At 38.9% G+C, this 72089-nt stretch overlaps 1 protein-coding gene across 2 annotated transcripts; it reads right to left on the bottom strand.

The window, feature by feature from the left end:
- Positions 1 to 48576: 48576 nt before the first annotated feature.
- Positions 48577 to 65564, bottom strand: GDAP1 (ganglioside induced differentiation associated protein 1). 2 transcript variants are annotated; one of them, XR_008434544.1, is made up of 8 exons: positions 65456 to 65564; positions 64947 to 65139; positions 63546 to 63719; positions 61054 to 61148; positions 60481 to 60595; positions 55406 to 56375; positions 50350 to 50516; positions 48577 to 49424 (listed from the first exon to the last, which is right to left on the bottom strand). XR_008434544.1 is itself a non-coding variant. In XM_053962611.1 (6 exons), exons 1-6 carry the CDS (start codon positions 65504 to 65506, stop codon positions 55993 to 55995), a joined length of 1011 nt encoding a protein of 336 aa, XP_053818586.1. In that variant the 5' UTR covers positions 65507 to 65564; the 3' UTR covers positions 53923 to 55992. The 2 variants fall into 2 exon arrangements, 1 of the variants encoding a protein (XP_053818586.1); XM_053962611.1 differs by lacking the exons at positions 48577 to 49424; positions 50350 to 50516 and having other exon boundaries at positions 53923 to 56375.
- Positions 65565 to 72089: the final 6525 nt, after the last annotated feature.

Genomic DNA, 72089 nt, shown 5'->3' with positions numbered 1-72089 from the left:
TGCTTGATTCATTTTATCTCATTTTCAAATGCAAGTCCTGAGAAGTTACAACCAGTCCTTACACTATCTTTTGCAGCTGACACATGGAGTCTACTCAAGAAAAAGAATTTTCAATCTCAAATGACTGATAAAACAGCCTCTGCTCCAGAAAGCTTCATCTAGACTTACAAGTGTACTCCTTTTATTGCTGGCATCATAAAAAAACAAGACAGTCACTTTAAAACTAATTTTCCCCTAAGCAGCTGGCCCAGGCAACTAAAAAGACATTCAATAGCAGGGTAAGTTTTGGTATTTCTTCTGCTCGTTGGACCACTCACAGGACAGAGTCATGAGATGACAGGATTTCTGGGGGCAGTCTTGATAAGGTAGAAAAAATACGTCTTCCTTTGCTCCTCTGAACTTACCAAGATGACTGCTGCTGACTTTTGGCTTTTCTGTCCTAAAGAGAGGTGTGTACAATATTACACTCAGGTTCTAATCTGATACAAACCTCTTTCTCTGGCCTTTTACTCATCCATGATCAAACTACTTGTCCTCCTCCCTTATCCTTCTTTTTCCAGAGGCTTTCCTGTCTGACTCTAACAGCTGTTTGTCCTTTACAGGCTCTGTCTTCCCACAGCTCACAGCTGCACTAACAGACTTTTCCAGCTATCTGCCCAGTGTCTGAGTCTTTCTTTTGGCTCTCCAGCAAATCCAGATGCTCCACCTGCATCTCCGGGTTATCCCAAACACTCAGAGTGGGATCTTGCTTTAATTTTACTGGCACCAATTTTTAATAGCACTGCTCACTCTTTGATTTTTATTTTTTTTCTTCATTGGAACAAAGGGAAAGCTAAGACTAATATAAGAGGAAACAAGGATGTTTTACTACCAAGCACATGATGAATATAAGTCATAGAATCCCAGAAACTGAAGCTGGAAAATTCTGGCTATTTGGTCATCTTGTCTGCTCCTGCCAGTGTAGGACTGCTCCCTACGGTACTTTTATGGGCAATAAAGCATGTAGAATTAACGATTATTTGACCTTTTACTATGGTTCACAATGACATTACTGTATTTCTTTCCAGTCTGTTTTTTTCCTGTGTACACCAAAGTAGCTTCAGCACTTCCCTTTTCACTACCACCCAGAAATGTTGCTTCCCTCTGTAAAAAACCTGATCTGTAACACCTAAGCCCAGATCTTCTAGAGTGGGAAATTATTTTCTCTGATTTTGGCTAAATCTGCCTACTAAAAGAGAAACACGTACTTCTAATTCTAGAATCTGAAACATTTTTAAAGAACAGGCTAAATCAAAGGAGAACTCCTTGTTCTACTCTTGCCAATCTCTTTGTCCTCTTAGAACCAAGGAGTCAGAGAACAACCATGGCTGGAAAGGACCTCTGTACATCAACTGATCCAAACTCCCATCCAGGATAAGCCCAGGTCTAAACAGCACCAAGTTGTTCCAAGCTTTGTCCACTTGAGTTCCAAGGATGGAAAGTCAACGAGCTGCTTTGGCAATCTGTTCCATCAAAGCACTTCCCTCACTGGGGAGAATTCCTTCTCCCTGCCTAGCAGCTGCAAGAGCAAGGCTGCTCCCCAAGAGGCAGAACAGTTTCAGACAAGATAGTGGGCCTCTTCCAGGGTCAACAGAAGAATCAACAGAAGGGAAAACAGGAGGCAAATTTACCCACAGGGTAGGTCTGGAGCCCATCCTGAAGAAGCAACCTATAAACTGGGACATCAGGAGACAGTGCAGTACCTGCAACATAGCTCAGGCATAGTCTGATGGTCTAGACCTGTCATTTCCCTTGCTGTTACTAATGTTCACTGGTTCTCTTCCTGTCACTGTGAATCTCTCAGAGAGTCTACCTTCATCTTCTCTACAAACAATCACTCAACAGGTAGGCAAGGGCACTCTTTGGTCTTCTTTTCTTAGGAAAAATACATTTCCCTCAGGATTTTATACAGCATGTTCTTCAGACCTCAACCATTCTGGTGGCCCTGCACTGGGCTTTCTCCTGTATCTTGCTTATCTTGTCTTTGTCCAGTTCAAAACTAGGTAGAGTACTTCAGGTGTGATCTTCCAAGCACGATAAAGAAGAGTCCCAATTCCTGATGGCTATCCTCTTGCTAATACAGTCCAGTACGCACCTGTCCTTCACTCCTGCAAAAACATGTTTTGACTTGTCTTCTGCCCAAACCTCCCTTTAACATTTTCTGCAAAACCATTTTCTATCCAGTCAGAACCCAACCCTTTTTGCAAGAGTTTATCATATTTCAGGACCTTGTTCTTTGTTTTGTTGAACTTCATAAGGTTTTAACACATTTAAACCTTAACACATTTATTGAGCCTCTCAAGATCCATCTAAATGGCAGCCATGCATTGTATTGGTTGTATATACAGCCTGCAGTATATTGGCTACAACATGGTGTTGTCAGCAAAGCTGATGAGAATGCATTTCATCCCACCCCCCAGACATTAACATTGATCAGTACTGACCTCAGTATTGCACCTTGAAGAATGGCACTTATAACCAGTTCTCAGCTTAATTTCCACTCTACTTTGGGGCCAGTGATCCTCTAGCCCCATAGTTCAACTTTCGTGTCCACATCTTTCCATTCTGGCTACAAAGATGCTATGAAACTGAAGGATTCAGTAAAGTCAAGGAGAAAAATAACCTCTACTCTTCTTTCATTCTCCAAGTGAATCATCTCCTTATGAAAGGTGACCTTATTGGTCAGGTATGATTTGCTCCTGGTTAATCCCTCTTGGCAGTTCCCAATCACCTCTTGTCCTCCATGGGGCTGGAATTGGCAGACTACAGCCCATAACCTTTCCAGGGACTGACTCTGAGCTGACAAGACCTTTCTTACCGTTCTAAAATGTGTGTATGACAATGCTGTTTTATAGTTGTCAGGAAACTTCCACAATTCCATGACTTTTCAATGATAGGTGAACTTCATTATTTCAGCAAGAAATCAAAATTTAGAAGAAAGAGAGATATGAGAAATTGACTTAAACCAAAATTTAAAAGTCATAGAAATACAATGTTAAGGGCATCTGTTGGGAGGGAAAACATACACAAGATAATATACATAAAATTCAGGGAAGTTTCTATCTGGAGACTACTAGTATAGTGAAAGTATAAAGTCTCCAAAAAGTAGTTTTTATAAGCATAGAGGCTTTCCTCCAAAAAATGGTGAGAATCTACACTGAGAGCTATCACCCTAGTAAGCTATATGAACATCACAAAAATTAACTTTGAGATTTTTTGCTAGATTGCGTAAATACTGCTTTTATGATGTTAATTTTGAAAACCATTTCTGCCATCAAAAATAGATGCATTTTATAACAAATCAAAATAATGAAGCAAACAAACAAAAAACATAAACAAGAAAATACAAAAAAAAAAAAAAAAACCCACCCAATCTAAACTTTTCCAAATCTAAAGGATTTGATAGGCAGGTATATCCCTCAAACACTTTCAGGCAGCATTTTTACTCAGAAATTGCTGAGGCATCATTTTTTTGACATTTTGTCTCTGTACAAACTAAATAGAAATTCAACCAGGACCTTAAAATTTGGCTCTGCTGTTTTCGTTTTTCATTATCCTTTGGAAACATGACACTTTTCCACTGTTATTGCCAGCAGTGGGAATTCTGTTTCAAGGTCAAACAGTGAAAAACTCTTCCTATCTCTATCCTAGGCACAGTGAGGCTCAAAATTTCAACAAGTAAATCAAAATTTCTCATTCTAATAGGCAATGACCTCAAAGCTTTTCATTGATTTATCCTGGAGCATTTTATTATAATACCTGTAACCTTTGAAAGATGCTTAATGCATATTTTTGCCTTGCTAATGCTTTTTCTTTTATATAGTTCATTATAAAGAGACATATAGCAGATTTTTATGATCTACATTTATGTGGATAAAAAAGGCTGAGAAAATTAGTAATGCTGAATCAAAACATCCACTTTCAAAAACAAAACAAAACAAAACAAAACAAGTAATAAAAAAAATTCTGCTAATGCCAGACGTAAATTCATTAGTACTTCCAAACCATAGTCCTAAAGTCTTTCAATATGTCATTTGTTTGGTAATTTTTTCCACATGTTTTTTACTTTTCATGTAAAAAAATCTTGCCCCATACACATTTTTTCTCTCTTGTTTCTGTTGCTAAAATACAGCCTGTAGTACAGCTTCTTTTCATAGCTACTGAGACTTGAGTAGATTCCTTTTTTACAGTTTGTAAAAAAAGCAAGAAATCCCAGACAAGGTCTTCAGATGGTTCTAATAGGCATCCCTCCAAAGAGTTCAAGAAACTGTATTAATACAGACCAGCTGAGAATCTGGTCCCCTTTATGTTAGAAGAGAAGGAAACCAATTTTTCTTGGTCTTTCCTTGAATCTTTAACATGTAAAAAAAGTATGATATTCACTCTGTGTGAAAATCAGCCCCCCTCGAAAGCAGCTCCTTGCCAACCTGTGCACCAATGAAGCATGTCCTAAAGAATTTATATTCTTGTAAGCAAAGGTTGTTTTATTCTACATCCTAGTGAATCCCTCTACAAGTGTAGAAAGCTGATCTCAAAAGGAAAGCCAAAATTCGTATGAGTTTTGATGGCGAGTTACAAAAACAATGACAGACCACTAACATTTCTAAATCCATTCTCTAGCATCATAATACCAAATAATGTAGTCTGGAGGAAAGTACCTGAATTTAAGCTTTACAACTGAATGTAAAGCCACCACGGGAGATGTCAGTCAGCAGATTGTGTTTTGGGCAGGCAGCTGGAAGCTTTGTCCTTGCTTGGAGCAGGTCAATGATGACCAGGTCAATCTGTAGCATGTCCATGTACCTAAACCCAATGTGAGGTACAGTGTATTCAGCATTTCATTCATGGGATTCACCTTTCCTGGATCAGAGCAAGCTCCTGTCACAACTCTTTGGAGTTCAGGTAAAATAAAATTGCATTTGCCCAAAACATACAAAGACACCTACCCAGTTATCCATGATCTTACCATCTTTTCATGGAACAAGGATGTATGGCCCCAGCCCAATAAAACATTCAAACCCCAACTTCCAGAATATGAGAAGTCAGTAAGACTGTGCCTGCTTTCAGTGAAGTGCATAATTAAGTACTTTGCTGGCCCACAGTCTCAAATCATCCTGCACTAGCCATATTCTTGACTGAATCACAGCTACCACATTCTGCCTTTGTAAAATTCAATTGCCATTCCATATTTCCATTCCTCTGAATCAATTATGGGTTAAGTGATTGGGGCAGAGCAGATCTGCACAGCTGACTTCACTCTGGTAATTGTAAAAGAATGTCTATGCATCTCAGCTGGAAATCTTTGCATGCATATGTTGCTATATTCAACTGGTAACGTAATGTAGTGAGCATATGTGTGAAGAAAGGGAAAGGACAAATGGGTCTCACAGATGGTAGAACAGTTTTGTTTCTTTTTAAGGAACTCGAAGAAGGGTTGCCAAGTTCCAGCCACAAAGCTGAAGTATCTTTGTTCATTGCAAGACCAAATAAAAATATTGCACAGCTGAATGTACAGTGGCCGCTTTCTCTGTCCTATTCTGCCCATCCCTCCATGTCCACAGCTGCTTTGTGATTTGTGCTGAATGAGGAGCACTAACTAGGGAGTAACACTTTTACAGCCTACTACAAGTATGATGTACATGGGCAAGGCTGTTGTAGATTGAACGTGGGCCCCAGATCCATGTTTTTTTTACTCATCTCTACCCTGTCCTTGGGGTGTCTCTTTCCCATTACTGTTTCTTTGACATCTCCGCTGAGAGCAAGAGAAAAATGACCACCTCCTTCTTCTGGTATTTAAATCTAGTTATGGTCTACAAGTGGAAAAGATTAGGAAGGCTGGTGTAACTATTATTGCTGCAACAGCAACAAATTTGCCCAATACAGAACAGAGCTGGCTGTGAGTCTCACAAATCAGCCTTCCTGGTGGTAACTGAGTACTAGTCCCAGCTAAAAAAAGACTAAAGGGGCATATGAACAGGAAAAGAAACAAACCAAGAGTTTAACTAAACAACTTAGTACATCAGGGAAAAAAAAAAAAAAAAAAAAAAAAAAAAGGAAGGAGAGAGAAAGATCTTGGTTTCAGTTCAGGGTAAAAGTTCATGTAACTCTTGCTGTAACTGAGCCATTTCACACAAAACATCTGCAACTGTTCTAATGATCCCCTTACACTTTGTCATTAAAATACCTCCAAGTGAATAAAAATGTGTGTTTTTTTCTTCAGGTAAATTGCACTGTTTTGTACAAAAATCTCTTAGATCTTTTCCCACCCAACCATTGCCATTTTTCTATCCGAGACCAAAGCTCTTGGATGGATGTTCAATAGTTGGATTGACAAAGTAACCTAAGCACTACTAAAGCACTAATACAAATCCCCACTGGTGGGGAGGGTCATCAACCACAAGCTAAAAGTCTAAGCTTCTTACATAATGACTTGGGTCCTTCCAGATAGTAACGAACAGGCAGCACATGAAGGAAAATATCTCATGCAGCCAGCAATAAATGCCAGCATGGTATTGTAAATCAGGAAGAGAAAAGAAGTACATCTATGTCTTCCAGAGCCTAGAAAAGCATGCTAGCCGCAGAGTATTGTATTAAAAAACAAAACAAAAATTGGAAGCAATACTCATCAGCAATACTGATTTACTACCACCACCACTGCCTATTTGATGAAGAACCCAATGGCATTTGGTTTGTTCACACTGCACCCAACATTCTGGTCTTCTTAGGCTATACAGGCAGAAGAACATCTGATCTGTGCATGCTTGATTATGAGACAGGCACCCCATTACAGAGGACACTTAAAGTTACAGCCTTGCTGAGTATGGTTCATAAAAGAAACATAAGAAATGTTAAAGTTGAATGCAGAGCTGTCTTCAGACTTCAGCTGCCTACAAGCTGGAAACTGCTCAAGAAGAAGTTAAGGATCAGGATTTTTTACTCGGGCATCTACTGTTGAGGTTAGATGAGTTCAACTCCAGATCTTTGAGGCATTTAGATCTGAGAGCTCTTTCCATAAGCTTTCAGTCAAGTAGAATACTCTTTCATATCCACACTATCCATTTCTTTTTCATCTTCTTTGTTAGCTGTCTGCTTTCACCATTGTCCTTCTCAGGAGACGGAACTATGCACAGTCATACCCTGAGGTACAAATGATGTAAGATTCCTCACAGAACTTATGCCTGCTGGCACTGGCTGCACCAGAGCTGTGCATGGAAATGGTATGTTTTCCAAAGCTGGAAACAGCTTTTGCATGCAGACTGTTACCCCACAGTAACATTTCTGTGCAAGTATCATTGGAAGAGAATTTGTTTCATTTGTTTTAGTGCCTGGAATCATCTGGAAAGTCCCATGTCTAATCCTATTTAATCTGATAATTAGTAAATTAGGCAGATTGCTATAAGGGAAATAATTTGATTCTGGATAGTCCAGCACTGGAAACAATCCAGTCCCCTTGGACTGAAGGCTTTCAGCTCCTACCGAAGTAGTGTGAAGAATCAAGTCTTCTCTTTCTTGGAGACATTCTTTGTTTTGCCACTTTTCTTCTAGTTGTGCATAGGTTCAATCAGAAACTTCAAATGGCATTTTTATAATGGCATATTGAAGATAGTACAGTGACTCAAATGGAAAAAGATTTTGATAGAATATCAAAGGAAGTAAAGATTAGCCAGTTATGGAAAAGAGATAGAAAAGAAACCCAGACAATGGAAGCAAATGCAGACTCAATGTCTTGGTGTTGCCATGAGTACAAGATGATAGACAGGATGGACTAAATCTATGGGTAGCTCTAAAACCGAGGGGGTGTTTCTTCTCTTTTTAAATCACAGTCAACACTAATGAAGGCAAAGAGCTACATAGGCCTAAAACTAATGTGATGAAAAAAAGGATCAGCCCTCAGGGATGTAATTTACATTTTAATTTGATAATAGAAGAGAAGCCAGTGAAAGTTACACAGGACAAAGTGATAAAATTCCTGAAGAAAAGAGCAGTCTATTGACACCATTCTAGATGACCTGTACTTTAGATAACAGACATGTAAATAGAGAGATGAAAAAGAAACTGTAATAGTCAAGAACATAGTGATTAAAGCTTCAACAAAAAATTTCTACCTGAGGAACCTGGTACCTAGTCACAAGTTAGAAGCTTATAATGAGTACAATGTGACAATTGTCATTTCCTACACTAAATGATGCTTTTAGTTCAATGATACTTTTCTTTGCACAGCTTTGCACAGCAGATGAGCAGTTGTCTTCTGCTGGTGGCCATGGCTACAGTTCTAATACAGTTCCTGCCTCTAGCAGGAGATTTGCTTCTTTGCCTCCTCCTTCTTCTCATGCCTCCTCCTTCCCCTTCATGCTCCAAAAACCTTCTCACACCTCAAGCCAATCTGTACAGCATCTATGGGAATTCCTGTGCCAGAGGGAACTTGCATGCTCACCCTGTGATCTGCTGTTCTGTGCCAGGACCAGTGGAGAAAGGAAAAGCCATAGCTCTCATGTGCATTTGCACTATACTACAGACCTGAAGTCCTGTCAGAAGACATGCTCAATTCAGCTCCAAACTTATGCTGTGGCTCATTCTATTTAGTCAGGGAAAGCATACCAAATATTCAATCCTCTCTCTTATACTGAGAGTTTCCTATAGTTCCACCTCCAAGATAATCTCCAATGATCTTCCAACTGAGTGTACATAAATAGCTTTCTCTGAGCCTGGAATAATTTTGATCTTTATGAGACATAGCCTTAACTGCTGTTACACTGGTAGCTTCCTTTTTACACTCTTCTGTATTCTACTTCAACCTATTTTTCTTTAAAGGCTGCACAGCATACATGACACCTGCAGCATGACATTGCAGAAGTTCCAGGATGAGACATCATGTGATATCACAACCAGCTTTTTACCATGAGTACTCAGCTGAGTGAATTAGACCTTTCCTCTTATGCTGCTATCACTGGTTCCAGTTTTCCAGACCAATTAACCCATTCCTCTAATTGCCTCTCACTATAAATATTTTTTACTTTTCAAGGGTGGTGACCAAAGAAGCTCCAGAGCTCTGCTAAGATTGATCTGTGAGAACTTCACAGCCACCATCATCTGCCACCAGCAACAACATGCTGATGCAATGTATTTTGGAGGAAACCGTGGATGCTAGTAGTCATCATTCAGTGAAGAAAGATGTGAAGTTCTTATTGAAGTTCAGAACACCAAACTGTGGGAGCCACCACATAAACACAGCCCACTTGCAAGAACCATGACGCAATAATCTAATGAATCATAGGATGTTTCAGTGGGTGTTTTTTAATGAAGTACATGAAATACAGAAACAGATGGAAACCATTGTGAGAGAGCCCAACAAAAAGGTCAAGCAAACAGCAAGAGAATTACTTTAAAAATTGGCCCTGGGAAAAAAGAGAGTGCTTCTTGGTCAGGATACTCTCAGGAAAGGGTGTTTGAAATTGCACTGCAAGAATTTGCCTTCTATTGTTTAACTTAAAAACTATGTTCCAGCATCAAGGTGGTCATGTACTTATGCCCCTGAAGAACTAGAATAGCAACAAAGCATGATGAAGCCTAACTCTTCTGAGCCCTGAGACTATTTGCTTTTCTATGGATAAATATACCATAGAAATCACCTTCACTTTTGCAATCATGAATTAAATATCCATTTTGTCAGAATCCCTTTGAAATATCCCCCTGTTTAAAGAGGGGCAATTTGAGTGATTTTCCAAGTGACTTGTTTTCTTTCAGTGAAAATCTTTCAGCAGGAAAGATCTACCACAAATCTTACTTGTCCCAAGATATTTTGGATTGTGTCACTCTTTTAAAGCAAAAAATATTATCCATGCTTTTCAGCTACCAGAAATTAAGTATTGTAAGACAAAACTCTTTTCCTTAAGAAATTGAAAACAGTGAGACAAACCACATATATTTCTGACTGTAAACATTCCATTTGAAAGACAAAAAAAAATGGAGATTGGCTCACCTATTGATATAATCTAAAATGCTACCAGGAACAGGATGGCTGTTTCCCACTAGCATGATTTTCCATTCCCTTTACCTGTCTCTGTATTTAATAGAAAATTTATTTGAATGATAAACTCTATAAACAAGCCAAGTTCTTTTCTCTCCTAAGACACAGTAAATCAGGAATTAGTTAATTCAATTTATCACATATTCCAGATTTGAACCAGTAAAAAACTGAGCAGAATTTGGCTGCATGTCTCAGGTGTGGTGATTATGATCGGTAACAAGTTAATAAAAAAAAGAAAACCCAGTGAAGAATTTCTAGATATGAATTGTGATGCCCTGACAGAAAGGGACAAAATGACCTATTTTTTTCTCATACTTGGCAGTGATAGAATTTGTGGGAATGACAAAATATGTTCTTGACTGGAGCAGGGTAGGCTGGGAAAGATTAGCAAAATTCCAGTTGGAGCAAGGCAGAGGATACCAGTTACATAGAGAGGCTGGGAGATATCTGCAAAGAACTAGAGGTCAAGGCTCCCCCTCTGCACCATTTGCTTCTCCAGCACCCACTGCTTTCACTCCATTTCTGCAGTTTGTTGAGGTGCCTATAAATGGCAGCTCTGGCATATCAGGTACTCCTCACAGGCCATCTACAAACTTGCTGAAGTGCACTCTAGTCCATCATCTAGATGAAGTCATTAAACAGTCTTGGACCCAGAACTGGCATATTGGATAAACTGCTGTTTTGTGTCCATTGGTGGGGCACACTACTATCTACCCATTTTTTAGAGAGCCTCCCAATCACAGCAACATGAAAAAAAAAAAAAAGTAATATGGAGAGAGTATGTCCATGCACCTCCTTTCCCACCTACACCCTGTTCTCAGCACCAACAGGAGGGAAGGGAAGTGAAAACCATGCAAACAGAAGAGCCAAAGCTGCTAGAGCTGGCTAATGCCTTGTGAAGGCTGACCTAGAACAGAGGCTATATGGAGTTAAATAATAAAGTAGGTGTTTATTAGAAGGCCTCAATGGATACACCTTGGGCAGTACAAGAGCTCAGCCAGTAGCCAGGGCTGCAACCAAGATGAACCCAAAATGGTCACAAAATAGACAACCGGTCACAAGATCTCACACTTTTATAAGTTCTGGTCCATTAGCATATTGGAGTTAATTGTTTAATTATAGCTTTAGGTTATGAAGTCCCACCCTTCTTGTTTGTCTCTCTTCAGTCCATGTTTATGCTCTTGGGCCTAAAATTTGGATCATTTGTCCTTGGTCCCCAGATAGGAAAGGAATTGTTTTGTCTGCTTACTCTGTGAAGAGAGCTTACTAACCCCTAATATGAAGCTCAGAAGTACACACTAAAGCAGTACAGAATCTGAAAAATATAAAAGCTAAAACCTGAGGCATCATGGTTTCAGCTCTAAATGAAGTACAAAGCATTAGGCAATTATTCCTATTGGTTTTGCTAATGTTTTGCCCCGGTGTCACATTATGCAGTGACGTGAGTAAGGAGTATCTAGCACACTAAACCATGATTGCACTCTGCAACATGCAACTTCATTACATAATCTCTGAGAAATCACTATGTTCTCTGCAGCTGTTCTCACACTGCTCAAAAATATAACCCCTTGACTGCTGCTGAATGTACTCATATTCCCATGTCAAGCCAAGATGACACATACTAAACACCACAGTGACGCATGGAAAGGTCTGGCACAGTGCTTCCTGTCTTTATGGCCATAACAGAGGATTACCAAATGGATTGTGTCCATTCCACTCCAAAACACTGACCTCCAGTGGCCAAACCAGATGTGGAACACAGCCTCTGCTTTAGGACAGATGTGTAATCCATACAGGGGTTTCTTTTTCTAGTACTCCAAGTTGTGTGATGCAAGTTTTTTTGTAAATGGGTTGAGGACGGCAAATTTCTTCACAGAAATCTTACCTTACACCCTAGGGCTGCCTCAAAGCACAGTCCTGGCTGGAGCACATCCTATAAAATGGCATGGAGGATTTGTTCTGTTTACACAGTGAATGCTCATAACCAACAGCTGCACATAACTGTTCACAGATCTTGCAGAACAGGCTGAAGCTAAAAGGGGTAGTGTGGAAACCCAAGGCAATGAGAATATTTCTCTGTCTGCCCTGAGTGGTTCTGACTCCCAGAGAAGCACTGACTTTGACCCTCATTCATGGAGAAAGCTTCCAAAGCCTCAAGATAAACTAGAGACCACAAAAGTGTGAAATAGATTATAGAGAGTAGTATAGTATGTCACTTGGGTGAGAAATTTAGGTTTTAGGATTTTTAGTATCTCGTAGATGGAAACAAGACGGAGGGTATAGGGTGCTGTCTTGCATTCCTTTTTCTTCCTTCTTCTTCCTTCTTCTTCATGGGCTTGAGTGGTATCTTGTAATTGGGTAGAAAAATCTGCATTGCAGGTCTTTAGGGGTCATTTACTGGGTTAGAAGGGAAAATAATCTAGGTGTCACTTTTTAATTGGGCAACTTAGGTTTTTTTTTTAGGATTAAAAGGCCTTGTAACATGAGATTGTTAGCCATTTTTGTGCTGTTTTCCTGCATGCAAGGTCTGGTGCAGACAGCGTGCTGAAGTTTTGATAAGTTCACAATAAAACAAGCAGCTGAAGACCGAAAAAGTCCTGTGCGTCTCCTTTTCCTGATACAGAACTGCTCCAGGAGGGTTTCCCCCGTCAGGGGAGCCCCTAGGGAGTGGCCCAGCTTGGGCCCAACAAAGCCATAGGGTAGATTTTCAAAGGCACTAATGGTCTAAATTAAGAGTAGCATTTCTTTTTCTGTCCGGAAGGCATTTGTAGATGGGTTTGAATTCCTTTGCCTCTACAGCCTTTGATGTTTACCAGGAAAATACCACTGGGACAGTCCTGATTTTCAGTGATTTGTCCTACTGGCCCAGTAAAAAACTAGACATCTCTTAGAGCAGCAAGATTCCAGAAGTAACTGTGATGTTTTTCTCTGGGTACATGACAATATTTTACAAATAATTCTTAAGGGGTAGAAATCTAACAAAATCCCGGAAGCATGCCTGTGTCTTTAAACAAACCCAGCTTCAGTTCACTGTACTCTTCCATGATAATTCCACATCAATATTATGATGTGCCAGCTCTGCTCAGTCAGCACAGGGAAAATCTAGTGGGTTTCTCCCATCATTTCATGAGCCAACAAAAGAACTCAGCCTTTCAAAAAGACATGTAATGAATAAAGTCCCCTCTGCATTCCTGCATTCCTAGTGCTCCCAGGACTCAAGCTGGGACAACTTGCAGTGTCTTGTGTTTCCTACAGACATGTGGCAAACCCAGGGCTAGAGTTCTAGTCTAGAAAGTAATTGTGCAATTTAAATGTCTAACCCCAACCTCTTTTAGGCATCTGTATTTAACTGAAAAACAATGAACTTTAAGCTTTTCTGTGATTCTGAACTTTCAAAAATGCAGTCTAGACACATTAAAATTATAGAAGTGTTAGTTTTTTCTGGATTTTAATCACAAATAGTCAGCTGGAGGAGAAATGGCAAAAAACCCTGGAGGCTGTGTTACTGTTTAACTCTTTTTAGATACTTTTAATTTAAACTTCATAGGCTAGATGGGAAGTTATGGTTCTCAAAAAAAAATAAAGAATATGGTTTTACTTCACCCTAAACTTCAAGATTCTGTTCTTCATGCTGAAGAATAGTTCCAAGACACAAAAGTCTCCATTTATTCTGAGGTACATGTACACAGAGCAGTTGCACCCAGTGCACAGACACCTGAGCTAACCAGCCCTGTGTAAAGAGAGGCATTGTGTCAGAGATGGGACAGTAGTACTGGTACTCAGCATCCCCAAAGGCACCAACCTTGTTTCCAGTTCATGGAATGCTCAGCAACCATGCTGGAAGGCCCATTGCCCTGCAGGGCTATGTTTGTAAACACCAGGAGAAGCCAGAATATGCAGCTAGATGGGTAAAAGTTGAAACAGTTGAACAGTTGAAACACTCTCATCCACACATGCAAACCCCTGGCATGAGAGACTAAGTGTATCCTCAGTGATAGTGTGTGTCTGTGTGTATATGTGTGCACTTACGGGCAAGAATCCCACCTTGGACATTATTACTTCTTCACCTAAAGCCTCTGCATGATGATGGCAGGGATGTTGCAAAGGGCAGGTATGGCTGCAGTATTGCAGGAGGCTGCCTTGAAAATCTTATTCTGGAATGAGGGACAACTGCTCACTTCAGAATAGAAATGCCAGCTTTTGAAAGGGAACATGTGCAGAGGCACATGTATCTTAATCATCCTGTTCTCTCTCTTTCTGTAGAGATATATAGATGAGGTAGTCACTAAATTTAGTAGTTGCTATAGTAGAAAGGACATTATTATTTTAAAATCAGGAAGTAACACATTCTCTCTATTTTTTTTAGTATTTACTTTATGTATTGTAATGTACATTCAAAAACCAGGTTTCAGACATGAGCATTGTCAATGATTACAGGGTTTTTTCCCTTTTTTCCTAGAATTGTCTTTCATGTAATGCCTTCCAGACCAGCTCAGCTTTTCATAAACAGTGTAGTGAAACTATAATAGCATTGCTGCAGTTTTGTTGAGAGTAAAGCCATATTAACTCTGATTGGCTGTTGGCTTGACAAAATTTGCCAGCAGTATGATGCAAGGCTACTCTTTTACTTTCTTTTTTTTTTTCCTTTTTCCCCCAGCACCTTCCAAATTTCTTTCTCTTTTCCAGAGTATTATATCATTTGCCAATGTTTTTTTCCAGTGCACTTAGCATAATGTATCCCTTAAGCAGAGAAACAGCTGTATTTTGACATTTGGCAAAGATGAAGCACAGAGAAAAATGACTCAAAATCAATGTAAGACAATCAGACTTGTCTTCTGAAAGGTGCACAAAGAATGTATACTTATGATTGAAAGCCAAGTTTTCAGATCTGGAGGCCTAAAATTAAGCACTGAATGAAGAATGGGCCTGGTCTGCATCACCATATAGAACATTCTAAAAGTAAGACCACAATCATGAGGAAGAAATAGGAAAGAGGCATTCAGCTTTACTGTGGGTTTTGTGTTTTTTAATAATTTTTAATAATTTTAATACAGTCTAAAGTAAATGGTCTCCTTAGAGGAGGGAATGGATTGCTAGATGAAGGGTTATTCTTCAAATGTTATATATAATCTCACAAGAAAACAAACCCCTTGGCATTCTTACATTTTTTAACGCATTCTAAGTGCCAACATAGCCAACAGTAAGGAAAGGTAGAAAGAATCTCAAATAGGTTCTAGAAACAAAACCAGAAGGACAACGCTAAAACACAGACCTCCAATATAATTAAGGCTAGGAAGGAAGTCTCTTGTTGGTAGATGAGCACTTGAATTAATGAATTAATAAATAGAGCTGGCCAGGGATGTGATGTGTGTTCCATTCTGTGATAATTTCCAAATTACCAGAATACTTTTCATCCTGCTTTGGGGGGAAAAGCCAAACACTGGAAATTTTTCACGGAACTGAAGTCCAGCCATATTTTGTTTCAGAAACTCTTAAACACAAGGTGTTTCCAAAATGAAATTTGTTTCCTAAGATTCCTGGCAGTCACCAACTGGATTGAACACAATTATCGTTAAAAGTAACAGTAACAGCTGTGCATTACTGAACGCTAGCCTGAAATGTGTTAGTATAGGGCTTCTGCATAACCACCATGATATTCCTGTGCTAATTGCAGTCTGCACTGGCCAGAGCTTCTCCAATACCAGCTCCAGAGCAGCTCAAACTGAGCTGTGGAACTTAAAGGGCCTGTGACCTTCAACCTGAGGTCATTAGTGCACTAGAAATGGTTCAGAGACATGACACTTGGAAACTCACCATAGACTTCCCATCTTGAAGCGTGGAGATCCCTGCATCCAGGATGGACAGTTTTTCCAGCTAACTGGAAACCTTCGAGCTCCCCAGTCCTCAATTCATCCTTTAGATGCCTCCCAAGGAGGCAGGAAAGGTACTGACTAGGAAAGCTGGCAAGTTTCTAACTGAAGCCTGCCCAACATTTAAAGTTCAGCTCCTACCTGTCATCCACCAGCATGTAAAAAAGGTCTGTCCAGCTGCTTCCCCACACTCTTTACCATGCTCCCTGCAAAGGAAGCACTGTGTAAGGCTGTGTACAGTTCATTTGCTCTGGCAGCCTCCTCTGGCTGCGGTGGACAAGATACCTCCTTGGAGCACCCGCCTGTGCAGCCCTGCTCTACAGAAATAAAACCTTATGTGACCCAAACACTCTGAAGTCTAAGATGTGAAACCAGACACGTCATACATCTTACTTTACAAAATAAGCAGCAGCAAACTCTATTCTTACCAAAAAGCCTATTCTCTTTCCTTTATTTTAAACTTACCCTACCAATGGGTCAGCTGAAGTCTACACCATTAGACTCTTCATTCTCTGCCAAGATAACAGTTTCACTGCTGCCTGTAAAATCTCATAAAGAAATAAAAACCAAAACCACCCAATTGCTCATGTATCCTTTATCACCCATTTGATACCTATGGCTCAATCTATTCCTCCAGCCTGCTTGCTTCTTCTCGCTCTGTGTAAAGGACAGGCTCACTGCTGAATCTAAACTCTGAGCAACTGCTCATTTTAAACAAGATCAGTTTTTGTGAAAGACAGAGGAGATGATGTGTCAGCTCCATCACAATCTGTGAGGATAAGAGGGATGTTTCTCAGGCAGACTCACACAGCATAATTAGAAGGGCTTTCCATATTAGAAGCCTTGAGTTAGCCCAAAACACCTCTGTCTGTTGCTTTGTGATGGATTGACCCTGTCTGGCTGCCAGGTGCCCACCAACGCTGTTTTATCACTCCCCTCAGTGGAGGGGACAGGGGAGAGAAAATAAAACAAAAACCTCACAGGTCAATATAAGGACAGGGAGAGACCATTCACCAATTACAGTCTTGAGCAGAGCAGACACCACTTGGGGAAATTCTTTAATCAGTTACCAAACAATTTGGAGTAGGATAATGAAAAAAAAAAAATCTTAAAAACACCTCCCTTCCTGCTTTCTGGGCCTAATTTTTGTCATGGTTTAATCCCAGATGCTAAATAACCACCACAGCCACTCTCTCAGTCCCTCTTGGGGAATGGGGAAGGTAACTGGAAGAGTAAAAGTGAGAAAACTTGAGGGCTGAAATAAAGACAGTTTAATGGGAAATCAAAAACTGTGCACACAGACAAAACAAAACAAGGAATTCATTCACCATTTCCCATGGACAGGCAGGTGTTCAAGCCTCTCTAGGAAAGAAGTGCTTCATCACATGGAATGGTTGTTTGGAAAGACAAATGGCACCACCCCAATGTGCTCCACCATGCACCTTCATGGGTTGCAGAGGGACAGCTGCCTCCCCATGGTCCTCACCACAGGCTGCAGAGAAATCTCAGCTTTAGTGCCTGGAGCATGTCCTCCTTCACCTTCCTCACTGACTGGGGAGTATGCAGACTTGTTTCTGACAGAAGCCACCCCTGTAGCCCCCCACTACCTAAACCTTGTCATGTAAAATCAATCCATGCCTCTCTATTTTTCCAATAGAGGCACACGGTCTCTCCACCAAAGTGCTGCTTTCTCGGCTCCCTCAAAATGTCTGCATCCTCTTTCAGGCAGAAATTCCATTTCCTTAGTGATTCTTGTATAGTTCTCAGTAGGTTATGCTTAACTTTTGGCAAAGTTGTTTCTTACTGTCTCTTCTATCCAGACCACAAACAGTTTAAATACTCCTCCTAGAGACTTCTCCAACATCACAAAGTTGCAGAAAGATGGCAGAAAGCTCCCTCTCCATCTATCTTTAAGAATTAATTAAGTGTACAACTTTGACTATAGACCACCCTGAGAAGGCTTTGTTGCCAGAAGAACCACATCGTAAGTTAGGCATGACTTAGAAGCTTAGGACAAAGACTGGGAGGAGCATCAAATTCAGTTTCCTTTTACTTAAGGAAACAATTTACTATAATTCTAGTCCTGCAATTATCATATAATTCAATTTCTCCTCAGACTTTATTTTGGTAGGCTAAACAAACAAAACTATCTTGGAGTTTGTCTACATCTGAGTCACAGTGCCAGCCTGGGCAGCCACAAGACAGGTCTGACCCAGGAACCTTGTCAAAGCCTTCACACGCACTGTGCTGGAGTTAATATGGCCTGCTGAGAGGCTGGGCAGGTTGTCTTGGGCAAAACTCTGGGCTAATGCTGTTCTATGGCTCTGATGAATGTTCCTTGGGAGATTTTTAATGAGACTACCCCGTGAGATGATGCCCTGCCAGGGGCTTCAGATCTGCTAAACACATACCCAGTGCTGGGCAGGACAGGAGCCAGCACATCCCAGTGAGATGGGAGATGGCTTCTGCCTCCACTGAAAAACCATGCAATGCCTGTCTTGCATGTGCCAGACTCTTCTTGGGAAAGGCAGTCCCACAAGACCTGGATGCAAGCCAGATTGTTCTCCTGAAAGACAGTGTGTGGCCCTTAAGCATGGAGAACCACAATTCTGGGTCATCAACAGGTGCTCTTAAAACAATGCTATCTTTCTCAGTTAATGATTTCTACTGAAAATATTAAGTAAGATTGGCCCAACATAGATCCTTTATGACTGCCTCCAGTAACTTCCTCTTAGCCTCAGCGTTCCCTGTTAAGCAAAACACATGAGGTTTTCCTTTTAGCCAGCTACTTACTCACCTTGCAATTTTTCTTCTAATTCCCATTTATTTCAGTTTAACCAGTAATTTCCTATGTGGCAGCATATCAAACACATTACTGAAATCCAGATAGATCTACTGTATTTCTCTAGTCTAAAAATCCATTTTTATTAAAGAAAAATATTGGGCTGAACTTCAAGATCAGTCTCCAGTAACCTAATATTGCATTTTATCCTATTTTCCTTTTACCTCCATGTGCTTAATTATTTTTTCTTTAAAATTATTCCTCAGTCTTTTAATATACTTCAGGCTAATATGTTTGACATTACCCAGAACTTTTTCCCCCCATTTTCTCTTCTCCATTTGCACAATAATACCAATTAGCTCAGCTTATTAAATATCATTGTTAATTGGTTTTGAAAGCCAGTGCCTTCACAGTTTAGGCTAAAATTTAAGCTCAATGAGTTTTGCTTCCAACTCAAGGGCCTTGAGTTTTGCTTGAGCCCTTACAGACATTAGCTGTGCTGTGTTTCAACCCTTGTCCTGCACCACTGTCTTTATTTAAAGCTGAGGCTCCTTGTTTCACAAATTGTGCTGGGGTCTGGTCCAGTCCCAGCTAGCCCCAGGTCTTTGCAACCACAAAGTCATCTAATAATGTCTCTAGTTCAGAGTGATTTTGTTCTGTGAGGTGACACAGCTTGCTACATGAACTTGCTGCTAATACATGTGGTACCGGGATGGTTTATTCAGAGCACTGCACACCTCTGATGTGTAACATATACTGGGTTGGTTGAGAGCATTATACTTCTCACTGTTTTAAAATCACAAATAATTTAGAGTTGTCTGCACTCATAGAAGTACATAGTACGTAGGAAAAGTTGACATCTTCTGAAGTTGTGTGTAGATCTTGGAATAATCTGCAACGCCATGGCATTCATTTTGATATTTTAGATATCAAACTGATAACAGAGCTCTTAAGAAAGCACAATACCACAACTTTATGGCAGCTATATGACTAAATCACATGTGAACTTGTTGTTCTTGAAAAGGCCAAAGACCTCTTAAATTCTGGATTTATTTCAGATTAAAAAACAAAAAACAAAACAAATGTTCTTGTTCTTGTTCTTTGTTCCTTATTGACTAGATAATAGGAGGTTACTTTGAAATTACTTTGTACAGTTATTATTATTGGAAGGCTGCTTTCTACAGCACAGACTTCAGAGTCTGCAAAACAGCCTAGCAGCTCTCAATCTTTTATACTGAAAATATGTTTCCTTGAAAAAGAAACCAAAATGAATGCCAAGATCAAAGAAGCCTTCAGTAACCTTTTGGCCCATATCTTTCTAAAGCACCTGCAGTGATACAGGAAGAAAAAACATAAAAATCAACTCCTTCACAGGCTTCTCAATATGGGCTGTTAGTGAGCCTTTGTCAAAAAGTGCAGAGAAAGACACACAAACCCATACACAGACACACACAGCAAGCGAGAGGGGCCAAAGGAGCAGGTTACCCTGACAATAAAGTGATGTTAGCCAAATGTGACCTAATTTCTCCACAGAACTATCCAGGCAGAATTGCTTCCAAGGGATTTGCTTACACAGAGAAAAATCCTCTTTTTTTGTATTTTCATGCCGTTTTTCTCAGGAGGAGAGGAGGTGTTTGTTTATTTTAGCTTTTTTTGAAATTAGCACCCCAAATGTTAACTCCTTCTTCAATAAGTTGCAATGTAGTTGTCTACCCACTTTTCCAAAGTATATTGGTTTGACCATAAAAGTTCATATTTAGTCAGCAAAAATACCCTAAGGTTGTACTCACATTTAAAGTTCTGTTGTTCTAGGAATCATGCAAACATATGTGAAGGCATGGACTTTCCCCTAAATCACTTGAAATAAGTAAAGAATTCAGTCAAGATAAATCCAGATTAGAGCATGCAAAGAAATAGTAGAGAACAGGACGTAATCTTAGACACATCTGTGTTCATTAGAATGATTTATTGGCCTGTTTTTCATTCTAAAATGTAGAATTAAATTAAAATATGCAGGACATAACTAGGAATATGTATGGCAAGTTGACAGTCTCCTCAAGCTGTCATTCTATTAGCTTGGTAAATAATGGAAAGTAAAATTCTGAGGAAAATTCTTAACTTGTAAGAGGTTGTTTAGATTATTCTAGACATGGCAATTGCCCAGTAATATCTATACTTTAGATAACTGCTTCACTACACCAATGTAAGTGGTGCCCTTTGGATATAATATTAAAAATATGTTGGTTTATTTTTTTTTCATAAGATGATTTTATAAATAAGGGGAAGCTATCAAGCTGGGAAACTGCTGTCCATTCCTCAGAGTGACCTTCCCTTACCACTTGACATATTTAAAGAGTTCTTGGTAAGCTTCCTCTCCCATCTTAAATTCACTTTGAAATATTAAATAATTGCATGACAAATATAGCTATTACAATATCCTGTGTGAATTTTGTCCAGAACAGAGCAAATACATTAAAGGCCTCATTCTGTGCTATCCAGAAATGACAGCAAACTCTCGAAAAAACGCAAGCTGTAATCATAAACCAAAGAAAAGATTCAGACATTGCAGGGATGATTTACATGCATGACTTCTTTCTGTAGGATCTTCTTAGAAACTCAGAGTATGACCATACAAAAGAGGTGCAATTATTACATGTTGCTTTTGGAGTTAAAATTTGAGAGTCTGTACTAATGACTGGCAAGGTCATTAGGACACTGTTTCAATAAAAATGTATCTAAGTCCTTCTACTATAGATATGCATATATGTATGCATGTGTGCATGTATATATGCATGTGTATAAAGAAGGTAGTACAATTCTCTTCAGGGAAAACTCAAATATATAGTCTTTAAAACTCTGAAAATAAACCTGATCTCTAGGGTTTTTTCAATGTATGCCGATGCATGATTTGACATCATCCTTGACTGCTGATAAGAAGCATTCCATAATCTGAAAGTTGCTTTACTTCTTGAGAGCCCATTTAACAGCACGGCTTGTTGAGCAGTATCCAAACCCATACAATTACAGGGTTTGTTTCAGGAGGGAGTACAAACAGGGTGCCACAAACCACCTCAGCATCATGCTGGGTTAGGGACTGGCTCCTTAGGGGCACCTTAACCTGTGGACTGTATGGAAGAAGCACATTTGTGCTTGGACACTGATGATGAACATGCTGATCTCTATAAAGTGAGAGGATTTCCAAGTGCAGCAGGATTAAAAAAACAACATTAAAAGAAGAAAAAAAATTACAAATTTTGAAGAAAGACAACATTTAGGAATGTGCTACAAGATTGAGGGGTGGGAGAAATGATATCTGAAATTCAGGCATGGTTGCTAAACCGTGGCAACACGAAGGAGAATGTCACAGAGAGACCAAAAGGGGTGTAAAAGAGGAACGGTTCAATTACTTTGCCTAAATAGTTATTTACAACCATTTGGGAATCCCTAAACTGCCTGGGACATCTTCACAAAATGGGCAAATTATAACACTTAGAAGAAAAAGAAAATCTAAACCAACATCTGAGTGCCAGAAAACATACTCCAATAGTACTAGATGATTCTGATTGGACAACAAACTTAGCCCAATTTTTTTCCTAGACTAGGATTAGAATATGGTTATGAAGAGCTACAAGGATCTTGAAAATTTAACTTTGCCTTATTGAGCCTTCTTACTAAATGAAGCTAGAGTTGATAAAACTAAGGATATATAAAGCTGCTCTAAAATGCTTATGTTCCCTAATCCTGGGGATTAACAGTTTCTCTTCCCAAGGCTATTCACAAATGAGCAAAAATGCTTGTTAGTGGAACTGCTCTGTGATGTAGTCACTCAACATTACTCTTCATATTTTCCATGCCTTTCTCCCACTCCCTTAGCTCTAGTTCGTCACTGGTTGTGATCCAATCTAGCCTTACCTCACTTTACATTTCAGCATTTCGTCCCTTCCTTTCCTTTCAGAATAAAATCATTGCTTCTACATATTTTAACTCATCTTGTTAACTAAACTATTTATTTTTCATTCCTTGGTAAATTTTCTTCGCAGTTGCTGTCTATTTCACATTTTTTTCACACATTCTATCGTGTATTGCAAAGGTGGGGTTTCAAGAGCTTAAACCTGCTTTAGACACTGCTTGTTTCAGGCTTTCCTTCTCTAGGTTAAGGATTGTCTGTTTGCTGTTTGGCTTTTAGGACCATGGAGAAAGTTCAAGATGCTAATCCTTCCTCAGACAGTCCTCCATCATTCAGCACTTGCTTGGGTCTCCAGCAAGTGTGGAGCAAGTCTCCAGCAAATCTTCTTTCCCAAGTCCAGCCAAGCTTTTCAGTTAGACATCCAAGACATGCAGATGCACATCACCTCTACAGCACTTGACCTCTGTTGCATGTCAGGAGCTAACTGTGATCCCAGTCATGTGAGAAGAGGTTTAGGACTGATCCAAACTCTATCTCTGCTACTTCAAAATCCAAACAAAAAATTAGCAACAGAACAAGTGCAACCATGGAGATATTTCCTTCCTTTTTCCAAGCTTTCTGACACCAGGAAATCTGTAAATTAAAGCTCAGTAGCACTGAGAGATTTTGTCTGCACTGATAAAACTAACAGAGAGTACAATGGATCACAGTGAAGGCCCATTAATATCAGTACCTGCTGATAATTGGGCCAGATCTCCTACTGTGTTAAGGGCAAAAGACCACGCTTTAAATGGCAGAGAGACAGATCATTGATCCATTTCTTTTCCTGTGATTTTCTCAGGCTTTATGCCTTCTCCACCCATTTTCTGTTCCAGCAAATGACCTACCACACAGGATGAATTTTATGCGATATAAGCCTTTAGTGTATCAGACACTTTCCCATAAACATTCAGTATTCCAATCTAGAATTTCTTAAGGGAAATGATTGCTACAAAGCAGAAAGACATTGAAATTATTATGGGCTCCACATTTCATAATGGCTGAGCATTTATTAAATATTTTAGTTTTACAGAATGAAAATGAGCCTCTTTTTTTGCCTATCCTCATTTGTTTGAAATGAGATCTCCCTTTCACACTGTGTCTCAAAAAATGATAATTAAATATTTCATGCATCTTGCTTCATCTTGGAATACTGGCACCCACCTCTGGTTTATGTTGAGAATTTTTTGTTTATTTTGGTCATCCATAAAGCAGCATAATGCATCCAACTGCAGATGGCCTAGCTCCTATACATTTCAAGAGCTGTTGCCTTATTTCCAAGTATTTCTGTTAAAGTCTCTATAGCACCCTTCTAACGCAGAAAGTATTTTAATATGGAGACAGGTATTTTTACTTCATAAGAATTTTAATCACTGGAAGACAAGGGAGGAAGAAACTGGCAAACAACTGGCTTCCTAAAAATGAATGTGAGATTCAACTGAACTTTGCATATATTTCAGAGTGATGGTTTCAAATGTTATATTTTGTCCCTCTTTCCAAATCTACATTCTGCCGTCTTCCTTATGTGGCTGTTTCTAATGTTTTGGCCAGACACAACTGAAATTTAAAAGAATTCAGTAATTACTAACTTTTCATTAGGAATTATTAGAAAGCTAGCAGCTTTAGCCAAGACCAAGGGCAGCATTTAGGAGTCTCAGGAGGCTTTGTTTTTCCCAGACAAAGCAGGTCTACAGATATCTGGCCAGATCAGATCAGAAATGGATAGATGAAAAGAAAAGCTCAAAGCTACTGCTACTTAAATATTTATTTATAGCATTCTCACGGCATTTGTCAAAAAGCAGAGAGTGCTTAGCCCTCTGTTTAGCAAATGCCATTAAACCATCTGCTATAAGCATTCCCTCAAGCAGGGCTATCACACAGACACCTTGGCTGAGCTGCCTCGCCTTGAATGCTGTAACAGACACAGCAGGCTGCAGGGAAGTGCTCTGAGGGGATATCCTATCACACCCATTAGCAATTTTTCCTAAATTGAAAACCTCGTTCAATCCTTGTTGGTCATGGTCAATCTAGGTTGACAGGGCTGGTTTGTTTGAAGTTATTTAATACGCTAAGCAAGAAGGATCAGCTTTATGGATAAGATCAGGCAGTTGCATGGGCTTGGGAAGAATTCTCACCACCTCGCTGACCTTTTGCTCAGAAGCTATGGTTACATTTCAAATATCTCACTCCAAATTATTTCCAGTTTTCTGAATTTATTTATTGAAGTATTGCATTCCAGAAATTCTAGTTCCTTGGCATTTAAGCCATGGGATAACTAGTTTAAAGTGCCTTAATTTGCTTTAGAGAAAATGTTCCTATAGATTGTATACACCTTTGTCTACAGAATCTCACATTAAAATCAGGGTGAGTGGAAGGAAGCAAAAATATTTTTTCAGATTTAAAGCCCACAGAGTTGACAAAGCTCTTTCATTTCCCAGTTCTCCAGAAATTCCTCTGTCTTACTTGTGCTCGTGGGAGGATTTATGTGATAGTGTTTTCTGTAGTAACAAGTGACAATTACAGGCTCAGGGGAACCCTTGGTGTAATCTTCATATACTTCTTAGCCCAGAAAGAGTGGGACAGTTCCAGATATGGAAAGGCTTTTTTGCTCAGCTTTGCTAAGGTTCCTTCTTACTTCCAGCTTTTGACTTGTTCCCTCCTGCACAATTGTGCATGAATAATATGTGCATCGTGAGGGTGCATTTCAAGGGAAACACACTACTTGGCAATCAAAAAGGAAGCACACACTGTGCTTAACAATTAGTTGGCATTTCACCACACATAAATCTATTATGGGATTAAAAATCTATCGCCACATAAATCCGTTATGGGAATAAAAATCAATCACAATGCCAGCTGAAGGAAATGAAATGTGGGGGGACTACTTGGTGAGCGCTCACACAGCCCCATCCACTCGTGCTGTGATGGTAGGTATATGATCAATTTCCTGAGGTGTTCTCTGGAAAAATGAGGTGCAAATGTTTAATTTTGGATTATATTTAAAAACAGAGATAAAGAAAATCCCAAAAGTAAAACTTTAGGATAAGTAACAATAAACAGCTTTGTCAATAAGCAGACTGAAAGCATTAAAACTATCATTCCTTGCATCTCACACACACAGAGAATTGGCTGATTGTTTGTTAGTCTGAGACACCAAACCACCCCCACTGACTATCTCTTTTACCCTCACTTAAATGTCTTACTTAGCTTTTATTTCATTTATAAATTTTCTTTTTTGGATAACTTCTTTTTAAATCTGACATCCAGGTCACTGTAGAAAGAGTCAGTATTATACTTTCTTTCTGGAGTTGTTGGTTGAAAGGGGAGGATGTTTTATGAAATAATAGCTTTTCTCCTGTTCAAAAATAATTTCCTGAAGTAAATCTGACCAGCTTGTATACATCTGTTTGATTAATTCTTTGTTCACATACATATAGATGTATAGGTTTGCCACTGTTTGCATCTGTGCTTAAAGGTGCATGAAGTATATAAAGTTATCTGTTACAGTTGGTCTGGATGAATCACAGAATCACTGAGGTTGGCAGGGTTGTTGGCTTTCTTTGCTGCAGAGACACTTGCAATACGAGGTGCAAATGTCCCTTGTGCTACTACTTTCCTTCCCTGCTAAAGAAAATAATAACTTCCAGCATCTTTCCTCCAGTCCTTCTTGCTGACTGAGCACATCAGCTGTAGTGCCTGGAATATCATTCCAAGGTGTTCTGTGTGCATCATTATCATGGGAATTCCCATTATCACCATCAATATGTTGGGAAAAAAAGGCATCAAAACAAAACAAAACAAAACAAACAAAAAAAACCCCATCAGTTATTAATCGATTGTCATATATATATAATATCATCTTGAAAAACAGACTACATACATATGTTATACAAGAAGCTTTTCCCCATTCTTCCACTGCATTTTAGACTATGCAACAGGTAAGCATCAAGACTGCCAAGGTCAGAAAGAGAAGAAGCAACAGAAAGTCCAGTTTTACCTGCTTAATTTTAAGAAATCAATGGATTCTCATGTTATAGGTCCTGCTCAATATAGCCTTTGTAAGCAAGGTTAGGAACACCAATGGGAAACAAAACTATTCTAAAGAAGCACAATTTAAGTATCTTCTTTAAATTCTGAGTAATAGGACAGAAAATGTACGGTGCACAGCAATGAAAATTTTCCTTAAGCAGATGTCACTATACAAACTGCATTCTGCTATTTAAAAATGCAAACTGCCTTAGAGAAATAGGGATGAGATGAAGGTATACAACCGAAATAGTGATGTAGAGTCTGAAATAAAATATTTTTTTTCAGATAAAAGTCACAGCCAAACTTGAATTTAGTAAGTCCTAAAAAGTGTTTCAGCATGTATTTGTATTGCTAATTTGTCCATTATACAAAAATTTATATTATTTAATGTAATTTTCAGCAAAGTACAAGGGCTCTAAGCATTTGGAAGCACCAGCATGCTCATCTTACCCTAAAAGAAAGATCTGAAATAGGTCAGTGGAGTCATACACCAAAAACAATGACTTCTCCCCATGGTGTGAAAAGAAAATGGGAAATTTTAGAGGTAACAGGGAGGAGAACAAGCTTTAGCAGAACAAGTTTGAAAAGTTGCAAGATAAGATAGCATATTCTGTGACAGATGCTATTAATTTCTTGAAACACAACCACTTTCTTGCCATCATGTCCAATAAAGCCAGTCCAATAACAATTATAATTCTAACTTTTCACACATCTGCTAAAGTCAGATGACTTTCTTTCTGAAAGAGCTTGAAACAGAAACATTTAACAGCCAAGAAAGAATACTGTAGGCCTCAAATGAAAGCACTATTCAATTATTTTCTTAAAATTTCCCACAGTGAACTTTATCATGTCTCAGCTTTTGCTTTACAGATACAGAAAATCTAAAACACAGTTCAGGACAAAAAACATGGCAATTTTTTGGTTGTCTGTGGTCAGCATAAAACCTAAGATATGAGAAAAGTATTTAATGAATATAACTTTACCAAATGTAATTCAAATGTCAGCTTGAAAAGTTACTATAGAGTCAGAATTGTTACTGTAAAGTCAGGCTTGCCTGAATTAGCAATTTGTATTGCAGCAACTTTGCAACCTAATTGAAACAGAAATCTGCTAAGGAGGTCACAAGCAAAAAAATCCTGCATATAAAGAAAATGACTGGCCAGTTCATGGATGGATTGCAATCTGATCATTCTCAAATACTGCATCTGTGTTCTGCACTTTACAGGATAAAACTGCTATTCTGCCAGGAGCAAAACCTTTATTTTTCAAGTACAAGCTCAGACTCCTCAGAAACATCCAACTTCAGCCTCAACCCCAACTTCCATGCCTCCCTCCCAGAGCAGGCTTACACCCCCTCCAGCTCTAGCAGCAGGGCTCAAGATTTCTGCCAGTCTTCATTTCAAGGCATGCTATTTTTTTTTCCTCTCTGGTAGGAACAGTTTTTCTTCTGTAGTAGGAATTGTTTCAGGTGGGGGTTTAGGGGTTTGGGGGATTTTATTTTGTTTGGGTTCTTTTTAACACCTGGGTTATTCTGTGACTTCCGTGTTCAGGTGGCAAGACAGGAAAACAGAAGTCCACTTCCAGCCAGCAGCTGAAGCCTACAAGTAAAGGTCCTGTTGTGGCTCAGATAAAAGATTGCAAATTGTCCTAGTGAGTAACAAGCCTCTCTAAGGGGATAAGCAGATTTATGTCTCAGCAGTGAAGACCAGGCAAAATGATTGCAAAGACAAGGGGTTTTGTCCTTCTCACAGCTGTTCTGGTAGAGTAGAACCAGCATGGGAGGCAGAATACAGAAGTTACCCTGTCTCTTGTGATAAATTCAGTACAGTGGCTTGGCTCATGCCAATATATAGTAGGAAAGATTTTATATAGGTACTTTGTTAAAATTCAGTGTTATTAAAAGTGTATTATTTCCCCAATAATAATGTGACTTACAGCAGGACTTTCTCCTGTATACTTAATATTATAGTGATGCCTTGTGAAGGCTGACCTCGAACAGAGGCTAGATGGAGTTAAAGAATAAAGTAGGTATTTATTAAAAGGCCTCAATGGATACACCTTGGGCAGTACAAGAGCCCAGCCAGGGCTACACCCAAGATGAACCCAAAATGGTCACAAAATGCCCAAGCAGTCATGAGGACTCTCACTTTTATAAGTTCTGGTCCATTTGCATGTTGGAGTTAATTGTCTAATTATAGCTTTAGGCTATGAAGTCCCATCCTTCTTGTTTTTCTCTCTTCATTCCACTGCTGTTTATGCTCTTGGGCCTGGAATTCTGGTGACTTTCCTTGGTCCCAAGATAGGAAAGGAATTGTTTTGTCTACCTACTCTGTGAAGAGAGCTTACCATCCCTTAATATGAAGCTCAGAACAATACACTAAAGCAATATAGAATCTGAAAAATTTAAAAGCTAAAACCTAAGGCATCGATAGGACAAGATTGCATTGGAAATACAATAGATTTACACTGCATTTGGCTTAGTATTCATAATAAATCTTGCTGCAGACAGTTATCTCTCAAGAGACCATTGCTTATTTAACTGAAGTTTTGCAGGTGGGATCCAAACATATGGTTGGCACTCTGAAAGCTGTTGTTGAAGTCCAGAGGACCTGACAGGCTGAATGGGGTGCCCATATGGGCACAATGACAGAAATATCTACAGGTTCAAGCTGACAAGAGAATAATAAAATGCAAGTTGAATTGCCAAAAGCATCATTCTCACTCCTTTCTTTTTTTTTTTTTTCTTTTCCCTTCTCCTTGCAGGTTTCACTGTTCTTCCCCAAGAATTCTGGAATGTTAGCAGAAAGAATTTGCTGGTTCAGATTCTTGGATAGCAATTCACTTCGATGAAATTATTTACCTTGGCAAGAGGTTTTCAATTTTCCAACTATCACTAACACGTGTAGCCAACATCTAAACCAACAGATACTTCATGTTTTAATGGTGCCAAAAAAAAAAAAAAAAAAAAAAAAAAAAAAAAAAAAAAAAAAAACCCAAAACCAAAAATGAAGAAATTAATTTTGCTACAAATATCAGTTCATGATCTCATTGATTCTTATCAACAGATACCAGCATAATGTTTCCCATAAGAACAAGCAAAATTCTCTTTTCAACCATCAAATGGAATCCTATTTGGCTGTAATTATTGTAAATTATTTCTCTTAATTTAACATCCCACAGGAGAAACTGGACAGTTTCAAAAAGTCAAAAAGCAAAGAGTAAGCAAGCTGCTGCAGTCTTTATAGAAGCCTGTCTTGTCTGTTAATGAAGCCACACTGATTGAATGAATGAAAATTATGCTTCAAGAGAAATCAAAGACATCTTAATTGCTAACTGAAGATCGATAGACCCCAGATTAGTGCTGTAAAAAAAATCTTTGTTAGTCTACTTGGACTTTCTACAATGTGTTCTACTTACAGAAGACAGTTTTCCACTCACTCCATAGCCATTAACATAAAAAAAAGAGCCTTTTAGTGTTCAGCAGGTTCGTGAAATCAGTGAAATCCAAAAAGTGTACAAAGAGAAGAAGCTATGAAACTAGAGCAAAGCAGCTCCAGTAATTTATTTTAAATATTTCTTTTATTAATCATAGAATTGTTTAGGTTGGAAAAGACCTCAGGTCCAGCTGTTAATCCGGTACTGCTGAATCCCCACTAAAGCATGTCCCTAAGTGCCACATCTACAGTTCTTTTAAATGCCTTCCAGGACAGTGACTCAATCACCTCACTGGACAGCCTGTCCCAATACTTGACCACCATTTCCACAGAGAAATATATCCTAATATCCAGTCTAAACTCCCCTGGCAGAACCTGAGACCATTTCCTCTTGTCCTATCTCTTGTTACTTGGGAAAAGAGACCAATCCCACCTGACTACGGCCTCTACAGGCAGTTGTAGAGAGCAATAAGGTCCTCCCTGAGCTTCCTTTTCTCCAGGCTAAACAACTCAGGATGTCCCAGCAGCTCCTCATAAGAGTTGTGGTCCAGACTCTTCACCAGCTTCATTGACCTTCTCCGGATATACTCCAGCACTTCCAAGTCTTTCTTGTCATGAGGGGCACAAAATTAAACATAGATGAAAAGATGAATGTGCATCTTCCGTACCATAATTGTGAGATAACAGTTTATTACAACTTCAGTAACTAATACTACATTTTGAGATGAAAATGTTTCAATTTTTTTAACTGAAAACAACAGATGGTTGTTAAGCAAAAGAAAAATGACTTTTTAAAAATTTTAATGCTTTTTAACCTAAAAAGTCATAGAATCATAAAATCACAGAATCTTAGAATAGTTTGTGTTGGAAGGAACCTTAAAATGTCATTTAGTTCTGCAATGAGCAGGGCCGTCTTCAACTAGATCATGTTGTCGAGAGCATCATCCAACCTAATATGAAGATTTCCAGGGTCTGGCATCCACTATCTCCCTAGGCAACCTCTCTGGGGTCCAGTGTTACACCAGACTCATTGTAAAAACTACTTCTGTGTATCTAATCTAAACCCACACTCCTTCAGGTATAATAATTTAAATCAGAGGATGCAAAGACTTCTTGTTGTAGTTACTCTGTTTAATGAGAAACACTTCAAAACAGCCCTTTCTTGTGGACATCTGTCATGACCTTAATTCTTCGTTGCACTGGAGCAGTGAAGCACCAGAGGGAGCTCCAAGACAGGCTCAAAGCCAGTGCTCCCCAAAAAGAAGAGGCTCAGGTGGGACATAACTGTGAGCACGAACTGCTATGATTGTGAGGGTTGTAGATGCCTTCAGTGCTGTCTTTCATTATTATCACTGGTGTGATTTTCTGATGTTGATAATACTGCAATTTGCAATAGCCACTAGATTTCCTAGTGGTAATACAACCGGGTTGTGCTGCCTCTCCAGGACTGCCAGAAGAGAGCTAAAAGCTGCTGTAGAATCAGGATGGGGCTTCCTGGTTGGGAGTTCAGAAAATTGAATGACTAAAGATTATTTTGTGCATATGCACAAGAGCAAATAAAGGCTGAACAAAGTGGTTTAATTCATGGCGGGTTGCTGGGGGTTTTTAGTTTGTTTGTGTGTTTGTTTTTTTGCTTCAAAAGGCTTGACTTGTAACATTAATGCTATCATACTCAAAAGAGTCTAAGAGAGGTATTTCATTTTAGGAAATGAGCAGACATTTTGTAGGCCAAAACTGATATTGAATGCCTAGTTGAAACTGAACTGATGTTGAATGCCTAATGCAAAACATTAGCAACAACTGGACTGTTTCAGTAACATATCACCTGAAGAAAGTAGGCAGATCAACATAAAGGCTTGGTTTGGTTGTTCTGAAAATTATGAGGTGCAATGCATGAGTGGAAAGTCCCATCTTTGAAATTCAGTCTCTTTAGAGGTGGTCCCAGGACCTTTCAGGATAAAGAACCAGGATTCTTTCCTTTTCTTGCTAGGTTTCTTTTTTTTTTGTGGGGTTCTCTGTACAAAGACTTTGTCTCATTTGTACTGCAAATAAAAATGTAACAACAGTTAGAGCCCATGGGGAGGTGCTCTACAGCAAAGTGAAGAAAATAATTCATCTGCAGATGTAATATCTGCAGAAATGTATCCTTAGAGACTACTGCATCAAGTGATATGATTTTGCAGGAAAGCAGCAACTAGCAAACTTTTTAGGCAAAGACAATTACCACAAGTAGTCTTGACAACCTTGGGGTGAGATTGATATAGCTCACAGAAGGAACTGCTTTACTCCAGCTTATTTCTGCCAGTGGTCAGTGCTACACAGTGCAATGTAAAGGCTACTAAAAGGTGTTCAGGACATAGAACCTCCTCTAGAGATTTTTTTCCACAGGTTAACAATTGCTTCCCTACACCATGAGAATTTATAGCACGTAGCCTATGGAATTTTAGCTCAGCACTAAACATGGAAGCTGGCATAAGCAAATCCTGAATTCTTTTCAGAACTTTTATAAGTTCTGAAAGTACTTTAAGTAAATACAATTTTATCTACTTATTTATTTTAAGTAAATAGAATTTTATCAATAACATCGAGGGGGAGCAGAGAGACACATTTATCATTATTTTAAATTTTCAACCAATCATCTTTCAATTCTCTTAGACCATATTAGGGGAAAAGATCTTAACGAAAAGATTACAGAAGAAACTCACCATTCTGCCTTCTAATGGTTCCCCCACTAAATTTAACAGTTCCAACTTTACTCTCTTATTCAGAGACAAATATCTGAACAAGATTTTAATAATGCATGCCTCTCTTATCCTTGTCCAGGTTTTTAGACCCATCCTCAGAAAAGAAACTTCCCTTTCAAATCTCCTTCTGGTCTTTTCACTATATGTTTTACCTGAGAAGTTCCTCTTCACCTAAGCTTCTGTGTAAAAGTTTGTTGCTCTGTAACAGCCATTCATTGGATAATGAGACCCTCCCAGTTTTATGAATAACACTTTCAACCAAGCCCTCCGCACAAAATCAACACTCCACATTCAAAGTTTCCATTGAAATCAAATATTTAAAATAAAATGAGGTTCACATCTAGACAGACCTACAAGCTAAACAAGCAGTTTTCCCCTTCTTATAATCTCTCCCAGGTGGTTTTGCTGTTTTTCCTACTCTCCAGTCCTCTCCAGGCACACAACAACATTCTCCTATACTGCTTCATCTTATTTGGCATTCTGTGTAGGCAGTGCAGTACGATCCTCTCAGCTCTGCCTCCATCCAGGCCTCTCTGGAGATGACTGCTCATCTAGAGGGCTGTATAGGCCTTCCTAACACAGTGAATACATAATGTGAATTCCAACAGCCTCTTCCTCATGGAATCCACATTAAACTCATAAAAGCACTGATTTCCACAGACATTAGAATACTAGCATAATAATAAAAAATCTAATTTCTCTGTTCTCTGATTGGCTATCTCAGAGCTTCAATTACATTTGAAAGCATCACCTTGTTCCTTCAGACACAATCAATGATCAAAAAAAAAGCTATCAATCTGTATTTAATTTGGGGGTCTTTTCCAAGTGCCATTTTAAGGTTTCTGCTCCCAAATGACTGCTGCTGCTACTGCATGCTGTTTGAATATTACTAGTCCTTGCAAGGACTAAGAATAAAAATTAAATATTTTGCATAACAAAAGTGTTCTCACTAGTAAGACCCAAGATTTCATTACCTACAAAATTAAAAATAATATAAAGAAATAGATCAGGATGAATTAAAACTTTGATTTCCCAGGCATACAGCAAAAATACAGCAATCAAGGAATAAAACACTCCAGACAGTGCATACTGGTATGATTACTGCATGCCTCTTGTGGTACTCTAAAACTTACAATTTTTAGCTTGAACCACCCAAGAAGAAGAATTAGTTCATCAGCATTGCCTGTGAAGTCAGCATGACTTTTTTTCTTTTTCTTTTTCTTTTTCTTTTTCTTTTTCTTTTTCTTTTTCTTTTTCTTTTTCTTTTTTCTTTTTCTTTTTATTGTGAAGGGATGTCATAAAACCATAAAACATATTTTTGTAAAACTAGACATTGATAAGGGCATAGTGGTTTGAAATTACCTGTTTAAAGAAATAAAGAACTAATCAGGAAGACATTGAATGTCCAAGATGGGACTTCTAATGTGAGAGATCACCCTAATGTACTCCAAATGTGAGCTAATTGCAATCTCCGACAGAACAAGTCTGAGTTGGACTCAGTTCAGGAAAGGAGAGCTCTCTCAGGAGTGTACCTGAACTCCTGCTTAGTCTTGAGTAGAAAAACAGGTCCCCAATCTTTCCAAGAATAAAATTTAAAGCTCTGTTACCCAACAGGATTTCAAATGGCAATACACATTTGTGTTTGTGGTATTAGGCCGTACTTGCCTTCAGAGTCTTTACTCTCAGTGCTTAGACTTTTAGATTAGAGGAGAAAGGAATGATGATAGGATAGAAAGAAGGAGAGACACAATAAAGCTTAGAAAACCCCTTTTGACCTCCAGGATCATCTCCTGCTTCTTCCAGATTGCTCTGGGCACTTCCAGCTGCTCTCAATATGACCTTAGTTCTCAACAGCTGTAGGGAGCAGAACACAAAATACTTCATATGCAAGTACAGGAGCGAATGTGAAAGTAAAGAAATCATTTGTCTCAGAGTCAAATAGTTCTTGATAGCATTTGGTACAGCTGCATTACACCAGAAGTAGTGCAACAAATGCAACAGCAAAAATATCAGGCACTTCTCATTCACCAAAACCTATCAATTTAATAAAAGAAAAGGAAAATGGCAATTGCCCCTGCAAATCTCTTTTCATAGTGGGTTGATAAAAGTTAAATAAAGGCTTTGCTGAATTAAACTCAACCATCAAGTGACAAAGGCTGTCCTGGCCTGTCCATGATTATCAGCATTACTTGGTTTTCTATTCTCGCTGGCAGAAATTACAGTCTACTTCAATCTGCAATTATTTTCCACATGATGAGCTTCAAAGAAAAACCCAAAGTGATATAAATCAATTAGATATCAGCATAAAAAGAAATTTTCAGTATCTTAATATTTATTAAATTTGCACTCTAAGCAGGAAATTGGAGTTATATGATAAAGAAACTGAGAGTCAGGTAAGCTAAGAACCTTGTTCAGCCTTCACGTCCCTGGACAACTTGTTCCAGTGTTTGACAACCATTTTGGTTAATAACCTAATTCCCTATCTAAACCTCCCCTGGCACAACTTTACACCATTTCTTCCCATCCTCTCACTTATTACCTGAGATCCCTACCTGGCTACAACCTCCTTTCATGCAGTTGTAGAGAGTGATAGGTCTCTCCTGAGCCTCCTTTTCTCCAGACTAAATAATCACAGCTCCCTCAACCATTCCTTGTACGACTTGTCTTCCAGACCCTCCACCAGCTCTGTTTCTTTTCTCTGGACATGCTCCAGCACCTCAAAGTCTTTTTTTTTGTAGTAAGGGGCCCAGAACTGAACACAGTTCTTGAGGTGTGGCCTCACCAGTGCTGAGCACAGAGGAATGACCATTGCCTGCTCCTGCTGGCCACACCATTGCTGATACAAGCCAGGATGCCATTGGCCTTCTTGGCCACCTGGGCAAGCTGGATCATGTTCAGCTGCTGTTGACCAGCACCCTCAGGTCCTTTTCCACTGGACAGCTTTTCAGCCACTCTGTCCCCAGCCTGCAGCACTGCATTGGCTTGTTGTGACCTCAGTGCAGGACACAGCACTTAACCTTGTGGAATCTCTTACAACTAGCCTTGGTCCATTGATCCAGCCCATCTAGACCCTTCTGGCCCTCCAGATGCAGGGATAAGGATTAAGGAATGTATACAGGGGCAACAAAAAGGTTTTATTTTTTATAGTTGTATTGTTCACAACATTACAAGGGTGGGTCCATGGGATTCTCATGCTTTCATGTAACACTGAATAGAAAGAGAGGGGTATATTTGGGTTTCCCCTCCTTCTTCATCAAATTAAAGATTCCAGCCTCTACAGCTCCATGCAGTCACTCTTTAAATTTTTCAGGCAACGAAACTGCATTACATTAATTATATCCATATTCATGCTTCCTTTGATCTTAGGATACAAAATTAACAGGTATATCAGAGAATGGGCAGCAACTTGAATTAACCAGCAATATACAAATAATGAAATTCAAGGCTGGTTCAAACAAGCCAATTACTATAAGCTATCACACAAGTTAACATTATGTACAAATAAATAAGGAACCACCTTCAACTGTCCACAGTCATGATCATCAGAAAATGGACAACAGCTATGTTATGGGTGGGTTCAAATGAATGTTGGTATGTGTCCTGTTAAACAATTTTCTTTGGTAGCATTCACATGCATGAACCACAAAAAGACTGATGTAAGTGCAGTGATGGTACATCCAAATTGTGTTTTCTCCTAGGAGACTGCAATCTGTTACTGATGATCTGTTGAGAAAATCTGCCATCACCAGCAGGGTACTTTCATCAGAGGACAGGACACAAAGGGACATGCAGCTCTGCAGAACATTTCATTATAAGAGAAGAAAATAATAGAAGTTTCAAGGTGTTCTGAAAAGGATAACTAATGGGAATTCTGATGCAAATACTGTATGGATTGACAAATGCACTAGTCAAAAACGCCCTCAGCTCACCCCTCATCATATTAGGTACTCTGGCTTCACAAGTAAGAAAGCCTGTTGGGGAAACAGCTGGACTCTTCTTACTCCATCTGACTCTCACTTTCTTTATCATAAGACTCCAACACAAGGTTCAGTTACCACATTTCAGTGAAATAAAGTGCCTCAGATGAGCTGCCAGAACAGGCCAGGAGCAACTTCCAAACTCTATCTTGCAGCAGTTAATTGTGTCCACTTGAACATCTTTTACGGAATCACAGAATATTTTGAGTTGGAAGGGACCTACAAGGACTATCTCTTAAATAAATGGCCCATACAGGAATTGAGCCCACAACCATGGCACAATTAGCACTATGCTCTGACCAGCTGAGCAAACCTTCATCACAGTTTGAGGGCATCTTCATCACAGTTTGAGGGCGTTTTTCAGTTTGCATTTGTGATGGGCTGGGAATACTTCCCAAAATGGGTGCTGCCATTCAGCTGATGGGATATGCAAGCACTGTAACTTCATCCAGCTTGAGTCCTGGAAGCTCTAGGACATGACCATCACTCAGTTGCAAAAACCCCAACAAATTGTGATTACTGGACTCAAAGGTTATAGGAAAAGAAGATTATAAATGAAAAGCAAAAACAGAGGTAATCTCAATGTGTATGTGAAGCAAGAGTACTACAAGGAAAAAAATAGTGTATTCAGACCATTTATTTTTTTGTACAGCAGCATCCCAAGGAGATTCCCACTTCCACATCTCAGATTAAGGATGCTGAACTAGTTGCAACACCAGCAAAATAGAGACTAAAAAGAAGAGTACTTTTCTCAGGGGTAAAATAAGCCTTCTGTGCAGTAGATACCTATTTTAAATGAAATGAAAAATGAGGCCTTTGACAGGATTATAGTGGCCTAGGTGTAAAAAAGGCTGTTGGTCCTGCTAGAGAGAGATATTAGAAAACTGCATTCTCCAGCACACAATCACTTAGTCAGTATGTATGTAGGTACAAACTGTAAACATGTCAACAATGAATTAAGAAATTGACTGAGAAAATCCCCCATCTGTTGTTTCTCTTTCACCATTGTCTCTTTACATGCTGCAAGATTAAAAAGTTGCAAGTCTTTTGCTGTAAGGAATTTAATTAAAATTCTGGTTTGAAATAATTTAGCTGCACTATCATTATCTTGCAATTACTCTGTTTAATCCGTACTGTGTTAACTAACCACAGATGTTTCCCTTGGCTCATCAGTGATTCTTTCTGAACTTATGTTCCTCTTCAGAAGAGCTGAACCCTTCCTGGAAAGCAGAGCAGAATTTCCATTTATCATGTTTTTCTCCAAGAAAGTGTTGCTGTTGATAAGTATCAGAGAACTTGACTGTTTGAACACCACATGTTCCTGCTCTTTGCTCTGAAATTATGTATTTTTCTAAACCAAAGCTTGGTTTCATTGATGATAACTTCAATTCAAAAAGCGGATCTAAACTGGCAAAGATTGCATGACAAAGATAAGTATTTTATAGCTTCTTATGGCATCTTTCAGGATGGGATCTTAGACCTTAAACCATTTATGCTTACTTAAACTTCACCCTTCTGTGAGGGAACAAACATCTTAAAGATGAATAAATGAATACAAAAAAACATTTACTGTCCATGGGATATGTGCAGCTTGAAAAGAAAACCAGTGAGATTGTGACAATTTGAGGAAAAATATCTATTTTTAAATGTGTAATCCTGACCTTGCAGCATTTAGCAAGACTATTTAATGCGAACATATTTTCTTTTAATCACACACTGGTTTCAACCCATAAATAGTCAACATCCAACTTGAGAAAAGGATTTCTTAAAAAGCATTCTTAAAATAAATGCACCGTTTGCAGTCTCACTTGTTTGCCTCATTCTTTGGTTAATCAGAGGAAGACAAAGGATTCTTCAGACTTAAAAGGAAAACATGGATGAAAAAAAAGTTGAAGAATTCTTTGCAGTCACCCACATCTATTCCAAACTGGCTTTTCCCCATGTAACCTTATACTTTTGATATATTGATATATTGTTTATAAATTTACATATCCTCACAAAAGGTACAGAAAGTACAAGTGAAGTAATTTTTCAATTTAACAGCAAGATCTGATCGTTAATGAGCCTTACCCTCATAAGCAGTCAAGTCTATCGTTAACTATCTCCAAGGAAATAGAAGTTTGTTGCCAGCTGTTGATGTTACTTGCTATCAAGTTGACTAATGAGAATCAAGTGCAAATAAATACACCCCAGTACTGGAAAAGAACAAGAACTATATCTTTCTTTTCCTCTAAATAAAATATGTCAATGAGAAAAAGAAAAAAAAAAAAAGAAGGAAAGGGAGATTTGAAAAAGGAGAAAAGTTTGTAGTATAAACAGTCATTCTCACATGTCATGGCAGAAATTATTACTACAACACTACAATTGTATTTTCTTACACCAGAATACAGTGGGAGAGCATGCTGGCAATTAGTGATAGGGTATACATTCTTAAGTTTCTACTTAAAATCCAAATGTCATTCCATTCATAAACACTGGCAGAAAATGGGATAAAGGCAATACATGCTGACAAAACAAGATCATGCCACACTAGTGTACTTTCCAAAGGAGGGAGGAAGTTGCACTTTATCATAAAGCATATATTGGGTTTTGTTAGTTATTTGTTAGTTATAATGTTAACATTCAGGCATTGAGAAATACAATACAGTGAAATTATTATAGGCTACATTAACTTGTTCATGTTGTCATGGGAAAATAGAACATGTATGGGTTTGTTAGCAAGGACTTAAGGTACCACCCACAAAATAAAGAAGAAACCATTTCCTTATAAACAACGTAGGAATCGATTGCTTCAGCTGACAGCTGCAGGTGGGATTGGAGAGAATTTAGTGTCAAACTAGTGTAAAGGGATGTCAGATCTTTACTGAGAACAGAACTTGTAGCTACTGTCTGAAAACCTGATTAATCAGCCTGTTAAATGATTCTATAATTTGCAAAAAATCCTGTCTCTGATGAAAGAGTAAGATGAGGTGATGCCTTGACATTAGATTAAAATAATGTGAGTGAATTCAACTGGCCATATCAATTCAGTTTTCCTAGTGAAAATCTGGGCCAACGTCACTGAGTTTTGGAAAGTTATATTTACATAACCAAGAGCTGCTGGCTGCCTACCTATGACTTAGGAGGCATGTCATAGGTAGGCAAACAGTCCATTATTTCTATCATTCACTGACATCATAAACCATAGGCTTCAACTCATAGCAGAGACTAGTTTAAAATTTCACTTTATAAATAGAAACAAATGACAAATATTCTATTGCAAATATTAATGTGGATTTTTTTTTTATCTACAAGTGATGATCTCAAAAGAGGGATTCATTAAAGAACCCATTTTCAGCTTTCTCCAGTCCAAATGCTTCTTAGAAAAATGGTCCTCAAAGCTTCTATCTCCTCAGGGTCTCTCAAGGGGTATATCTTTATGCACCATGTACCAGGTTTTTACTGCTCCTGAAAAAGGAATTTGCAGTTTTGTGATGAGTAGCCCAACATTCCATTCTTATATAATATATCAATTAAGGCACTTGATATAAAACTTGCAGCTCTGTCTTTTGGCTGAGTACCTGCTTAGAGCCCAAAGGCCCTCAAAAGGACAGAAATACTTCTTTGAAGTAACTTTCAGTATTTGAAGTTGCTGTCAACACATGCTGAAGTTTTTTTCTCACTGCTTTATCCCTAGCAAGTATAAAGGGCCTTAAAGTCATCAAGTGGAAGACTCAAAACAAACAAAAAGAGAGAGTTCATACACAAAATGTGTAAGTTACAACACTGCTTGACACAGGATAGTGACAGCCAGAAATGTACATAGGTATAAAAAGACACTGACATGTACATTGGCAAGAATTTCACAAGGGGTATTAAACACAGAGAAAACATTTCTGCCTCAGGAAGTCCCTGTGCCACAAGCCATTGTCAGCTGGGACTTTTCTCAGAACAATTTTCACTGTATCATTCTTCTAATCTTATCTTTTTTTCCTAGACATTTGCTTGAGACCATTGTTCAAGACAAGAGAGTGACCTAGTACAGCCTCAGTTCTCTGATGTCCATTGGCTTGTTTTCATATACAAAGCATAAAATGGGATTTAAATCAACAAATACTGGAATAGATGCTTATGTCATGGTCTGCTTCTCCTCTCTTCCCAAGACTTATCTGTTCTGTAGATCAAGTGAGATACCTTCTAAGTCCAGACTCTTCAGTTTCTGGTCTTTCTTTCCTTAGAAGGAATTAAGAGGGAGGTCAAGCCCTCTTCTCTCTTGGTTATGTAACTGTCTTTAAATGTTTACCAAGATATGGCTTATCTCTGGCAGTTTTTTCCTTCATTTGCTCTTCTTACAGCCCAGTGTTTAACTAAACAAAGAGCCCAACAGTCATCCCAACTGTCACGTCAACACAGTGTACTCATTAACTATTTTTGCAGCTCCTCATCCATCACTGTGGATATTAGAGCTTGACCTGGACACAGAAGTCATTGTCTTTAAGGACAAGCATCTGTGTGGTTTCATGCTCATTCAGCTGTGTGGGTTTGAAGTGATGATAAGCACAGCTGGGCTTATTTAAATGTGAAAGATTCTAATCTAAAACACACTTCAAATACGTAGGTTCAGATCTATATTTTTAAGAAGTGCAATTAACTACTAAAAATGGGCTAGCAAAGGAAGTAAGGGACTGTCTGTTTCCTGGGAACTTTATGGCTAGTTAGCTGGGAATGGTTTAATCAAACATGTGAGATACACATGTCACTTGCATCACAGGAGGAAAGTGCTGAAGGGGGTAAGAAGATTGATGCTTTATGCTCTACCACATGTGACATTAAAATGATCCATTCTGGCCTATATAAGATATCTCAATTTCAAAATCATATTCTAGTGGAGCAACCATCCCTCTAGTGTTTCCATTTTAAGCCTGATGACTTGGATCATTCATAGACCTTGTTAAATTTTCCATTAGATTACATAAATTGGTAAAACCAAATATGAAATAAGAGAAAAGGTAGGACAGTCTTTCCATTTTGCTTTTATTTATCTCTTTCATAGTTTTTTTTATCTCCTATTAAATCCTGACCTGATAATAAATTTATCATTTAAAAAGTAGTGTCTGGTCTGCTTTTTATACATGAGTCCAAAGATTTTTCTTTTTGAGCTTCCACAATAATTTTTTAAAATATTTTCTAGTGATTTGTTATTTACTTGCCCTACAATTGTTCATTCAAACACTGCAGTGTTCATGAATTTTCAAGCAGCAGCTGTAACCATATTTAATATCAGAAACAATACATGTAATTATAGATGTATTTTTACCAATAAAATCCCTCTTCACTACCTGTCAAGTTCAATAAAATAATGCAATTCTGCAGATAATTCAACATGTGAAGTTTCTAAGTGTATTTTTCTTGTATTGGGAAGCTGCCTATGATAAAACAAATGAAAAAAACATGTTTTGTTTTGTTTTTTTTTTTCCATTTTAGTGTAAGTGGAAACAGTGTTTGCACCTGCAACACTGCACAATATTTGTTCTTTAAACTTTCACATGAGGAGGGAGATCATCCTTCCTCAGCTAAGGGAGTGCTCCAGCTAACCCAACTAGAACTAACTGCACTGGATTGGGCAGGAGTGGGACACAGCTCCATATCCCAGTGTCTGGTGTATTCCAGGCACCCAGGACTGGACTGGGAAAGGGACAAGTCATGTGCCAATTAGCAGAAAAATTTGAGAAGGCTAGAATTCCAGAGGGAGTAAAAAACTGAAAATGGCACCATGAACAGAATAAATAGGGCATAATGGAAATAGAGGCACAAGTTGGGTTTTAATAGCAGGTTATGAGATTTATTTAGATGTCACTAAAATTAAATATTATTTTTCATTTTGAAGAGAAGGATTATATGTACGTTTGTTCTACAAACCAAAAAGAAAACAAAATTTACACACTCATCAAAGCGTAGTATCCAAAGGAATCCCAACCTAAAACTGTTTTCTTACTTTCTACTGTTAAATAGATTGTATTTTTCCTAAAACTGTGAAAAAACAAATATTTCACAATGTCCCTAGTGGAAAATGCTTAATGCAAATAGGTCCTTGAAATGCAATCTAGTTCAATGGCAGATATTCCAAAACAGTCATGTATTGAAAAATATGTTTATACCTACTCTGCAATGATGTACAGATAATAAATGTGATTTACTTCTGTATTTTATTAAATCTTAAGTATTCATAGATGAAGCCATGCTGTGCACATTTCTCATTACAAAATTACCTTTTAGGGAAAAGCATTTTTCCTTTGTACAGCCAAGAGGGGACATCTTGGCACAGCAAAAGAACTGGAGAAGCACTGATTTGCTATTCATCCATACACTTAACAGTAATAACTGTTTTCTGACAACAAGCTCCTTGCCAGACATGCCTCTTCTTGTGAATCTGACCTGTGCTTTTTAACCCATTGTACTAAATTCAATCCTGAGCAAAGCTCACTGGCCCGTGCACTGACATGCTGGGGTTTGATTTGCTTGCTCTTAGGGCAGAATTTCTGATCCATTGGCTCAAACAGTGCTCCCCACCGAAGTGAGAAACTCAGCCTGGTGAGAAACTCAGTTCCTGGTCAGCACACATGACACGAGGGCAGTGGAGACTGGGACAAGGGGATGGATCCTCAGCTGGTGTGTCATTGCAGCTGCTGTGCCCTGGCTGCAGGGATTCACCACACGAGTCACCAGGCACCATGTCTGCAAGGCTGCAGAAACAGAAAGCCCTGGTCAAAAACACATCTACAGCCTTCTCCTGCAGAGCTCTGTTGTGCTGATGACAGTCACTCAGGAGTGTCCCTGCCCCAGGGCTGGTGGCCTGCTGCCACAGTCCCTTAGGGGTGTACATATGCTCCCCCACAGCAGCACTCTATTCTGATTCCAAAATACACCAGCTGAGGGGCCCATGGCTCCTCCAGCTGCTCAGAGTTGTGGCACACACTGGGGTGTTCATGCTGGTCCCAGAACCATCTGTGGTGGGCACAGGGCAGTCCATGGCCCCAACAGCCTCATGCTGCCCACACCCTGCCACTCATTGCCAGCAAAGCATCTGTAGAATGGCCAAACTGAAGAACAAAATAAAAGTGACACTTTCCTGATGGCAGGATCAAGCAAAGGAGTGTAGGTGTCCCATGATCAGCCAGCTCAGGGACATGGTTCTTCCACAGTCACCCAGCTCCTGCTGTGTTTTTGGAAGGACTCTCCAGGCTTATTCAGTGGTTCCAGCTGATGCTCCATGGCCTCAGGAGGGATTACTGAGAACTATTAATGGGTTTTGATAATCTGGAAATTAATTACTTAGTAATATAATTTATTGCTAAACTAGGACTGAAACTATGTTGTCGTGGCTTGGTGTACAGTACTCCGAAGCTGCCAATGTCACTGACACATGATGTCATCTTCTAGGCCAGAGGGAAGCTTTCAAAAGTAGGCTCTGAAATAACAATTTTTATTTTAATAATTCATCACAGGTTTCTTCATGGTCAAGAATGCCTATTGTGAATGATCACATTGTGGGGATAATTAGAACAATATGAAATAAATGGGATGAGTAAATGTGTTTTTCTAATAAAAATCAGAATTGAACAAGGAATACTCTTTTGTGACTGGGTTTCTACATACAGCAAGGGTGTTTACAGCAGTATGCATGGGTTGTGATTCAACCTTAATCTAAGTTTCTGTCTGGATCATACTCTGCATCAATAGGAATTATAGTTTGAATACCAGTCCTGTATTTAATTCCAAAACCAGTGGAGTTGTGTGTTTGTTTACATATTTTGATCCAAGATAAAATCTCAATGACAGTAAATAAACAGTGTCATGAAATCACTATTTACTTATCACGGCTAAAAGAATTCATTTGTGTTGAACTGTTTTTCTAAAAGGGTTTTTAAGGGTTTTGTGGGTTGGTTTTATTTTTTTTTCTGTTGGTTTCTTTATTTTTTCACAAGTATTTTAACTTTATTGCCATGTTACTGAAAATGCCGGCTTTGCAGTGAATACTTCTCTCACTTGTGTCCTCCTGTGTAACAGACTTTTCGTTAGTAAACACACTTTGAAAGTAAGGGTTCCAAGTACTGGTATTTGCTTACAATCTCACCTTTGGAGAAAATATTTATTGGGGTAGGGCATCCTGTGGAAATTTTCTTTTCTCCTTCCATAAAATATATTCGTTTAATAGTTTTACTCTACTATTTTGTTCTGCTATTTTTATAGGGCAATTATTGCATATAGATACATAATGAGAATATATACCAGGAAGAAGGAAAACTTGCTTAAACTGTAACAACATTAGTGGTACCCCAGGACAACTGGGTATGACTGAGTTATGAAATTTGAAAATAACCTTAGCTTCAAAATTTTAACCATCAGAAAATCAAGGTTGTACTTATTTTTGCAGTAAATGATGGGGGTCAAAAAGCCAAATTTATTTGAAGACACAAACTGCCAGAAAATTTTGACAGCAGATGACTTTTCTTGGAGGAGGAGAACATGATTTTATGTGATAAATGAAACAGGTTTCTTCCATGGTAGCAGTTTTCAAACCAACCTGTGCAAAGAGCCAAGACTTTTCTGAGTATGAACTAGGAGGCCATGTTTTCAAACCATTCAGTCTCCACAACTGAACAAGGACTTGGGTATGGCTTTGAAATGGATTTTTACAAAGGCTTGTGAAAAGGAGGGTGGAGGATCACCCTCCATAAGTTTCACAATGACACAAAGATGGGAATTTAAGGAAGCACATTTCAGTACTTTCATCATCTATGCTATGTTTTCCCTGGATATGAATGTAGGAAAAGGAGGAGTTTAAAAGAGCTGACAATGCCTTAAACAGTCTGTGCAAAGGATGTCAACTGTTGTATTAAGGAAAAAGAAAAATGCAGCAAGATCATTCCAGGCAGATCAAAACCTCTCTAGTGTCTTCAAAATACAAGGAAGCATCCAAACAAGGCCAAATTGCAACCAGTATTAACTAATAGCTTAAGGATTTAGGCCAAATTCATGGAGTAAAATATCTCTTGCTCTTGTTAGTTATGCCAAAGGTTATCAGAAGATAGTTTTAGTTGAAATTATGAAACAGAGGCTATTCATTCATCCTTCTCTGTTGTGCTTTTTCTGTTAAAGGTCATGAAAATAGTTTTTCAGGAATCTTACCTTCTCTTCCTCTGTATACACCAAAACATTCAGACTCCAGAGATTAAAGGAAAAATAGTTTATCAAATATAAAAACTCCCTGTTTTAAACATGGCTATTAAGGTTTATATTCTAACAGAGGGACTATAATTTGGAAAATCATCTAGTGTTTTCTTAAAGCTATTTAGGCAAACAGTGTGGAGTCACTGACACTTGAGAAAATTATGCAAATGTCTTACCCAAACACTGTTGACCATAAGCCATGTATTTGTACTGAGCTCCTTTCAATGAAGCACAGTGACCACACTTCATCAGCAAAAATTCAAGTGTAGGCAAGTAAACTCCCTAAACTTTTGGCATGTCTGAGCTAGAAAGGAAAATTCCACCACTTGCACTCATCTGAAATTTAACTGTCTCACATGTAACACAAAGTAAAATAAATAGCACCTGTAGGAGCTTACTGACCTTTCCAGGAGGAGTCAATTTCTGTTCCCAAACAGCTAACTATCTCTTCTGATGCTTGGAGTTTTTTTAATCTATCCTGTGTTCAATATTTCTTTGCAAGTGCAGAAGTGAAAATTTTAAAGTACAAACTAGAGAAGTAAGCATTTGCACTGCCGTAGAGCCTTCCACCAGGTGATGTTCTGGAACAATGGTAGAATGATTGAAATACTATTGCTAAGTATTTTAAAATACTTCCTAATCAGACCAGTAAAATTAGTTGAGTAAGATCCATGGATAAAAAAAATTTACAATTGCTACCCAGTGAATCACCTGGCAAAGGTTTAATATTGTGTTATAATTTTCTGAATATGAGAGGCAAAAGATAAACCACAAAAAATGTTAGTGCAACTATAAAAGAAATAAAATTTTCCGTAAATTTGTGTAAAGTGAAACATCTCCTTTTGAGTAAATCACAATGACACAAATCCCAGCCATACTATGCTCTCTCAGATATGCCCATATAAGCAATTGGTTTAAGGAATTTTACATCTGAAAATAACCTGATTCTAAACCTTACCTGTCTACATGGACCAAATTATATATCATAATGTGGACATCAACCGTGGACCTGATCCAGAGGTCCTCACTTCCCACAGTCTTACTGAGTCAGGTGAGAGCTCTAAGTTCTCACAGATTTTAAGAAGCAAAATGATTAATTCTAACAGTCAGTCTCAAACAGACCATTGTATTACAGATGAGGTATTCAAGATAGTAAATGTATCTCTGTCATTTAATGTCTGAAAAATTGCCATTTTCTTTTGCAGATTACCACACAAAACTTGCAGTTATAAGTGGTGGAATTGGAGCTCACAGTATTGAAATAAGTTGAAAATATGCATATGTTTTCCTCATGGAAAACTAGTCAGTACCAAAAGTATCTGTCCCATCAATTACAGCTGATGTCAAGCAGCTACTATTACCAAGAACCCTGCTTTAGAGCACATAAAGCTTGATAAATTCTTTGCTTTCTTGAGCTCAGCAAGCAAGGTGGCCAAGAAGGCAAATGGCATCCTGGCCTGTATCAAAAACAGTGACACCAGCAGGACCAGGGCAGTGATCATCCCTCTGTTTTTGGAACTGGTGAGGCCACACCTTAAATACTGTGTGCAGTTTGGGGTCCCTCACTACAAGAAAGGCATTGAGGTGCTGGAGTATGTCCAGAGAAGGGCAATCAAGCTGGTGGAGGGTCTGGAGGACAAGTCTTATGAGGAGCAGATGTGGTTTTTTAGCCTGGAGAAGAGGAGTCTCAGGGAGGTCCTGCAACTACCTGAAAGGAAGTGGTAACAAAGCAAGCTGGGGGGCAGTCTCTTCTCCCAAGTAATAAGGGATAGGACAAGAGAAAATGGCCTCAAGTTGCACTAGGGGACCTTCTTGGGGTATTGGGATAAACTTCTTCATGGAAGGAGTAGTCAAGCACTGGAGCAGAACACCCAGGGAAGCAGTTGAGTCACCATCCCTGGGAGTATTTAAATATGCGTAGGTGTTAAACGGAGGGACATGGCCTAATGGTGGACTTGGCAGTGCTGGTTTAACAGTTGGACTTGATGATCTTAAAGGTCTTTTCCAACCTAAACGATTCTATGATTCTAGGCTGAAACATTACACAAAGTGCCCACAGCCAGCAGGAGCCTGGGGAACTGCAGGTTATACAGCAAACAGCCCAGATTAGAACCAGTCCTGTACAAACAAACATGAGATGAAGGACTGCAGTGTAGGAGAACAAAACTACTTTTAAGGCAAGGTTGTGTGGTGAGATTAATTATAATACATGAAAAAACATAAAATTTGGTAATACCTAATAAATTGTTAATGGAGGCAAGCAGGGAAATTACTGCTATCTTGAATTAGTGTTTTCAGCTGTGACTGAAATACAGAATCTCTTGTTAAACAGAATCATTATTGAATAAGCCAATGAACCATGTAATAATAATGCTTGTCTCCTCACGTATTTCATCCCCAGCAGAGGTGTTCAGATAAACTCTCATGCACAGAAAGCAAAGTCTCTACTCCTCTACTCCATCAACAAGCAACATCTTGTGATTGCATTTCCCTCTCAACAGCAATGCACACATTGCAGTTTAGCACTTTATCATGTTTGTGTTTATTTTTTAATTAAAAGCCAAACTAACAAAACCAAATGAAGCATAAACCTTAGGGTATCAGTATATGTTAATATAATATCCCATTTATATTTCTATATAAAAATTTATATAAATCTATATATAAATATATCTATATTTATATATATATATTCCCTCCTCCCACCAAGAAGTCCTTTCTGAGTTTCCATTACTACCTTCCCTGTCCCTTTTCTCTCCCATAACATCATGGTGCTGAAGTATATCAGTATGAAGTGTGAGGCTAAAGACCACATTTCAGAATTAATTCTTGCTGAGAGCAGAGTATGAATAAGGTTTTCTTCACAAATACATCTTCAATTCATTTTCTATCCAAATTTAAACAAAATTTTTTCCTGATTCCAGAACTCAATGTGTAAGTTTTCTCCAATACATTACTCCTGGACTGACAGTACAGGTACAGTCATTGATAATGTGTAAACACCAAGGTATTCTCTCATTCCAAGTAAGAGATGCTAGGAACACATTTGGCATCTATCTGCAACCAGCTTAAGGGACTTCTGACTTCAATCACAGCCACTTCTTGCATTAGGTTGAAGCTTGGTTTGCTTCTCCTCCCACTTGTCACAGAAGGCTGTTGGATTGCAATAAGCCTCTTTCAGTTGCTGCTGGACTTCCACTTCTGTGGGTTGCTGTGGGTGTGGAACTGCAGTCTCAGCCAATGTTGCCAATGTTGTTGTTCTGCCAACCACTTTGGGAATATTTCCATCTCTTACTTTGCACGAAAAAGACACTGTTCATTTCTTATAACACACAAGAGGCAGAACTCTTATCCAGTATGCTTTACCTAAGAAAATTAAATAAGCACAGTTGTTTTTTGCATATATATATATATATATGCATACAAGAAAGAGAAATCTATTCTCTTTTTATTTACTGGAGCTTCCTTGTATCACAGTTACAATTGGCAGTTAACAACAGAAAAATTAAGTCAGCTATAGATTTTTGGTTCTCTTTCAAATCCAAAGAATAAAAAATTTATGATGCTGTTCTGGAATCAGTCCTAAACATACGTTCTTGGACTTGTTTTAAAAGAATTCTTTATTCCAAAAATAACTCCATATTCCAAAAATTTTGATTCAGTATATACTGCCCATATTAAAAGCTTACACAGCTTTTAAAAGCTTAAGTTATGCATATTTCCTTTGTTTCAGAAAGATATCTTGCAGCTTTCACTGTCTCTGTAACAAATAAGTTGATTAAAACAAAACTTGTCAAGGCAAAGTTGTAAAATGTGATTTATGGCATAATGACTTAAAAATCAAATTCAGATCCCATGTAAGTAGATGCACCACTACATTTTTCATAGCAATGACTCATTCCAGATCTGAATTTGGCTCTCTGTTAGAAACTGAAATCTTGATACCTCCATTACTGCAACATCAGCCAATTTTGTTTCCTCTGTAAATTTTAGTGGATTCTGTATTTTAGGCCTGTCTTTAATTCAGGACAATAGAAGGGTGAACAGATTCTTAAGGTACAAAATTTGGACAAAGAGCATCTGGCACAGACATCCTGTGAGATCTTTGTCTCTGCAAGTATTTCTGTTTGAAGACCTAAAAATTCAAACAATAGGTCTTTCTATTTTTACTGCCTCTGACTCTAGGGTGCAATCCAGACCTCTAATTTGAATTTTTCTAGTTTGGTGTCTAGGCTTGTGTAAAGGTGTTTGAGGAGAGTTACATAGTTCAAAACATGTGCTTTCACAGTACCTGTCTGAACAGTGATCCAACTTAAATATCTGTATCAGGAAGCTGGCTTCACCATGTATTCATCAGAGACAGATATTTCTTCTTCCTTTCATTGATTACAGTTAAATAGTTGAAGTGAGTTACAACAATATGTCCCCAGAAGCAGCAATCCAAAAGTCTCTCTCCACCTGCAGGAAAGCCACACAGAGCTCGGACCACAAGTTACAGTGATGGAACTTCTCTGGACAGTTTTTCCTTGGTTTTGTTTAGGCTCCAGAGTCTGGAATTCCTTCCTGTCCCCAAACCTGTGTTTTGCACCTAAAGACATCTCTTCCAAGAGCTTGACATTTGCCAACTTCTGCTAGCTTTTAAACATAGCTGGCAGAGGAAGCAGTGTGGCAGGCCCTGTTCTCCATCAAGTTGCTAGGTGACTGACAGTCTCAGCCTCCACATGTCCAAACTACCTTTTGTCAAAGGAATGGCCTCTGATTTCTGTAAAAGTAGGTGTGATTTGTGCTGACAAAGAAGGAGCTTGACTCTGCAACCTACTGCACAGGGCCTGTATCTATGAGGGAGGAGTTCTTGTCTCTACTGCTGAGTTTCACCTGTTTCATTACAAAGTGGGGGAGAAGGACTCCACTTTCTGTAAGGTGAATGTCTCAGCCAGCAGGTGACAGAACCAGTGGTCCCTCACATCTGGTCTGGCCCTATGAATGCTCTGTTTTCTGCTGCTTACAGAAACACAGGCATCATCTACTTAAACGCTTGAAGTCAGGTAACCTTTCTGAAACAAGCCTTGAATAAGCAATTTTCAGGATGGCAATTATTTCTCAACAGCTAAAGCTTTCTATTCAGTCCAAATGCAGTAGCATTCAAATTCTGATCTGGATGCTCACTTAAAATGAAGCACCAAGTACATTTGTGTATATTCTCAAGTCCCTACAGTCATGATGTAACCAATGTTTTCAAATACCCTTATAATGCGATAAGAGTAAATTAGGAAAAAGGAACACATCTCCTCATGGCAGGGGAGTTGGAACTAGATGCTCCTTAAAGTCCCTTCCAACCCAAAACTTTGTATGATTCTACAATTACATGACATTTTCATAATTTAAATGCAAATTTATTTTATAAAGGCCAGTAATACAGTAAAATACATAACTGTCAATTAGCTGTTTTTACCAAATGAAATATGAAAGGGATAAATAGGGATACTATGGTGTATATGTATATAGAATATCAATATATTAGTATATATCAAGTAGATTTATACTGATTTATGCTATTATGTGTTAGTTTACACAATACACTTTTATATAACTATTTATGAGTGTTTAAAACTATAGTAAATACTAAAGCTGATGTAAAGCACAGAAAGAGTTAGACCTTCAGCTCTGCAAATTCCAACAGATTCTTCACACAACACTAAGCTTATCCATTGCCTAACTATTTTATGGTGCAACAATTTTAACTTCACATTAAATTAAGCACCATGATTGTAACTTAGAAAGGAAAACAGAAATAAAAAGGCTATTGAAGTATTGTATGAGCGAGTTAACAGTATTGTAAGAACTCTGGCTTCTGGAATTTCCTGAGTTTTGAGTGCTTGACTTTATGACTTGGTACTGCACCAAAACTAAAGCTTTCTTTATAAAGAAAAGAGGCAACAAAACCCAGGATGTTTTCTTTGGGATTTTTCTACATGCTTTTGACTTCTTCAGTACATCTTATAAATTGCCTAAGCACAACCTTACACCTCTGTCTAACATCGGCTAAACAGAGAGATAATAAGGAGGCCTCAGCAAACAATAATCTGTCATACACCATATTGCAGAGCACAGTGTGTTCCAGATAGCTAGACCACTACTTTTCACCTTTTTCCATCTGCTGCTCTCTCTAATCCTCATATATTAGGGCATGACAGTCTGCTCTCTAAATCTTAGTAGCTCCTTGCTCCTATAAAATTCAGACTTAAGTAAAAAATGCCTTTAAAAATGTGACATGCAAAAGTGGATGTATGGCTTTGTGAATCTGGAAAAGGAATTTATATTTACTGTACTTACCTTTGTATTCACTCTTGCCTCTTGTCTGTTTAGACATAGGCTTTCCACTGCAAGAGCTCTGTGCACACTTCTGATTAATGCTAAATCATAAGGCTACTTCAAAGTTGGTGCACAGACTACAGGTGTCATAATCTCCTAAAACTCAAATCCTACCAGCTGTCTACTTATCCTAGCAGCTTCCCTGACTTTCAAGATACTGAGAGGCAATGCACGCAAACCTCACGTACTATTTATTCATCTGCTTAACAAGGAAGGAGGCCCAATACAGACTCCTACAGTGCAAGAAAAAAAAAGGGGGGTCTTAGTTTATGGCCAGACTAATACACATTTATTCTCACCAAGGACATCAGTGTGAACACAGATTATGTGCTTGTCATGCACCTTACAGAAAGAAGCCCCAGCTGCTGCAGCTCAACAATGAATCAGGAACACACTCAGAAGTGTGGTGGGGTTGGATTTTTTTTAATGGATTAATAGAAAGTAAAAACCTGCTTGCCCTCCTTATTTTTTTACTTATATTTTTTTACTTTATCGAGCAGCTTCTGTTGGACCTCATACATATACAGCTCAGACAGAAAACCAAAGAAACAGCATTGTTACTGCTGTTTCCATATATATCCAAGGTAATTTTTAAACTGGCTTAAAAAGTGTTCCAGGGCTTCTCTCCTTGAATAGCATCAGAGTCCTTACAGCAATACTGTGTAATTCTCAAATATGCTTTGTTTCACTGACATAGAACATATAAACCAGATTAGAAAGTAGTCTTAGAATTGATTATTATTATGCAGGTCCCACATAAAGATATGAAATACACCTGATGCATGATATGAGAGTAAAGAGTAAATGAAAAATAGAAGATTGCTTCAGTAACCAATGAAAATAGTATACAGAGCTACCAGAAAGAAAATAAGCCAGGTTGAAAAGAAACTTCACAAGCACAAAAGCTATCCTGCACAAAGAGCCAAATGCAGCATGTGTGCTTCTAAATCTCATCCTATTTTGAGGAATTTAATCATGGATAAGCCTTTTGCTGCCACCTGTACAGAAATCAATGCACAGAGTACTTCAGGGCAATGAAAATAAGTAGGATACTGAACAGTTGAACTAACAGAAAATAAGTAGGATACTGAACAGTTGAACTAACAAACATGAATCAAACCAGGGATCCAAACTTTTCTGCAGTAAAAGTTTTATCCATGCTCATTCTTGCAGATGGCAAGATTAATTGCTGTTCAGTAACATTCATTTTTATGTGAAATATTATTTTAATTTTGGCCTTTCATTTATCCAGTATAGAAACTACACAAGCATAAGTGGCAGGTGTCAGAGAACAAACCTGTGGTAGAACCACGCAGTTGTTTCCAGAGCTCTGGAGAGACTGCTAGGGCGATGAGGGTGCTCACAACCCTCTTATACTGAGATGACAAACTTTTACTCTGTGAAAAGTAGAGTTTTCCTGCCTCAGAGGCATGCCAGAGCAGAGTCCTGGAGGTCCACTGACATCTGGTGGTCACTTCACTCTAAAGAAGGCTAAGTCATACATATTTAATTTTACTGTGACTTGATCAAATTACATTTTACAGGTGGTCTGACAGAAATACATGCCAGGGAAGAATTAAGTTACAGGTCTTACTCTGTGTTTATTTACTTAGTGGAATTTGATAGCTACAAGTAAATGCAGATGAACTGCAACACACAAACAACAAACTCAGTTAAAACTGCCAGTACATTAATAGCATTGTTGGATTAAACCCACTCTAGAGATAATAAAGCTTTTCCAAATAGAGACATTTAATTCAACAAGTTCTTGAGAACCACTGGATCATGAAATAGAATTATATAAAACTGTCTTTTTTACAAATAAAAAAGCACATTGTTTCCTAGGTAAGGTGTTTCTTATTACTGAAAAGGAGTAATGAGATTTAAGTCTACTTTTGCTAGACAACTAGCACAATATTAAATAATGAGCAGGAGTATCCAATAATCTTATCTATATTGATATGTGTTAGAAGGTGAGACTGCCCAGACAGAAACTGCCTCAGTTCTCTCCAGCAAACTTGAGATGATTTCCTTGACACCTAAATGCAATTGTGCAGGGAGACCACAGCCACCAGCACTGGACCAAAAAGGTACTTAGGTCTGTTAGCACTGTTTGTTGATAGGCAAACACTTAAAGATATGCTTTGTTTGTTGCATCTATGTACGACTTGTAAACAAAACTCTGAGGCTTTTGAACATTCATCAAGCATACAAAAGTCTTACTAAACTGTCATAAGAATTTCCAGCCCTTCCAAATGCTTTTTTTTTGCTGCAAAATGATTCAAAGTCTACTTTCAGGTAAATGTACATTTCTTGTTGAAAGGGGAGATCAGTTCAAAACTAATAAAACTCACAGCATCTGTTGAGTAGTAGGAAGTAATCAAATTGTTTTTCTACACCTTTCCTGCATGCTACAAGAGGGCAGTTTTGCAAAAAATCAGCAGTACAAATTGTCTCCAAACTTTCTGTGTTTGTCACTTACCATCAACACGACCCCTATCCATAAGTACATGGATTACTAAATTACAGCTTTACCTTCAATCTAGGCTACCTAACCAGACTGATAGAATAGTGAACTATTTTTAATTAGTTATACAAAAAGGCATTGCTCCGCATATGTTTTCTAGTTGGCTGTGGCACGTTGTGAGCAAGCATTTTATAGAGACACGTGCAATTGCTAATGTTGCCAAGAAGTGTGCAAAAATAGCCAGTGCTCAGAGTGAAACACAAAAGGGTACACGGGACACTCACACAGAGGCAACTGTATCAAGCCACCCCAAAAAAAGCAGCAAATGTGCACCAAGATAGTTTGATTTGATTCTGCCAGAGTTTGAGGCTGAGCCTGAAAGGCTTTTAAAATACAGGTGTCAGGTGTTTTGCTCCCATTTGTATTTCAGCAAAATTCTAGTTCTGTTATCCAGTGATGCCTCTGGAGAATTTCACTTGTGTGGTACATAAATCACTGATGTTCTTACCTGTTTCAGGTCTTTTCCTGTACTGCTGCATGAACATACACTTACAAAAGTGGCTTCACAAGATTATTTTTTAACACATTCCTAAAGGTCCAACTGCAAATCAACAGACAATAATCAGTACAGAGAAACTTGGTCTTGTTTTTCTACACAATGTTCCAATTAAATCTTACTCTGAGCATTTAAAGTAAGAGCTATTTTCAGTATTTTAACAATGCTGGTTTCTGCACAATAATGCATTTCATCTACAGTGAAAAGCTGTCACATTGCTGCATATCTATTAAATAAAAGCATTTTAATTAGGTCAGCTACTGGGTAAAGGAGACAATAACCACTTTAATGAAGCACTGTCACAGTTATAGGCCCTTGGCTGAAAAGTTCATCTCTTCTTTCCTTTGTCATCCCCCCAAAACATATTTTTGAAAAATATCTCAGCATTGCCAACCCAATTAAACAGCAGCAGGAGATGATTACTCTGTGGCAATGTTCTAATTCACAGACATAATCGTTCTTCTACGCTTATATTTTATTGAAGATATTTTCCTGGGGGGCAGAGATGCACTCCACTCACCACCAGGGACAGACAAGGTCTAAAAATAATTTTGCCTGGTTCTAATCGATAGCACCATGTTGGCAAATCTCTTCCGAAGACACAGGAAAGCGAGATAGCCCACCCCTGCCAGCATGCTGACCAGCAGGGTGGTGCCAAGAACCCTGGGAGCCCTTTTCTTGGCCACACGGAATGCTGTTGGCAGGACAGCTGAGATTAATATATTGTTGACGTGTCCCAAAACTTTGTAAAATGCTTTTCTCTTCACGACACGTTCATAATAAGCTTCCAGGTTGGGCCGCTTTCCATTTCCCCAGTTTCTTCTTGCTAATCCCAGAAACTTCAGGCGATGTAATGTGACAGCAAGTGACACATCTGCCAGACTGAAGAAATCACCACAGAGCCAAGGCTGATTTCCGTCTTCTAAGCAGAGATAAAACATAAAGCATACTAATAAGTACATTTTGTTTAGTGCTACTTCAAAGTACCATCTAATAAAGAGCAACAACACTTCAGCTAAAATATTACTTTAATCAATAAACATTTTCCTAATCCCTGTCCACTCTTTGCACGATCTTGTAAAGTCTTAGCCTCAGCAGCCTGGCCTACATTTGTTAAGGAAAAAAAGATCCCCATTCCAGGATCATAAATTAAAACCCACAGTAAACACTTATTTTCCTCAACTAGATTTCTCAAATCTGGATTAAATTAAACAGGATTGGAAAGGAGGAAAGCAGTTTAGCTTTTACTGAAAAGCTACCACTTGTCTGAAGAATTTCTCATCTTGCCTGTGTCACTCAGCTCTATGGCATTCACTCAGGAACTAACTCCAGCTAACTTGTTGAAGGCTTTCAAGCCAAAAAGAAATGGATCAAATGACTGACTTGCTCCAAACATATCAGCCCATTGAGATGACAGAATTTGTCTACCTGTCCCTCTTTTGTGTCTCTTAGACCCCAAATTATGGGAGTTTTACACTGAGATGTTTGAGAAAGGACAAATATTCACACTGCTCACCCCTAGTCAGGAGCACAGATGAAGACCCCAGGTACTCTCCCCAGTCAAAGGAAAGAGGTCAATCTTCCTGGGATGGCTCAGAGCAGGCACTGCCAGACAGCGCCACAATTCACTGTCAGCAATCTGAACCACCACCACCTGAAAGGGCTGACATGTACTGACTATACCAAGAGCTTTTGAAACCCAGGATATGAAACCTGACAGCCAGCACAGCTATCATAGTTGCCAGCATAAGTACTCTGCTCTAGCCTAGATCTTGAATAGGGAGGACTATGCTGTTCTTGTCTCATTTGTAACTTCTGCAGTTCATCCCACACAGCAGGCATGGAAAAATGCTGGCACAAACACTCAGCAGCACCTCTCTGGAAACAGAGAAATTTTGCAGTCTTCTTTCCAACACATTTTCCACCACAGAAAACCAACAGTTTGGCACAAAGCTGGTACAAGTCCATTTTGACTGGTTATATAGGTCTGGAAGAAAGGCTTCTGTAGAAAAGGAGTGTATCCTGGGTTGCTGAAAGGATACCTGGGAATTCATCCAGTGCATTAAATAAGATGATGGAAAAGACCTAAGAATCTATCCTGTGTGAAAGAAAGATGCCTGCAGTGGCAGTAGTAATAGTTGAGGGATTCAAGCAATTGCAAGAGAAGCAGGAGCTCTGAGTTTTACCAGGACCTGGAGAAGTACAGATCACAAACCTCCAAAGTAGGAATACCTCAGACAAAATTCCAAGAAGCAATAGTCCCATGTATCACAAAATCTTGCGATCCCAGAAGCTTTCATAAGCTCATCAATACTGTATCAGTTGACCCCTTGGAAAGGCTACTTAGCAGAGAAAGGAAAGGGGTTGCTGGAAATGGTGGCAGACATAATTTGCTGAACAAAATCCTTCCATCCTTTATGAATTAAAATAAAGAAGAATCTGTGATTCTTTCACTGTTGAGTCAGTAGAAAATTTAATCTAGATTTTCAACTGCTGGTTCAAACCTACAGTTGTGATAGTAACCAGTAATTATTACAATAGCTATTTATAGAGCTAAATGCAAAAAGTTATTGATTTGAGCAGATGCAGCTGATATTGACTGATGCTTCATGTAGCTCCCAGTGAAGCCAGGGGAAGGACTCCTATTAGCATCACTGGGAGCTGAACCACACTGTGAATGAGCAGAAGGCTAATTCCATTTAAACAGAATTTAGGATGCTGACATGGTTAAGTGCCTGTGGGTATAGATCAGGGGGAAGGTCAGCATTGCAGATGTCCTTGTAGGAGTGTGTTACAGACCTGCTAGCCACCACAGAGAGGCAGATGATGCATTCTACAGGAGGCTGGCAGAAGTTTCTCAATTTCCAGCCCTTGTACTTATGGGGGACTTCAGCCTGCCAGATGCCAGCTGAAAATACAACACAGTGGAGAGGAGCAGTCTAGGAGATTCCTGGAGTGTGTGGAAGAAAACTTACTCTCAACTGGAGAAGGACTCATGGGTGATGTGGTGGTCAGTGGCCATCTTGAGCACAGCAACCATGAAATGATGGAGTTTTCAGTTCTGGGTGGAATAAGGAAAGGCACCAGCAGAACTGTCACCTTGGACCTCTGCAAGGCAGACTTTGGACTGCTCAGGAGACTGATTGACAGAGTTCATTGGGAGTCAGTCCTGAAAGGCAAAGTAGTACAGGAAGGATGGGCAAGATTTTAGGAGGAATTCTTAAAGGTACAGCAACAGGTTGTCCCCATATGCTGTCAGGGAAAAAGACCAGCCTGGTTAAACAGGGAATTTAGGCTGGAACTCAGGATAAAATGGACTGTGTCTCACCTCTGGCAGGAGTGGGGTGCTACAAGGATGTCATGAGGTTTTGCAGGAGAAAATTAGAAAGAAAGCAAGACTTGAACTTAATTTGGGTGCTGCAGTTAAAGACAACAAAAATGGTTTTAGTAAATACAATGGCAGCAAAAGGAGGGCTAAGGAGTGTCAACCCTTTGCTGGATGAAAGGGAAAACATAGTGAGGGATGAGGAAAAGGCTGAAGTACTTAATGCCTTCTTTGCCTCAGTCTTTAACACTAAAACCCGTGGTTCTCAGGATATCCAGCTCTCAGAGCTGGAAGATGGTGATAGGGAGCTGAGTGAACCCCTACAACTCAGGAGAAAATGGTTAGTGACCTGTTTTGCCAGTTAGATACCCACAAGTCTATGGATAAAGATGGGATGTGCCCAAGAGTAAGAAGGGAGCTGCCAAAAACTTGCCAATTATTTCAATCATTTACCAGCAATCCTGGTTAACCACAGAAGTCTGTTGCCTGCAACTTAGCAAATGTAATACCCATCTACTAGAAGGGTCAGAAGGAGGATCCAGGAAACTACAGACCTGTCATCCTGACCTTGGTACTGGGAAATGTCATGGAGCAGATTGTCCTGAATGTCACTATGTGGCATGTGCAGGACAACCAGGGAAACAGGCCCAGCCAGCATGAGTTTACAAAGGCAGGTCTTGTTTGGCCAACCTGAATTTCTTACGCAACCAATGACATGCTTACTGGATGAGGGAAAGACTGTGGATATTATCTAGACATCTGTAAAGCTTTTGACCTGTCTCCTAGAGCATTCTCCTGGGTAAACTGGCTGGGTGGGTACATTCTTCATTGAGTGAAAATCTGGCTGGATGTCCAGGGAGTGATGGTGAATGAAGTTACATGCAGTTGATGGCTGGTCATTAGTGGGGTTCCCCAGGGCTCAGTATTTGGGCCAGTCCTTTCTAACAGGATAAGAGGAAATGGCCCTAAGTTGTGCCAGACAAGGTTCAGATTAGATATTAGAAATGTTTTTTACTGAAAGAGTGGTTTTTTACTGAAAGGCATTGGAATATGTTGCCCAGGGCAGCAGACAGCAGGATATGGTTTAGGTGTGGTTATGATGGTGCTGCGTTGATAGTCAGGCTAGATCATCTTGAAAGTCTCTTTGAACATTGATGATTCTGTGATTCTGTGAAAAATTTGACTTTCATTTGGGTGGAGGCAGGTAACAGGACTGCTTTTCAAGAAGGTGAGGAAAGAGGGCTGCCTAATGATTAGAGCAATTATTCAGATTGCTTATTCTGCATATACCACAAATATCAGCAGAGTATCTGCACAAGATTATAATAAACCTGTGTTAAACATTAAGGTTGTGATCATTATAGTGAACTGAAGCCTACACCTATAACATCAACATTCTGTAGTTAATCTTTTTTCTGATTTTGTTGCTAAAAATACTAAAAAATCGTGCAGCTAATTATACTCATTTTGCTGAAAATGTGATCAAGCACTCTCATGAAACAGTGAGAACTCTCTGACTGGAACAGTAAAGTAAGCTAGTATTTAAAACTGTATTGATCCCTTCTGTGATGTATAGATCAATATACACTAAAAGTATCAAATCCGACACATTAAAAATTGCTTTAGAATGGTGCTGTCAACAAGTTTACTCAGTATCCTCAAACAGAAATATTAACAAGATCTAGCAAGAAAAATTCCTTACCTGGTGTTTCCTCATTTCGCCGCTGCAATTCAGTCTCAACCTGATCCAAAACTTTTTCCAGTTCATCCAGTATTTTCTTTAGATATTTTATATTATCATGATCCAGCAGTTTAGACTAAATAGACATACAGGTTAGTTATTTAATCATCATACAGAGTTTATACTTTTATCAGAGAAGCTTATACTTAGGATACTACAGTGTTTGTTCATAAAATGTGATTATTTTCTCCACATAGTCAGATAGATACTACATGGATACTGGTGACCGTTCAGAAAACAGAAGAAAACTTTCGAGATGCCAGATATTAAAGTTTGCCTATCCCTGCAGGGTGCTCAACAGCCCAACACCAGCACTGATGTGTACTTACCTTTGAAGTCAGGGGGACCAGTCCAGTACTTCAGCACACACTTGAAGTGTGTAGCTGATCTGAGGACAGACTGTTTCATGCCTTGAAGGGTTAAACTGCATGACATTACTGGTAATGACAAGTGAAACAAATGTTTATATTGTGACCAAAAAATCTAACACTAACAAGCTCATAATAAAGGGGCCCATACAAAGGGGTTTCTTACCTTAAGGCGCTTCTGTTTTGCTATATAGGCATCTTGAAGATCTGGATTTTCTTCTGCAAGTTTCTTCAATTCTGATTCTGTGTTACTTATTTGGCCTAATTAAAAGAGATTTTAAAAAAAGAAAAAAAAACCACAAAGCAAACAAAAAAAGGAATGACAAATATTAGATATCCAGATATACTCATAATGCAACCCACAGGAACTGATCGATCGCCTGTGTACAATATCATACCAAGGAAATTGGAAGTGCTGCTTCAATACAGCATCTGCACCAGGTTAGGATTTAAATACATCACATTTTGGAAAACTTGATTGCTTTTAAATTGACCTACCACACCTTCAGCTCATCAGTTTGCAATGTGACAGTGCTGGTAGGCCCACACTGGGATTTTTTGTCACTGTAGGTCATAGGCATAATTTCACAGCAAAAGCCTAAATGCCACTGAATATGGAGCCAAGGTGTTTTCATTTAGCTAAAATCTGATGCCAGAGTCTGTGATCCTTTTGAAAATGTTCTTTAAGAACTGTGTGCATGACCTAGAAGCACATTCATTACATGATTTAAAGACAGAATGATGTGAAAAGTTTATTTTACTGATTTCTACTATGTGTGTATAGTCTTTTCCTTAAAATGGGGCTTTGCTTGAAAATGCCATACTTATAAACCTAGAATACCAAAAGACAGTGATTTATAAGTCTTCTAAAATAAGTATTTCTAATCATAAAACAAGAACAAAAGAATAATTATAGAGCATGAATCACCTCTCACTTGTACTTGATAGTAAAGTTTGGTTACAATTAAGTCTGATAAATTAAACTGATAAAAATTCTTTCTAGAGAATAACAAACTCACTTTTTTATATATTCATTTCATCATGACTGTGAAAGCCATCCTTCAATATAGTGTATGAAGAAATTGAAGGATATACTCATACAACTATAATTTTATGTATGCAATTAATTACTTACTTGGATTCGGTATGCATAAACATAATACACAACTGGCTCATGCTGGCTCATAATATCTAGCAGTCTGAAAAAAATGGTGTTTCAAGCTGAAAATGAAACCATCTCCAACCAGGAGAAGTTTGAACATGCAAAGGAATTGTTAAGAAACATCCACAGGCTTTTCAAAAAAATGCTTCAAATCAAAAAATGTAGGCCATGCTTTAAGCATGAAAAGATAAGAAACCATCCCAATTTAGATGAGCAATAACATTACCTCTGCCAGTATGAACATGTGCAAATTGAGAACAATTTATACCAACTAGAAGCTGGAGCAGAAGAATACACACAGCAAGAAAAGCAGAAGACAATGTTGTAAAGTGAACTGTAATAAAAGCGCTGAGTATTACCATGTGAAAACAGAAAAACTATCCACAATGCCTATGAGTAAAACACAATTGTTCAATAAACAGTTAGCATCCATATTTAGGAAAAAAAACCACAAAACCAGACAATGCACTGATGTAAGAAAAATATTCATGTTCTTGAACAAGGGGGAGTGGCTTTAAACTGGAGGTAGATTTAGATTAGATATGAAGAAGAAATTCTTTTATTTGAGGGTGGTGAGGGTCTGAAAAAGATTGCCCAGAGAAGCTGTGGACTCCCTATTCCTGGAAGTATCCAAAGCCAGGCTGGATAGGGCTTGGAACAGCCTGGTCTAGTGGAAGGTGTCCCTGCCTACAGCAGGGACATTGAAACTGCATGATCTTTAAGGTCCCTTCCAACCTAGGCCATTCTATGATTCTGTGATTTTATGACCCCATGATTCTATGTTACTTCAGTAACATCAATCATACAACTATATGGAGAATCAGCTGCCTGCCTTCACTTCTGACAACACAACAGTGTGGCTAGTAAGAGAACTGACTTACCCAAAATTTTAAGGAGGAGGAGAAGACATTTTGTTAGAAATTTGATTTCTCAAGCTAACACAATATCACTGTTTATGATATCATGGACTTATTAATAGTATAGATGTATTACATTTCAAAGACTTGCAGTATTTGAGTTTGTTTTACAAAGCATTCTAAAACATCATACCAAAAAAAAAAAAAATCAAAAGTATATAAACCACTGACATTGACAAAAAAAATCTGGGATCTCAGAATGTAATTGTAAACAGGGACTCATCATCTAGCCCTGCTGTCAGGAGTTGATACTAGTAGTTCTAGTAGTTCTAGTCCTAGAACTACTTAGATCTTTTGTAATACATTGAAGGAAACATAAAGGCATCAATTAAAAGGTAGCCATGATACAAAAATTATCTCCACAGACACCTCAAAAATAACACTTCCTCTTTCTCATTTTCAAATACCAACAGAATACACAATCAATAAAAAGTATATGCACAAATCATCAAGGACTGCAACTAAAATTCATAAACTGTGCTCAGTATTTTGTGTTTAAGGTGGACTTAAGAAAGAAGATTAATGTAATGCAGCAACCTAAGTAATAGACATTCATAGCTACATACTACCAGTACATACTACGGATTCTGCTGGTAGCATAGGCTGGAATCATGGAGTCCACTGTTAACTCGGGGTGCAGGATGCAGCCGTGTGTGTAGGCATCCATAGGCAAGGAGTCTAAAAGCTCCCTGTAATGTTGCACCCTTGGATAATACATGCTCCCCTCTTCTGGCATTAATCTTGGTACTTCCTCTGCAAAACAAAGTTAAAAATAAAGAAAAGAAGAATCATATAATTGACCAAAATTCATTCAGTCGTGTCCAGCTGGGACAGGTGACACAGCCACAGATAAGAAAGCTTCACTTGTTCCCCAACATAACTCAGTGGTGTGATTGCAGCTTGGCGAAGCGTATATTTGTAGTTCATTTTAAAATGTTTTCTAATTCCAATTCCTATTTAGCAACTCACACAAACATGTATTTAAAAGGCTTTCAAATCAGAAAACCACTCTCAGATCTGTTACATACATCTAGGAATGGGTGACCATGACATACAATCCTATAATGCTCTCACAGTTGGGAACACCTGAGATCCCAGGAAATTGTTAGGGCTGAAACATTTCTACTCCCGCAATGATGTAAAAACTACAGTACAGGAATCCTACACAAAGCACAGCTGGAAGTATTCCTGCGCATCAATGAGTTTTTACCCTACCCTTGATCTACCTGGGCCCCAGCTCCTTTTTTGACTAAAAGACAGCACAAATTATGTTCACTCCACAATGAAATTTTCTTCATGCCTCAGAAATCATTGTGCTAAATCCCTGAAATACAAAATGCTGCTATCTTCACACCTATACAAAATACAGCTCTTCATTTCCTTCAAAAATTGAGGCGGGTTTTTTGGTTGTATTTGGTTTTTCAGGTTTTTTTTTTAACAGTACAGGCACAAAGAACTTCAAAACCCTGCACACGATCACTTCCAATGCTTCTCTTCCTGCTTTTTTACCTCTTCATTCCATTTTGTCTCCAAAAAAATTTGCTCATTCTACTTCCATTGTACTACAGAAGATTATTCTGAAATTAAGCATGTTTCTTCTCATCTCACAGAGAATCTGGACCTCCTTAACAAAAGCAGTCATGCAGCTCTGTTCAGTATGTTCTTTTTCATGGCAGTGTCACACCAGGGTTAGTGCAGCACGGTGCTGCTGCCATTTCTGGCCTCGCCATCCTTCCTGAAGGGCTAAGGAGGACAGTGGTAGGTTTTACTTATAAAGGTTTACTCGTGAAGGTGCTGGAAAGCCTTCAGCTCATTTTAGAGGAGCATGTTTTCAACCCAAACTGTTAGCTATTAAGAGAACCTGTTTATTTTATTCTGCCCTGAACGAAGAGTCCTGCAGTGACACAGAGCTGCCCCCAGCATTGCTGCAGCCGACAGGGTGAGCGGAAGAACCACATACTGAAATGCCTGTGCGATTACCATCTACAAACGTCGCTTCAAGGTAATCAATAATCTGCGTTGCCTCACAAATGATGTTTTCCCCATGGATCAGGACGGGTACTTCTCCAGAGGAACTCAAGCGCATGAACCACGGCTCGTTGTGCTCGCTCAGTGGCAGGTTCACATCGCGCTCCTCGCACTTCAGCGCCTTCTCGGCTATTGCCAACCGCACCTGGAACGGCACCGCCGGGGTCACCCGGGCAGCATCCCCGCCCGGGCAGCATCCCCGCCCGGGCAGCATCCCCGCCCGGGCAGCATCCCCGCCCGGGCAGCATCCCCGCCCGGGCAGCATCCCCGCCCGGGCAGCATCCCCGCCCGGCCGCTCTCCCGGCCCCGCCTCGGCGCACCCACGGCCACCCCCCTCCATTCTCCATCCCTCATCCTCCATCCCCCATCCCTCCCGCCCCGATACCGCCGCGGGCGCGCAGGGGCTGTGGGCATGGCGGGAGGCTGCGATCCGGGGCCCCGCGCCCCCGCCCACCCCTCACCTTCTGCGAGGAGAAGGACTGCGTCCAGTGGTACAGCACCAGCGGCGCCATGCCCGGCTCGGCTCGGCCCGGCCCGGCTCGGCTCGGCCCAGCTGGGCCCGGCTCGGCCCGCGGCGCCGGGCGGGGCAGGAGGCAGCGCGGGCGCGGAGCGGCGGCCGTGCCCGCCCCGCGCTGATCCGCTCTTAGAAATTACCCGAAGGGGATTCCCGGGGGATGCGGAGGACAGCCCCGTCTTCCCCCCACCCTCGCTGCTCGGAGGACAGCCCTTCCGAAGGGGAAACCGCCTGCAAAGCCGTCTGCAGCATCCCCTAAGGAAGCGCAGGAAGATGGATGCGCAAGTAGGGAAGGTCACATGTCAGGATTTAGCCTTTTATATTTATTTGGGTTTTTGTTTTTTTGTTTTTTTTTTTTTAAACCAGTGCTTCCAATATGAATTTCAGGGACATCAGCAACACATGCCTGGGGAAAAAAAAATTAAAAAAAAAAAAAAAAAAAATTACCGTAAGTCATCCTGAATTGGACCCCGCGGGCAAATTGAGTCTATTGCAAAATGAGTCATAGCAAGAAGGAACAAAGCTTTCAAATAACTTCTTTTGCCTCCAGATGTGTTCTTTCAATCTCAAGACAGAAAGTTTCTTAATTTATTTTTTTTTCTAGGCAAAATTAGAAAATCTAACAGTTTCGCAGGGCTTTTTTCATTTTCCCTGTGTGTAGCAAGGTCCTTTCTGAAAAGCATTTGATAACGAACAATGGCTTACATCATCAGGAAATGCTTCCTCTGTATTTTACACTGGAGATAGTTTAGAAATGTGATTGCTGAGAGTAACATTAGACACTATAAGCAACAGCAAGCAAATTTTAGCAAAGTAAAAAAACACAGTGAGATTACAGAGTGCAGAGTATTGTTCTCTTCATTCTGACTGCTCAATTTCCAGTAAAAGCGACAACTTCAGGTAGGCCTGATAACTCAGTCCCATGTGCCATTTCTAAATAACAGATGAACCTCATGATCAGTATCTTATAGACCTGAACCTAGTATGTTGAGAGCTGTATCCCAATAACAACATTTAAGGGAAATTTTTACTATTGTTAAGCCAGGGAATGGATTTAAGTCACTGAAACAAGGTAATGGACAAATCTTATAAATAAAAGGAAAGAAACAAAAAGCCATCTTCCAGCCCTGTACTGGTCATGGAAGTGGGCACAAAGGCAGGCCCATGCCTTCCTCAGAGATCACTCCCTGCTAGAGTCACAAGCCAAAATAATCTCTTCAGAAGGTCATGCATGGTGAGAGGCTTCTCACAAATCCCAGCTGATGGCAATCAGTGTTACTGATGGTAAATCCCACATTTAGGGGAATTTAATTTAATTGTTGTTCCTCAAAAAGTTGGAGAATGTGCTTAGAACTGACAACAAGAATGCAGTTGATGGCCTTATGGCTGGATTTACTTCTCTTTAAAATACATGTCTAAGGTAAGTGCTGGAACATCCTTTCATGCACAAGGGCTTTAACCTGTGACCAATGCATGGATATTCTCACAGGTCCCTTCCTAGGCTGCTGTTCCACACAGCTAGATCTTACTCAAGGGAAAGAACCAGGAACTGTTGGGGGTTGTTTTTTGTTTGTTTGTTTGTTTGTTTTTTGTTGTTGTTTTTGGTTTTTGATTTTGTTTGTTTTTGGTTTTGTTTTTGTTTTTTTAATTTAGATGAACTAGGCACTCTTTCAGGTGTCTGTTTTGGTTTTTTTTCCTTAATTTTGCCTTTAAATCAAAATGCTGTCATTTCATCAATTACCATATAGACCACTACTCTGTTTCTCTTGGTACAGCTAATTAATTTAATATCACACATAGACTTCTGTGTTTGAGTTACATTTTGTTACCTGGTTTAAATGTCTAGAAAGGCAAAGAAATGTATCCATCTTATAACACAATAAACAAAGAAGAACCAGTGAGAACAGTATTTCCTTCTTCAGACTTGTTCAGACAGAGCACCTACAATCACATACAGGTGATCCTTCTTCCTAACCTAGTCATCCATATTGCTATGAAATACAGGAAGGGTACTGACCAGTTGGAGCAGGTCCAGAGGACCAGGACCAGATAATTAGGGGGATGGAGCACCTCTCCCATGAGGAAACGCTAGGAGGGTTAGGATTGTTCACCCTGGAAAAAAGAAGGCTTACAGGTTGCCAAATTGTGGCCTTCAGTACCTGAAGGGAGCCAACAGGAAAGACTAAGAGTTTTTACAAGAGCATGTAGTGACAGGACAAGGGGGAATGGCTTCAAACTGAAAGAGCGTAGGTTTAGATTAGATATAAGGATGAGATTCTTTACTGTGAGGGTGGTGAGGCACTGGAACAGGTTGCCCAGAGAAGCTGTAAACTCTCCATCCCAACAAATGTTAAGGCCAGATTGGAAGTGACTCTGAAAACCTGGTCTAGTGGAAGGTGTCCCTGCCCATGGCAGGGGTGTTGGAAGTGGATGATCTTTAAGATCCCTTCCACTCTAAGCCATTCTATGATTCCCTGATAAATACCACCCGATGTCCATGTTTATAGTCCTGGTTCCGCTGAAGGAGGGGGTGCCTGCGGCTGGGATCCCTCCAGCTCGACAGGGATGTTCCCACGCCTGACCACACGAGGCCTCCCTTTTCCAAAATACGGTGCACCGAACCTTCCTTCTTCCAGAGATTAAGAAAAAGGGACGAATGATTCCTTTCTCTTGAGAATGAGCACCTATCCATCCACCGAGTCTGCCCCTCTACCATCTCATACCCACAGAAAAGCAAGCAAAAGGGCCAGGTCATGAAAAAGCTCACCACAACCTGGAACACCTTGTTCCACAAGCATTTACACAAGGCTTTACACAACCAAAATAAAAGTCTCCTTTAAAGGAATGTTTAATTTGTGCCATAAATACACAAGCAGCACAAATGCAAATCTGACTGGCATCTTGGCAGCTTGTGGCTTCGAGCAGACCCCTAGCTCTGTGTGATAAATCATTTTTCCTACCCCACTAATGTTCTTGCCCTGTTTCTCTGCATGGCCTCTCTTGGGCCTTTTTTAGCATCCTATAAACATTTACAAAAATATATGTATATATGCATGCCCCTCTACAAGTTTTTTTAATGCGCATATTTTTACACCATGGAAAGAAAATAGCATTTACAGCTAATGCTAAAAATAAAAAACATTTTGATAAACAGTTATATAAACTGGATCAAATATCTAGAAATCAGTATTATGGTAATTAGTTTTCTTCTTTATTTCACCTTTCATTCCATGTTATTAACAAGATACACATAGGTCGGATGTGTCATTAAAATAATTGACACAAGTTAAAAAAATAACTGTTTTTTCTTATCAGATCAATTCATTGTGCATATTGAAACCCAAATTTATTAAGATTACAGGGGCAAAAAAAAAATCTTTTTTTTTCCTCTATGCAGCCAGAGCCATTACAGCTGAAAATTAGCTGGATTCTGTGTAAGAATCATTAACAGATGCATTGGTTCAGTTCCAAGTGCAGAACCAGCCTAATTGACAGTGTTGCAGGAGTTAATACTCATTGGAAAAGTAAGGCAGGTTCTGTTCTGGACCTTCTGTCATCAATGCTTATTGACTAAATTCCACTGGCAGATGCTGCTTTACTGGTGATGATATGAGTCAAAACAACACAGCATTGAACTCAGGTACACAGCTGAGACTTAATACTGACACAAGAACGCACAAGAACTTTCTTCAGCACGACTGAAAAATTAGATATGCAACTACACAGAGAGAGCAAGAGCAGCATTATGTCTTGATAGTCACAGCTAAGACTATCTGTGCCCTAATTTAACTGCATAGAAAACCATGGAGCGATGGCAATTCTAGATAGCTGATTCATGTTCTCAGCAAATATAATTAGTCAGTTAACATTTTACATCCAACAAAATCAACTTATAACAGAATTTATTTAGTCACTTTCAAAGTTATTTAATATATCATACTAGGTTTTCTTCAGGGATTTCACCACAAAATTCTGCCAAATTTTCCCTAAATACTATAGTATTCCTGTTCCATGCAGGAGTTTCTTATGTAAATGCTTCAGAAATACTGTTTAATAATTAATTTTTATATAAAATTTTAGACATTTTATAGTAAGCCTATTTCAAAATAGCTATTAGTAATTTTGATGTAACAAAAATATTAATTATTCTAATGATATATAAATCTCAACAGTTTTATGATTGGAATGGATTTTCCTGAAATATTAGGCTTTTAACATACACAGAGAAAGAGATTTAATGTATTTTCATAAGGAGAAAAAAAGTGCAGTTTCTTAGCTGTAAACCTTAAAATCTAGGTATTAACATTAAAGATTTATCAAGTCTATTCCTCCTCAAGCTTTCATGTAAACAGCATCTTTACTATAAAATCTAATATATCAGGCAGATTCAAACAATTTAAAACTTTTTTTACTTGCCCAATGTTTGTTGTCTCTGTGCACATGTGCTGGCTCACAAACTTGGATCATTACCAAGCTTTCAGGAACAATTCTGGGTCGTCATTTCACATGTTTCTTCTTCCCCCACACTAACTTAGACGAATAACCCACAACAGTGAAAACTTTGTACCCCTGTGCATACCATTCAGGTGTTGATTTTTATACTGGTTTTAATCTAACAGTGATGACATTTTGTTTGTACAGCACTGTCTGGCACACTGGCTTTTGGTTGTCCATTAAAATTCACATATTACCACAACACAAACAATGAATGTAAGAAATATTGCAGCTTCTAGCTATTATTGCCTGTGGGCAAAACCATAGTGCACAACTTTGACCTTGTAACATAGATTGGAAAGATGATGAAGCAAAGTCCACCAAAATTAGAGGGGTGATTTGTACTGGCTTCAACGGGTCCTGTACCAGCTCTTAGGCCAGTTCAAATTCTATTACAGTCACACTGGAAAATGTAAATATCAGTAACTGGATGACACCCAAACACAGAAAGCCTTAAGAAAATCTAAGGAGTTAAATACAATTTTGTAAAATGTCCTTTGAAGTCTCATGGTATTTCCATTTTTGACTGGAAAACAGTTTTGAAAATATTTCATGAAAAATTATAGAAATCAGATTCTTTCCATCCCTGAAACAAACCCAAACTTTAATAATTTTCAAAAATTTCTAAAAATCGTGTTATACTTTCTATTGGAAATATGAACACTTTGATAAATTAATTTGTAAATAAGTTTAAACATTTAATCTTTTTTCCAGCAAACTGCTCAGAAAAATAACTTTAAGATGCTGTAAAGCATAATCATGTACTTCCACACCTTGTTATTGACAAGTAAAAAAATAAGAGCCACTAACGAAGATCCATTTATTTTAACAACATTAATCATGGTGACAACATAGAAACATAACATAGCTGTAATTTAAATGAGGAAATTCTTGTTTCTTCAGTCTTAGTTCTTGCTGTTTGGTCATTACGTTTGTGCAAGCTGGACTAAAACTTAAACAGTAACACGCAAAATATTTCAATTAGATTCCTTGAAATCTCACTTCATGTCAGACATCTGTGTTAGACAGAAGTAAATAAAAAGGTGTTTTGAAAAGCTTAGTTTCATCTGTCCCAGAGCACCCTGCACCAGCACAGCAGCAGGGATGGAGGCTGTTCTGTCCTGGGCCACCATGGGCTCCACGGCACCACAGGAAAATCATGGTTGCTGTCTGGGCAACACAGCTCACAAGTGCTCATGGTGGGGTGGGAGCCATGTAGGTAGGATGTTTTCTTTTGCTAAGACTTTTTTCCCCTCAATCTAAATCACATAATTTATGCATCACTATTGCATTGTGTTTTCAAATTATAGTACAGCAGAAACAACAAGGAAATCGTAGTGGTCAATTACGATACATCAATTTACTGTACATTTACTGAATTTTGAAAACTAATTAATTCTTATTGCTTTAAATAACAGCAGACTATAAAACAGGTGATTAAATTCCCTATCAAATAGCATGCAAACATAACATTCACCTAACTCCTCTCAGTAAGGAAGACCCTCATTTGTGAAAGTAAAAATAGGACAAGATACAGTTTTGGGCAGCAATAGATCTGGGCACTGAATCACTGTCTATGTTCTTTTGGCACTGACTGAAACATGCTGGCATGATTTTTTCTCAACTGCATAACGTCACTCACAAATAGTGAACAAATACCAGAGCTACTGCTCTGAAAACACACTTCCCCTATCACATTTAAAGAAATCCCAATGAGATTTTCTGAAGGAAAACAGAGGTAGGATATTAGTGCCAGCTGAAGACAGGAATACTTATTATTGAGTACTATTACTATTTATTGAGTTATCTGGAGAGGAAAAAAAAAAGGCACTATACAGAGAGAGGGATGAATTTAAATCCCCTGTGTGTAACTGATACAAATGAAAGTATGAAGTTGTCCCTGTGCCCTGTGCGAGCTCAGGGGAGAAGTGAGGGCAGCAGGCGATGGTATGTGTCTGAAATAACAAACCCCCTTCACTAACACCCAAGCTAATGCACCAGTGCAGGGGCAAACCCAGAGGAGAGAAGTTGTAGAAGCTGAAACAAGCTTTTCAAATTTTACAGAGACGTGCAAACTGGTGGGGGGT

Source organism: Vidua chalybeata, chromosome 1, assembly GCF_026979565.1.
Source record: "Vidua chalybeata isolate OUT-0048 chromosome 1, bVidCha1 merged haplotype, whole genome shotgun sequence".
Taxonomy (NCBI): Eukaryota; Metazoa; Chordata; class Aves; order Passeriformes; family Viduidae; genus Vidua; species Vidua chalybeata.
Note: the sequence above shows the minus strand (reverse complement) of the source record. Positions and strands in the feature narration are given on the sequence as shown.

Bases quoted from the DNA above. Each gene is read 5' to 3' on its own strand.
- GDAP1 (XM_053962611.1), bottom strand. From the start codon at position 65,506: ATGGCGCCGCTGGTGCTGTACCACTGGACGCAGTCCTTCTCCTCGCAG. The intron at 60,596-61,053 runs GTAAGAAACCCC...ATGTCTATTTAG, and splicing joins CAAAACAGAAGCGCCTTAAG to TCTAAACTGCTGGATCATGA. The intron at 56,376-60,480 runs GTAAGGAATTTT...ATCTCTGCTTAG, and splicing joins GCGAAATGAGGAAACACCAG to AAGACGGAAATCAGCCTTGG.